Raw genomic sequence first — 60,948 nt, forward strand, 5'->3', positions numbered from 1 at the left:
GACTACCATGACCATGAAGCCTTGCGCGGGCACCTGTGTGCGCATGCGTGTATGTGCCGATTTTTTTTCTACAAATCGTTTTTGGCGATTCTGTTCGGGGGGGCGTTAATCACGACTGGAATATAGGTGATAAGTGGCTAATACACTCAATTTCATTTCTAAAAGGGTGTATCTAATGAATTTAATATTAAACACACAGCGCATATTTTCCTCGCATGAGTATAGTGATAAGTCAATTATCAGAGGAGGGCAGGGGAGCTTGAAGTAAGTGTTGAACGAACTTCCAGTAGAAGTGGCAGAGGCAGGTTCGATATTATCATTTGAAGAACAATTGGATAGGTATATGGACAGGAAAGGAAGAAGGGTTATGGGCTGAGTGCAGGTCGGTGGGAATAAGTGAGAGTAAGCGTTCGGCGTGGACTAGAAGGGCAGAGATGGCCTGTTTCCGTGCTGTAATTGTTATACGGTTATATAAGTCATTTATAAGTCCATAGCATCATAACATTTTAAGTAATGTTTGGATATTAAACACAAAGCACATATTTTCCCCGTATGAACATATAAAATCATTGCAACACACCAATATCGCTGAATCAGTGGGAGCCCTGGGCTTGTTTCCCTGCAACAAGACAGTCCCATCGAGGGGTGATGGGAGACAGCGATACTCGAAGGGGGTTCGTTATGTCCAGTCTATTCCGCAATTTTCGTTGCATTCATTGCAGAGATATGTTGGAAATAGAAGCAACGTTTTCAGTGCTTTCATGGCTGACTCAGGATATTTAGCCTTGACTTTGATCCAGAATGCGGCAGAGATGTTATGTCAAACATACTTTTCAGCCCGTTGTCATTTGTGAGCTCGAGGAGTTGATCCCCTTCCCGCGCTGACATGGATGACGCGGTAATGACCTCGCGTGCGTTCAAGCTCAACAGTGGCCGTGACAGGGAATGAGGAAAGGTGCAGCTGACTCATATCGCCAAATCATATCGTTTTCCCGCAGCCCGGTAGCACATGCTTTGCGGCCCAGTGGTTGGGGACCGCTGATATAGATGACAAAAAACAATGGACCCAGCACTGATCCCTGAAGTACTTCATTACTCACAAGCCTCCAGTCATGGGGGTAACCATTTACTACCACTCTCTGGCTTCTCCCAAAAAGCTGCTGTCTAATCTAATTGACTACCTCATCTTGAATGCTGAACAACTGAACCTTCCTGACCAACTTGCCTTTCTTTCATCCACTTTCCTGGTAACTTCCTTGAATAACTCTATATCATTCGTTAAAGGTAACCAGCATCCACAAAGCCATGTTGACTATTCTGACCATCCTTAATCAGTCTATGTTTGTCCAAATGCTTAAGTATCTAGTCCTTTACAATACTTTCCAATAACTTTCCCACTACTGATGGGAGGCTCACCAACCTAAAATTTCTTGGTTTATTAAACCGCTGAACAACATCGGCTATCCTCCAACCCTCTGGTCCCTCTCCTGCCACTAAAGGTGATTTAAATAAGACTTAACCTAACTATATATACCAACGCAGTTGTCGATGTAGCATAGGAAAAGTGGGGGATGCTCCTACGCTCTGTCCGCCAGGAGAAGCAGGATCTCCCAGTGGCCACCCATTTTAATTCCACCTCCCATTCCCATTCTGATATGTCAGTTCATGGCCTCCTCCACTGTAGTGACGAGGCCACACTCAGGATGCAGGAACAACACCTTATATTCCGTCTGGGTAGCCTCCAACCTGATGACATGAGCATCGATTTCTCGAACTTCCGGTAATGGTCCGCATCACCCCCACTCCTTCATCATTCCCCATCCAGTTTTCCCTCTCTCACCTTATCACTTGCCTGCCCATTGCTTCGCTCTGGTGCTCCTCCCCCCTTTTCTTTCTTCCATGGCCTTCCGTTCTCTCCTGCCAGATTCCCCCTTCTCTAGCCCTGTATCTCTTTCACCAATCAACTTCCCAACTCTTTACCTCATCCCTCCCCCTCCCAGTTTCACCTATTGCCTGGTGTTTCTCTCTCCACTCCCCCACCTTTTAAATCTATTCCTCATCTTGTTTTTCTCCAGTCTTGCCAAAGGGACTCGACCCGAAACGTCGATTGTACTCTTTTCCATAGATGCTTCCTGGCCTACTGAGTTCCTCCACCATTTTGTGTGTGTTCTGAATATGTAGCTTATTTATGCCCCTGATAATTTTATATACCTCTATCGAGCTCTGTCTTATTTTCCTCCACTCCAAAGAAAACAAACCCAGCCCATAAAATCCCTCCTCTTAGTTGAAATGCTCCATCAGGCATCATCCAGGTGTATCTCCACCCTAGCCAGTCCAGTGCAATCACATCCTTCCTTTAAGATTTATACAACTTCCTTTAACATTAGCCAGCATTTACAAAACTTCAACATAACATCCCGCCTCCCGTTCTCAGTACATTGATTTATGAAGGCCAATGTGTCAGAATATGCTGACCAGAACTTAACGTAGTACTGCACTATCGTAAGCTTCTGGGACCTTGAATTACAAGAGATAGTGCAAGTTTAGTCAAAAACAAAAAGGAAATATAAGTAAGGTTCAGGAAGCTGTAATCTGACAAGACTCTTCAGATGGATAAAGGAAACAGGAAAAAAGACAAGAAGTTAGCAGGGTTAATGGAGACCAATAAATGTTGTGGGATAAGAAGAATCCAAATATATTTTATGTGTTTTATGAGCAAGAGGGTAGCTAGTGAAAGGGTCAATCCACTCAACGACAAAAGAAGGAATTTGTGTGTGGAGCCAGAGGAAGTGGGTGAGGTCTCTTTTGAACATTTTGCATCAGTATTTCATCAAGGAAAAAGGCATGGATAATTATGATTAAGGAAGATTAAGATTTGTTTATTTCTTAGAAGAAGATGATCTTGGGTGCCTTCAAAAACATAAAGATAGGTAGGTCGATAGAACTGGCCGTGTTTAATCTCAGGATATTGAAGGAAACAGGGAAAAGGCTGCTGGGATCTTTTCAGAGATCTTTATGCGCTAAAGGACTGGAAAACATGCAATGTTTCCCCTTTATTTAAGGAGGACAACAAGGACGCGTCAGGGAATGATAGGCTGATAACTCTTGCATCTTTGGTATGTATGTTATTGAAGAAGATTGTAAGATCCAGGGTTTACCCACATCTGGAGAAAAAAAACAGGAACTTATGAGGGAATAGTTAGCATGGCTTTGTGCAGGTGAGATGCTCTTTCATAAATTCGAATGAGATTTTTGAGGGGGTGGGGTAGTTGATGTTTTCTGCATAGACATTAGTAAAGCATTTGATAGCGTCCTTGTGATAGACTGCTTTAGAAGATTAGGTGACATGAGATCCATTGTCACAATGTGCACTGGCGGTATCAGAACCCAAGTGCGGAGGAGAGACAGACTCTGATGTAGAGATGCCAACGAGAGTTTATTCATTTGAGTTCCAAAAGAACATCAAAGGTCTGGTCCAGCAACACCACAGAAGCAACATTCTCAAAATTAGGATCCCACGGTTAGCGCTAATCAGACATCTGCTTAAATAATACATGTAACTCAGAATTCTCAAGCCTATTAAAATAAAAGCACCAGGAGACCGCATTACAGAGAGCGAGTTGCTTGAAAAAGATACACGGGACTCTAAACTATTAATGACTCTTTGTAAACAACAATTAACCAGTTCAGTTGCTCTCAAAACCTCAGTGCCAAATGCTCTCTGGCACCCCTCATAGGCCTTCAGAGCTCATTACATCTATGGTGCATTGATAAATTGGATATAAATTTTGCAACATAGTCAGAAACCTGAGTCAGATTCTGAAATTAGCTTGGTCATAGAAGAAAAGGTAGTGGTAGTGGGGTTGTTTTTTCCAGTACAAGGATCAGTGATTTGGTCTCTGTGATTTATAATACAGAAAAATAATATGCATGAAAATGAGTGATCTGATTAGTAAGTTTGGATGTGACATGAAATTGGTGGAGTTTAGAATTCTGAGAAAAAGTTGTCACAGGATAAAAGTAAGTTGGAAATTTCAACAGAGAAATGACAAATGGAGTTTAATCTGGACAAATGTGAGGTGTTGTACTTTTGGAAGGCCAAAAGCAAGAGACAGTAAAATGCAGAGACTTAGGAGCATGGAGGTACAGAGGGAACTTATGGTATTAGTCCATTGCTGCACGACAGCAGCCACACAAGTGTTAAGGAAGATGTTTGACACATTTACTTTTATAGGGCTGAGCATTGAATATAAAAATTGGAAAGTTATGTTGTAGCTGTATGAAAGCTTTTGTTGGGACATGGTTGGAGCATGGTCACAATGCTATAGAAAAAGATAAAGAGGCTTTGGAGAGGGTACAGAGAGACTCACCAAGATGTGGCCTGGATTGGAATATATTAGCTATTAGAAGAGATTGGACAAACATGGATTATTTTTCTGAAGCGTCAAAGGTTGTTGGGGTGACCTGGTAGATGTATAAAATTATGAGGTACAGATAAGGCAGATTATTGGAGCTCCCGGGATGGAAATTACAAATACCAGGAGACTGAGGTTTAAAGTTTGAAGGAGAAAGTTTAAAGGAGATGCAAGGCAAGATTTATTTTTATACTGAGAGTTGTGGGTGCCTGGAACACACTGCCAGGGAAGATGGTATAACTGGATATGACAGCGACATTTAGACTAATGCTTGGATGGGCAAATAATAGGGGGGTTCAGACCACATGCATACAGATGGAATTAGTTTAACATGACATCATGGTCAGTGCAGGCTTGGTGAGCCAAATACCCTGTTCCTGTGCTGTACGTTGCTATTTTGACCAATGCTTTATAAAATAACACATTATCTCCCTGTTCTTTCATACATATTCAACATCCATCTAATGAATTATCCTACATATCTTCTCAACCATCTTTTTTATTTATGTTGCTGCCTTCAGAGATCTTTGGACTTGTATGCCAATATTCCTCTGTTTCCCAATACTTCCCGGGGTCCCCCCATTCAATTTGTATATCCGAGGTGCATAGGTCCTCCAAAATATAGCATTTTGCATCTTTTAGACTTAAATTCTATTTGTCAACTAATAACTATTACTATTCCCTTCATTTTCAGCAACACCACAATCTGCAGACTTACTAATCATACCTGAGTCATTCAAGTCCAGACTGTTAATACACAGAATGAACAGCAAGATCTCAGCATCAATTGCCATGGTACTGATTTATAGGCTCCCAATCATTGCTTGTTTGGTTGTGACAGCACGAGGTTTTAAAGGAGTTTAGGACTTTTGGGGACTTTTCAGCATGCTGTAATGATAATGATCTATTAGGCACTTGGCAAAGGCCAATAAAAAGAATGTGGTGTAAGCAGAGTGGCCATTGTTGGAGCGGCCATTGTGAGAGTGGGTCAGTCTTAGAGTGGTCAGGCTTTGGCTCAACAGGGTTAGGCTGGAGCAGGCACCTGAGTAAGTTTCTAGTAAATTTTGTCTTCTCATTCTCTAGCTATTCGTACATAGGTAGTGTGGTGAGAATGGGTCCAGAGTTAGTTGTATGCTTTTTGGGTGAGATCTGGGAACTCTGGTCTCCCTGATAACTACTTCTGCATGAAATGCATCAAACTGCAGTTCCTTAGAAACCGTGTTAAGGAACTGGAGCTGTAGTGGGATGACCTCAGCTCATTCGGGAGAATGAGGAGTTTATAGATAGGAGCTACAGGGAGATAGTCACCCCTAGGTTGCAGGAAGCAGGTATTTGGGTGATCATCAGGAGAGGGAAAAGGAATAGGAAGCTAGTGCAGAGTAGCCCTGTGGCCATTCACCTCAATACTAGGTATACCGCTTTGGATACTGTTGGAGAGGATGAGCTACTGGTGCTAGCTGCAGCAGCTGGGTGTCTGACACTGAGTTCATCTCTGTGGCTCAGAAGGGAAGTGAGGAGAAGAGGAGTGCAGTAGTAACACGGGATTCCATAGTTAGAGGAGCAGGCAGCAGATTCAGTGTACGTGAAAGAGACCAACAGATGGTATGTTGTCTCCTAGGTGTCAGAGCAGGAATGTCTCGGATTGGGTCCACTGCATTCTAAAGGGGGAGCATGAGTAGACACAAGTTGTAGTATGTATTGTCACCAATGACATAGTAGGAAAAGGGAGGAAGTCCTGAAGAGAGATTTCAGGGAGCTAGGTAGAAAGTTGAAAAGCAGGAGCTCCAGGGTAGCAATCTCTGGATAGAGATTGGCAGGTTACAACTGAACTCAAGGGGGACCAATATCCTTGTGGTCAGGTTTGCTTGAGCTGTTGGGAGGGTTTAAACTCATCTGGCAGGGAGAGGGAAACTGGAGTGACAGGGCTGAGAATGGGACTGTAGTTGCAGTGTGTAATGTGACAATGGGGAAGGACAGACAGCTGATAGGGAAAAATTGCAGTCAGTGGGATGTTAAAGTGTAACAGGGGGCCAAAATTAAAAAGGGTGATGAAAACAGGACTGACCAAAGGTGTTATATTTGAATGCATACTGTATATGGAATAAGGTAAATGATCTTGTAGCACTGTTACAGATTGGCAGGTATAATGGTGTGGGCATTACTGAATTGTGGCAGAAAAAGGTCATAGCTGAGAGCTTAATATTTTAGCATACACTTTGTATCAAAAAGACAGGCAGGTTGGCAGAGGGGTTGGAGTGGCTGTGTTGGTAAAAATTGAAATCAAATCCTTAGAAAGAGGTGACATAGGATCGGAAGATGTAGAATCCTTGTGGGTAGAGTTAAGAAACTGCAAGGGTAAAAAGATTGTGATGTGAGTTATTTACAGACCTCTGAACAGTAGCCAGGACGAGGGGTACAAGTTACATTGGGAGATAGGAAAGGCATGTGAAAAGGGCAATGTGACAAAAAGCTGTTTGATTGGAGAAATCAGGTGGCTGCCATATTCCAAAAGAGGGAATTTGTAGAATACCTACAAGATTGCTTTTCAGAGCAGCTTATGTTTGAACCCACTAGGGGAAAGGCAATTTTGGATTGGGTGTTAGGAAATGAACCAGATTTGATTTGGAAGCTTAAGGTGAAGGAACCCTTAAGAGTCAGTGAAATGATATGATAGCATTCACCCAGCAGTCTGAGAGGAAGAGACTAAAGTCAGATGTATCAGTATTACAGTGAAGTAAAGTGAAGAGTGTCACTCCACTCTTCAAGAAGGGAGGGAGCAGAATAAAGGAAGTAATTGGCCAGTTAGCCTGGCCTCAGTGGTTGGGAGGGTGCTGAAGTCAAGTATTAAGGATGTAGTTTTGGGCTACTTGGAAGCACATGTTAAAATAGAGTCAGCATGGTTTCCTTAGGGGAACATCTTGCCTGACAAATGTATTTTAATTCTTTGAGGAAATAACAAGCAGGATAGAGAAAGGAAAATACTTTATACTTTATTGTCACCAAATAATTGATACTAGAACGTACAATCATCACAGCGATATTTGATTCTGCGCTTCGCGCTCCCCGGAGTACAATTCGATAGGAAATATTAAATATTTAAATTATAAATCATAAATAGAAAATAGATAAGGGAAAGTAAGGTAGTGCAAACAAACTGAGAGGCAGGTCCGGATATTTGGAGGGTACGGCCCAGATCCGGGTCAGGATCCGTTCAGCAGTCTTATCACATGTGGATAGTGTGTACTTGGATCTTCAGAAGGCCTTTGACAAGGTGCCACACATGAGGCTGCTTAACAAGAATGCAGCCCATGATATTACAGGAAAGATACTAGCAAGCATAGAACATAAATTGATTGGCAGGAGGCAAAGAGTGGGAATAAAGAGCCTTTACTGATTGGCTGATGGTGACTAGTGGTGTTTCGCAGGGGTTGGTGTTGGGATTGCTTCTTTTTACATTGGATGTCAGCGAGCTCAAAGGCAGAATTAATAGCTTTCTGGCAAAGTTTGTGGCCAATGAACAGATAGGCGGATTTGAGGAAACAGGGGGCTGCAGAAGGACTTAGACAGATTAGAAGAAGTGGCAGATGGAATCCATTATCAGGAATTGTATGGTCATGCACTTCGGTAGAAGAATAAAAGTGTAGGCTATTTTCAAGACATGGAGAAAATACAAAAAAATGAAGTGAAAAGGGACTTAGGGGACCTCGTGAACGATTCACCAAAGGTTAACTTGCAGGTTGAATCAGAGGTGAGGAAGGGAAATGCAATGTTAGCTTTCATTTCGAGAGGACTAGAATATAAAAACAAGGATGTAATGCTGAGGCTTTATAAGGCACTGGTGAGGCCACACTTGGAGTATTGTGAGAAGTTTTGAGACGTTTGTGAGAAAGAAGGAGCTGACATTAAAGAGGGTTTAGAGGAGGTTCACAGAAATTATTCCAGGTATGAAAGGTTTATCATATGAGGGGTGTTGATGACTCTAGGCCTGTACTCGCTTGAATTTAGAAGAATGAAGGAGGGGAGGATCTTATTGAAACCTCTCAAATGTTGAAGAGCCTTGATAGTGTGGATGTGGAGAAGTCTATTGGGAGAATCTAGGACCAGAGGGAACAACCTCAGAATAGGTGTGTCTATTTAGAATGGAGATGAGGATGCATTTCTTTAGCTGGAGGCTAGTGAATCTGTGGAATTTGTTGCCACAGGCGGCTGTGGAGGCCAGGTCATTGGGTTTATTTAAGGCAGAGGTTGATAGGTTCTTGATGAGTCAGTGCGTGAAAGTTCATGGGAAGAATGCAGGAGATTGGAGTCGAGAGGAAGCGGATCAGTCATGATCAAAAGGCGCAGCAGACTCGATGGGCCAAATAACCTGATTCTGCTCCTATGTCTTAAGGTCTTATGGTCAAAAGGGAACTACAGAAGCATGAGAGAGGAGCTGGCCAAAGTTGATTGGAAGGGGACACTAGCAGGGATGACAGAGGAACAGCAATGGCTTGAGTTTCCAGGAGCAGTTCAGAAGACACAGGATAGATATATCCCAACGATAAAGAAGTATTCTAAAAGAAAGATGACACAACCATGGCTTAAAAGGAAAGTAAACATTTGTGGAAAATTAGAGAATTGGAAAGCTTTTAAAAAACCAGCTGAAGGCAACTAAAAAAGCCATAAGGCGAGAAAAGATGAAATATGATGGTAATCTAGCCAATAATATAAAAGAGGATACCACAAGTTTTTCATATATAGAATAGAAGAGAGATTAAAGTGGATATCAGACCATTGGAAAATAATGCTGGAGAAGTAGTAACGGATGACAATGGCAGATGAACTTTATAAGTAAATTTTGTCAGTCTTTGCTGTGGAAGACACTAGCAGTATACCAGATATTCGAAAGTGTCAGGGGGCAGAAGTGATTGTGGTTACCGTTACTAAGGAGAAGGTGCTTGGGAAACTGAAGGGTCTGAAGATGGATAAGTCACCTGGACCAGATGGACTACACCCCGGGATGCCGAAAGAGGTAGCTGAAGACATTGTGGAGGTCATGGGGAGAACATACAAACTACATACAGACAATGGCGGGAGTTGAATCCTGATTGGCAATCACTGGTTTTATAAAGTATTGCGCTAACCCTACAATATCGAGCTGCCTTACTTTGTTGTGCACGTTACGTGTAATTAATGTTAATTTAGGTTCATGTTAACTTAGATCTATCCTCTGAGCTGCTGCTACAAAAAGCTGATTTTCATGGCAATTATACCCTTCAGAATATATCCTTCTGACAATAAACTTAACAGTAGACAATAGACACGCTGGGTAACCCTGCATCCCTTTCTGAATAAAGATGCCACATTCACTGATTTGCAGAGATCTAGCATCTCTTCCATGGCCAGAGAGGAACTGGAATATTTCTGTCAGAGTCTGGGAAACCTCCTCCGTTCCTCCCCTGACAGCCTGTGATTCATCTGGGTAGGCCCTGGGAATTGCTTCATGTTTAAGCCCATTAGTACTTCTTCATTCTAGTTAGTAATTAGTTTTCCATTTCCACCACGTACTCCATCTACTATGGCCTTCTGGATTTCAAACACAGATGAGAAGTATTCACTTACACACCTCACCTACATCAATTGTTAGAGGTAGGATCCCTAATATTTGACTGCTTATCCTTTTTCCATGCATATAAAATTATTCTTGCTTCTCCATTTAACTTTACTCCTAGCTCCACCATGTTACCGTCCGGACTTGCTAATCAACTATTCTTCAAATTTGTATTTATGGGCATCTTGCTCCCTCATCACAGCTCATCCCAAAGTCTGAAAAGCTAAGACAAAAACAGAAAGTAAAGGCAGCGCTCAACAGGTCAGGCAGCATCTGTGGAAATAGAAATTAGTTAACATCACAGGTTAAGACCCTATACAGTATTGGAAATGCTAATTTGGTAAAGTATGAGGTAAAATCATGAGACATGGAACTGTACAGAACAGATGGCGACCCTTCACTCTACCATATCCATACAAAGTGTCTTGCCTGTCTACACTTAATTCAACATATAACATAGAAGCACAGGAACAGGCCACTTGGCCCACAATGTTGTGTCAAACCAGCTAAAACATAAAGCAAAAATATTCAAACACTAAACCCTTCTACCTACACCATGTCCATGTCCCTCCATCTTCCTCACATCCATCTGCCTTTCCAAACATCTCTTAAAAGCCTCTAATGTATTTGCCTGTACCACCACACCAGGCAGCGCATGCCAGGCACCCACCACTCTCTGAGTAAAAAACTTACCCCTTTGAACCTACCTCCTCTCAGCTTCAATGCATGTCTCCAGTATTAGACATTTCAGCCCTGGGAAGCAGATACTCCCTGTCTACTCAGTCTATGCCTCTTGTAGTCTTAAAAAATCTCTATCAAATCTCCTCTTGGCCTCTGATGCTCCAGAGCAAATAGCCCAAGTTTATCCAGTCTCCCATGACAGCACTTGCCCTCTAAACCAGCCAGCATATGCCTGCGTTAGTTTCACAACCTTCCATGCAACACACAGAAAACGCTGGAGGAACTCAGCAGGCCAGGTAGCATCTATAGAAAAGAGTAAACTGTCGACGTTTTGGGCCGAGACCGTTCATCAGGACTAGCAAGGAAGAGGAGAGGTCAGAGTTAGAAGGTGGGGGGATCGGGAGGAAGAAGCACAAGGTGGCAGGTGATAGGTGAAACAGGAAGAGGGGAAGGGGGTGAAGTAAAGAGCTGGGAAGTTGATTGGCGAAAAAGATAAAAGACTGGGGAAGGTAGAATCTAATAGGAGAGGGTAGAAGACCATGAAAAGGAATGGGGGAAGAGCACCAAAGGATGTGATGGGCAGATAGGGAGATAAGGTGAGAAAGAGAAATAGAAATGGGGGAGAAAAGCACAAGCTTTCTCCCACATTTCATCAGTGTTTTCTTTCAACCCTATTTTCATCATGCTTATCCATTATCCCCCTAAAAATAACAATAATATTCAACTCAACCAATGTAGTATAAAATATCATCCTTGGTAGGCAAAGCAATTCTATGATCTGGATAACCTCCAACCTGATGGCATAAGCATCAATTTCTCGAACTTCGGGTAATGGCTCCCCCTTCACCACTGCCAACCCCTTTTTCCTCTCTCACCTTATCTCCTTGCCTGCCCATTGTCTCCCTCTGGTGCTCCTCCCCCCTTTTCATTCTTCCGTGGCCTTCTGTCGTCTCCTATCAGAGTCCCCTTCTGCAGTCTTGTATCTCCTGCACCAATCAATTTCCCGGCTCTTTACCGCATCCCTCCCCCTCCCGATTTCACCTATCACCTTGTGCTTCTCTCTCCCCTCCCCCCACCCTTTAAATCAACTGCTCAGCTTGTTTTCTCCAGTTCTGCCGAAGGGTCTCGGCCCAAAACATTGACTCTACTCTCTTCAGCAGTTTGTGTGTGGTGCTCGGATTTCCGACTTCTGCAGATTTTCTCTTGTTTGTGATTTGAACGCCTTGTCCTTGTTTGGCATGAAGACTAACTCGCTGCAAAGAATTCATTATGGATTTCCTGTCAGAGGCTGGCCATGACCTCATTCACAAGTATTAGCATCTGACTCAAGAACCCTTGAAGTTATATGCAACTGCAGGAGCAGAACAGTGGCACTGAAATTGATTGTAAACAGGATCAATTAACAACTTAAATTATCTTGCATCTGAGAAGGTGACCATTCCATCTCATGTTGTTCTGACTGGATTTCAAACTGCTGGGAAGAAGAAGCATTCATTCACACAAATAAAATGCGGGAGTTGGGAGGAGTATTCCCAAATGGAATAGAATGCAAAGTCGTCCAATTTGGTGCACAAAAAAATAAAAGAGTATTATGTTTTTAATGGTGACTGGATGTGAAATATTGATGCTTAAGTGTTCTTGTTCACAACACTAAAGGAAATGGACAAAATTCTGGCTTGGGCTGATAAGTGGTAAGTAACAATCTCACTACAAGAATGCCAAGCAATAACCATCGCCGACTAGAAGCCCCTTGACTTTCATCTGTATTAGCATCCCAAATACATTCCCCCCACACGCAATACCCTGGATCACCATGAGGGAGAGGAGCAGAATTAGGCCATTTGGCCCATCAAGTCTGCTCCACCATTTCATCATGGCTGAACATTTTCTTGTCAACTCCATTCTCCTGCCTTCTCCCCGTGAGCTTTCATGCCTGACTAATCAAGACCCATCAACCTCCACCTTAAAAACATCCAATGACCAGCCTCCAAAGTAACCTATGGCAATGGATTCTACTGTGTCACCACTCTCTGGCCAAAAAAATTCCTTCTCATCTCCTTTCTAAATAGACATTCCCCTATTCTGAGGCTGCACCTTCTAATTCTAGACTCCCCTACCATAGAAAACATCCGCTCCACACCCATTATATCTAGGCCTTCCAATATTCAATAGGTTTCAATGAAAGTGGTGGTGGGGGGGAGGGAAAGGTATGCTTGGTGGTGGGATCCCGTTGGAGGTGGCGAAAGTTTCAGAGAATTATGTGCTGGACACGGAGGCTACCTAGACTACACCTCGTCCCACCCTGCTACTTGTAAAAACACCATCCCCTTTTCTCAATTCCTCTGTATCCACCATTCTGCTCTCAGGATGAGGGTTTTCATTATAGAACAAAGGAGATGTTCTCTTTTTTCAAAGAAAGGGGCTTCCCTTCCTCCACCATCAACACTGCCCTCAACCGCATCTCTTCCATTTCATGCATGTCTTCTCTTACCCATCCTCCCACCACCCTACCAGGGATAGGGTTCCTCTTGTCCTCACCTACCACCCCACCAGCCTCCACCACCTCCAACAGGATCCGGTATCTTTCCCTTCCCCCCACTTTCTGCTTTCCGCAGGGATCACTCCCTACCCGTCTCTCTTGTCCATTTGTCCCTCCCCACTGATCTCCTTCCTGGCACTTATCCTTGTGAGCAGATCAATTGCTGCACCTGTCTCTACACCTCCTCCCTCACTATCATCCAGGTACCCAAACAGTCCTTCCAGGTGATGCAACACTTCACTGTGTTCAGTGCTCCTGGTGTGGCCTCCTGTACATCAATGAGACCTGACATAAATTGGGAGACCACTTCGCCAAGCATCTACGTTCCATCCGCCAGGATCCCCCAGTGGCCACCCATTTTAGTCCACTTCCCATTCCCATTCCGATATGTCCATCCATGGTCTCCTCCACTGTCACAGTTAGGTTGGAGGAACAACACCTTATAATTCGTTTGGGTAGCCTCCAACCTGATGGCATGAACATCGATTTCTCAAACTTCCGGCAATGCCCCCCAACCACCGCCATCCCCTTTCTCCATTTCTCATCCCCTTTTCCCTCTCTCACCTTATTCACCTTGCCCACCCATTGCCTCCCTTTGGTGCTCCTTCCCCCTTTTTCTTTCTTTCATGGCTTTCTGTCTCTTTCACCAATCAACTTCCCAGCTCTTTACTTTATCCGTCTCCCCTCCAGGTTTCACCTATCACCTGGTGGTTCTCTCTCCCCTCCCTCAACTTTTAAATCTACTCCTCAGCATTTTTTCTCCAGTCCTGCAGAAGGATTTCAGCCCAAAACGCTGACTGTACTTCCTTCCATAGATGCTGCCTGGCCTGCTGAGTTCCTCTAGCATTTTGTGTGTGTTGCTCGGATTTCCAGCATCTGCAGATTTTCTTTTGTCTGTCATGCTGACTACAGCCTATTTTACCTTGTGCCTCCGAGTAACCCAAAACCACATCCTTAACAATCGACTCCAACATCTTCCTAACCACTGAGGTCTGAACTGACCTATAATTGCCTTTCTTCTGCCTTCCTCCCAACTTGAAGAGTGGAGTGGCATTTGCAATTTTTCAGTGCTCTGGAACTATTCTAGAAAGATCATTACTAATGCTCCCATAATCTGCTCAGCTACCTTTTTCAGGATCATGGGATGTAGTCCATCTGTTCCTTCAGACCTTTCAGTTTCCCAACCACCTTCTACCTAATAATAGTATTTACACTCACTTCTGCCCCCTGACAATCTCGATCTTCCAGCTTACTGCTAGTATTTTCCACAGTGAAGATAGATGCAAAATACTTATTCAATTTGCCTATCATTTCCTTGCCCTCCATTACTACCTTTCCAGTACTACCTTTACAATGGTCCAATATCTACTCTCACCTCTCTTTTATCTTTATATATTTGGAAAAGCCTTTGGTATCCTCTTGAATATTGTTTGCTAGCTTATCTTCATATTTGAACTTAATTCTCCCGATGTCTTTTTAGTTGCCTTCTTTTGGTTTTTAAATGGTTCCCAATCCTCTAATTTCCCACTAATTTATGCTTATTATATGACCTCTCTTTTGCTTTTATGTTGGCTTTGACATCGCTTGTCAGCCACATTGCATCATCCTGGATTTAGAATACTTCCTCCTCTTTGGGATGTATCTACCTGTTCTTCAAATTGCTCCTAGAAACTCCAGTTGTCATTTTTCTGCTGTCATCCCTGCTAGTGTCCCCTTCCAATAAACTTCGGCCAGCTCCTCTCTCATGCCTCTGTAATTCCCTTTACTTCATTATAATACTGATAAATCTGACTTTAGCTCCTCCCTCTCAAATTGCAGGACAAATTCTATCACATTATGATTACTGTCTCCTAAGGGTCCTTTTACCTTAAGCTCCCAAGTCAAAACAGGTTTATTACACAACACTGATCCCCTAGTGGGCTCAACCACAAGCTGCTATAAAAAGCCACTTCATAGGCAGTCTATAAATTCTCTCTCAAGGGATCTAACACTAACCTGATTTTCCCAAACTACCTGCATATTGAAATTCCCCATGACAATCGTAACATTGCCTTTTTGAAATACCTTTTTCACCTCCTATTGTAATCTCCCACATCCTAATACTGTTCAGAGGCTTGTATGTAACTGCCGTCAGGGTCTTTTTACACTTGCAGTTCCTTTACCCACAATGATTCCACATATTCTTATCCCATGTCACGTCTTTCTAATGATTTCATTTTTTTACCAACAGAGCCACCCTACACCCCTCTGCCTACCTGCCTGATTTTTCAATACAATATGTATCCATGGATGTTCAGCTCCCAACTATAATCTTTCATCCATGACTCAGTGATGCCCACAATGTCATAGCTGCCAATCTGTAGGTGTGCTACAAGATCATCCGCCTTGTTCCATATACTGCATGCATTCAAATATAATATCTTCTGTCCTGTATCCATCGCCCTTTTTGATTTTGTCCTCCTTTTACATTACAACTCATCTGACTTACTACAATTTTGCCCTATCATCTGTCTGTCCTTTCCAACAGTCTCACTACCCACTGCTTCTGCTCGTAACCCAACAGCCCTATCCTTAGCCCCATCAGTCTGGTTCCCATCCCCCCACCAAATTAGATTAGTCCCTCCCCAACAGCTCTAGAAAACCTGCCTGCAGGGCTATTGGTCCCCTTCACATACAGGTGTAATGTTTCCCTTTTATACAGAGATCATACTTTCCCCAGAAGAGATCCCAATGATCCAGAAATCTGAAGCCCTTCTCCACAACCAGTTTCTCAGCCACAGAGTCATCTGCCAAAACATCCTATTCTTACCCTCACCGGGGCATGGCACAGACAGTAATCTAGAGATTACTATCCTGGCAATCCTGCTTTTCAGCTGTCTACATAGCTCCTTAAATTCTCTCTCAGGACTTCCTCACTTTTCCTGTCTATGGTATTGGTGCCACTATGTACCAAGACTTCTGTCTGCTCATTCTCCCCCTTTAGATTGTCGTGAACCCGATCTGAAATATCCCTGACCCTGGCACCTGAGAGGCAACATACCATCCGGGTGTCTCTATCATGTCCACAGAATCTCATGTTTCCTCCTCTAACGATGGAATCCCCATTCACTACTACAAAACAACAACAGCAAAATGAGCCCCATTCCTTCTCCTTCCTCTCTCTCTCTCTCTCTCTCTCTTTCTCACTCACTCACTCACTCACTCACACACACACACTCACACACAGTCCTTTATTGTTATTATTATTATAAAAAAGCAGCACGGTTCCCATCCCAGGACTGATCCCTGTCGTACATCACTGCACACAGACTTTCAATTCTCTGCCATCACCCTCTGCTTCCTGTTACCAAGCGAAACAAAGGTCCAATCTGCCAAATTCCCCTGGATATCATGTGATATTAAAGATGAACCAATCTCTCATATGGGGCCTTGTCAAAGACCTTGCTTACATCTACGTAGACTTAACATCAATTAAACAATTGGATTTCCCACATTGACGGTCTTACCTAGATATTTGTTTAAAAAAACTCAATTAATTTAAAAAGAACTCTCTTTATCAAAACCACATTGTTTCTTCAGGTGCAGGTTAATCCTGTCCCATGGATTTTTCTTCAATATCTTCCCTACCACTGATAATGAACATAATGGTCTGTAATTACATTGCTTCTCTCTGCTACCCTTCTTGAGTAAAGATATCACAATTATCTTGCATCTCTTCTGCAGCAAGAGAAGATATGAAAGTCTTTGACAGAGTAACAACAATCTCTTCCTTTCCCTTTCCCTGCTACAAGCAGCCTGGGGTATATCAGGCCCTGGAAATTTACATGTTATAAACCTGCAAAGACATGCCTATATCTCCTCCTTTTAATGGGAAATTTCTTCCGAGTACCACTATTCTCTTTACTAAATTTTCCAAGTACAGCGTCCTTCTCAATAGACAAGAGGTTTTCATTTAAAACCTCAACATTTTCAAAAAATCATCATCATCAAGTGCTGTTCCCAGTTTGAGTTTTGACTGCCATGGCCCACACACTCCTGTTTCGGGTCAAGTGGATCAATTCATTGGTATTCATTTCCTGTTCTCTGGTTGCTGTCTCCATCATCATTTGTCTTTGTCTTCCTCTTTCCCATCGTTACCATTCATTCCAACTCCTCTTTCCTAATCACACGTCCAATGAAGTCACGTTGCCTTTTCATGATCTCATACATTATTTCTCTTTTTGTGTTTGCTCTGTTCATGACTTCCTTGTTAGATATTCGTTTTGTCCATGCTATTCTTTTCATCCTCCTCAAAAACCACATCTCTGCTGCTACAATTCGTTTCCTCATGTTACTAGATACTGTCCAACATTCTGAGCCATATAACAGAACTGGATAAACGTAACATTTCAGTACTCTGAGGTGGGTTGTCATGCCTAGTTTAGTATTGGACAGGATACTCTTCATTCTCGTTAGGTGTCTTTTGCCATCCCTATTCTTCTTTTGATATCCAAGTCGCACCTGCCATCTGATGTCACCCAGCTTCCTAAGTAGCAAAAGTTCTGTACTTGTTTTACGTCTTCCCCATTTATTGTCAGCCTGCAGATAAAATTCTCCTTCTTTTTGGATATCACCATACATTCTATCTTTTTGCAGTTGATTGATAGACCCATTTTTGCACTTTCTTCAACAATTATATCAATTAAGTTTTGTAGTTCTTCCTCCGTACTTGCAACTAACATCTGCCTATCTGAAATTATTGATGTTTTCACCGCCAACTTTGATTCCCAAGATGTCTCTTATTTTTTGTAATATTGTTTCACTGTACACATTAAATAAATCAGGGGAGAAAACACACCCTTGTCTAATGCTGCTCTTGATTTTTGTAAACTGACTCACTTTTCCATCTATTCTTACAGCGGCAGTTTGTTCCCAGTACATATTTCTGATTAGGCGGAGGTCTTTCGAATATAGATCTAGAGTTTTCTGTAATATTTAAAATAACTTCTTGTGCTTCACTTTATCAAATGCTTTTGTGTAGTCGATAAAACAAACAAATTTTGCACTTTTTGCACTTGAATAGCTTGATCTGATAGTATCCTTAACATCAATATTGCGTTTCTTGTACATTTGTTTTCTCAAAACCACATTGTTCTTTGCCTATTTCAGCCTGTATCTTACTTCTAGCTCTTGTCATCAAAATTCTTAGAAGTATCTTGGTGATCTGACTCATTAAACTTATAGTCCTATGTAATTCACATTCCATTGCTCTGGCTTTATTAGGAAGAGTGATAAATACTGATTTTTTAATCTCTTCTGGTATTATTCCAGTCCCATAAATTTCATTGATTAAATCAGTAAGTTTTTCAATTCCATAATCTTCAAGGGCAATAATTTGTTCCATTACTAATTCTTTAGGACCTGCTGCCTTTCCTTTCTTCATCTTACTTATTGCATTACGAACTTCAGATTTTAAAATACATGGACCTTCAATGTTTTTCTTAATTTCTGGTTTTTCACCTCAATCGTCTTCAAACAATTCCTGAATATACTCAGTCCATCTGTTCATAATCTCAACTTTTTCCATGATAATGGTACCGTCCTTTGCTTTCAAACATCCACCTGAAGAACAGAGGAGCTTTTTACCAGTGATATTCTTGATTTGTTGATGTAGCCTTTTTGAATCAGTAATAGGGATTCTTTCTATTTGCTCAGATTCCTGGTTTAACCATTCTTCTTTGGCTTTTTGACATAGCTTTTAACTTTTTTATCTAAGGACTTATATTCTATAGGATTTGCTTTCTTCCGTCTCCTTTCTTCCATTAGATTTTTGATTTCATCTGTCATCCATTTATTCTTAGTGTTTTTTTCTTTTATAGGAATCACTGACTTTGCTGATTCTATTAAGGCATCCCTTAGAGAGTTAAGTTTCAATTCTACATGATTGCTATCATCTTCAACAGATTCTATTTCTACACTTTGAAATCTATTCCTTACTTCAATTGTAAATTTTTGTCTTAAGTTTTCTTCTTTAATTAATTGCAAGTAGTCAAGGGATTGTACAGGTTTTTGCTTCTTTAGTTTTTTAAGTTTTACTTTTACTTGACATACTACTGGTTTATGGTCACTATCACAGTCTGCACCTGGATATGTTTTGCATTGAGTCACTGAGTTTCTAAATCTTTGGTTTATAGTAATAAAGTCAATTTGATTTCTAGTGTTATCACCTGGACTTTTTCAGGTCCACAAGCGTCTTGGATGGTATTCATAATGACCTGATTATTCATCTTGCACCATTCTACCCATTTCTCACCTCTTTCATTTCTTTCCCCTAGTCCACATTTTCCTATGGTATTTCCATCAGCACCTTGTCCTACTTTAGCATTTAGATCTCCCATGACAATAACAATATCTTGAGATTTGCATCCATTCTTTGCTTGTTCAAGCTCTTTATACAATTTATCTATATCTTCATTTGTTCCATCTGTTGTTGGTGCATATACCTGTATAATTGCTAAATCAAATGGTTATCCTCTGAATCTAACATGGAGCACTCTTTCTGATATTGCCCAATGTCCTAAAACACTTTTTGCCATGTTTTCATCCATTAGAATTCCTACTCCATTAGTATGGGATGTTCCACAAGAATAAACTAGTGTTTTATTTCTAATCTGACATGTTCCATCACCTATCCAATGAACTTTGCTAATTCCCATGATGTTAATCTTTAGTCTTTCCATTTCATTTATCATATTGTCCAATCTTCCTGCTTGATATAGGGTTCTTACATTCCAAGTGGCAATAATTTTCTTTTGTGCTACCTGAATTTTATGACCAGCAGCTTGATGACGGTCACGGATCCCCTGCCGTCCAGAATCAACCCTGCCGAGCAAAGCATCTTCAGAGTTGTCTTGAAGATCCTCCTGACGTTGTTATTGTGTGATACATTTTGTGAGTTTGACCATGGTTTTCTTAGCAAATAGCAACAGTGGTTGCTATTGCCTACCATTGGGTGAACTAAAGAACTCGCCATTTCTCTTCCCAAATGTTCATCCGCCTATACTATAGCCGCTGACATTTGAGGTTGTAGCTCATCCGCCTTCTCCATCATAAGCTCAGTTACTGAACCTGCTGGATCCGCCATTGGCCTTCGCTCGTATCCTGAACAGGAACCCTTGCAGGTGTACCGTTTCAGGTCAGAGCGGCCCTGGGAGCAATGAATGACTAAGGGGTAATTCCACTTTCCCCAAAGCTCTGTAAATCCCCAATCAGAGCTTCATCACCGGTTGCAGTTTACAGTCATACCCAGGATTGTTCAAAATATCACCGTCCTCATAACTTCATTCCCTCTGTCCAGGGGGAAAATAGGATTGCCCAAACTTCTCTCTTTTTCCCTCAGAAAGCCTTCTGCTCTAAAATGTCATCTTTCTGACCAGATGTCACCCAGATACTACTTCCTTCCTCATTGTCAAGTAATTGTCATCTCACACAGCCATCACTCTGCAATGGAAAGAATTCAGGACTGAGTCATCAATTACAGATTTACTTACGCAGAATATTCTCAGTGTGGGAAGGCTTGCTGGACTTTAGAAGCACAAACCATTCTTTTGTAACTTAGTGTACAACAATAATATTTTATTTATAAACTCCCTCCCTTAACTAAACAGACTAACAACTTCTTTCTTCCTCACGTTTGTATAATTTGCTTGAAATATTTAAGGCAATAGGTGAAACCTCCTCCTTCGCTGCTCCCAATTGCCCTCAAATCAATTTCTAAACTCTACTCTGTTGAAGAAGCATGATAATTGAGACCACGACATGTGGAGCATTTCAAAGCTCAAAGTTCAAATAAATTCATTATCAATGTAGGTGTATGTCACCATATACTACATTAAGATATTGTTTCTCACTGCTCTACTCCCTCTCTTTCTACACCCACGACTGTGTGTCTGGACTGAACTGAAATGCCATCAATAAATTTGCTGTTGACACAGCTCTTGTTGGCAGAATTCCAGAAAGTGATGAAAGGTCATACAGGAGTAAAATATACCAGCTAGTTGAGTGGTGTTGGAGAAGGAAAACGCTCATTTTAAACCCCCGCTGCCTTGCGGCCATATCCACCCATGGGAAAGGCTTCGGGAGTAAACCCCAGGGAAGAAGTCCAGAGCTGGGGTGCCTAAGGCAGTTCGATGTTGTTTAGAACTTCACTCTGGCAACCTCTGCGATGACAATGGTGCCAAGTTGTATCAGCACTTGCCCTTCCCTTGGACTACATCAGTGACGTGGAGAGGGGCAGCCTGCTGCATGGGCGACAGCTGGTTCTGCAAATCTTCCCACCCAGGCTTGTGCCCTGGAGAAGGCACAGTCCACCAGAGGTTCTTCAAATCTTCTCACCCAGCAGATTCTTGCAGGGGATTGAGATGATGTTTGTCTGGGTTTTCATCACAAATCTGTTGGAAGATTTGAATGTTGTTGACAGGAAATGATGTTGCAGTATCAGGAATGGGGTTACCTGGTTATTTAAGGGTAGGTTGGGGGAGGGGACAGGAAGCAGAGGGACAGGGCACTGAAGTATCAGGTTAGGGTGTCAGATATGGAGTGGGGAGGTGTTTATGGCTCTGGCGTGATTAGAATGTGGGATTAGGTCTGGAATTTGAGAATGAGGTGAAGGTGCTGAGGAACGTGATACTGTTTGGAGTTAATAGGTTGAGTGCTGTGCAGTTAAAAGGCTGAAGGGAGAGATGGGAGGAACAGGCGGGTGCGCCAAACTCATCATGTTTGTGAGATGGCAAACATTTGGCCGCGTTCACTGGAAAATTTTAAAGCGGTGAGATAAGGCCATTGGGCAGAAAGTTAGCTCAAAGTATTCAGCTAACACCAGTGTTGTGATCAGCAGACTAAGCTTTTCTCTGATGTTATTGTTGATGAGAAGCATTACTCTTTCACCAGCAGAGAGCTTTCATTTCTATGCTGCTGCAATTTTATGACTGGACCTCACCACAACATGTGTCATGTTTGAGGGCATTGTGATCGGATTCTCTGGATGTCAGCCTCATTGGAAAATGTTGCCAAATTATCTTCAAAATGTTGAGCTCATTCTTTATTCAAAGTAAAAGTTGTTTCGCAAAGTCACCATTAACTGTACTAACAACAGAACTTATAATAATGCACACTTTTTGCCTTCTCTGATTTTTATTAATAAAAGTTTATTCTGTGTTCTATATCTACAAAGAATACATTTTCACACTCGTTTTGCAAAATCTGTTCATATAAGTATGCAAAGATTAAACCAACTTCAATTAATTCATTTAAAACCAAGCTAGAATCCAGAAAAGGGTACAGTATGTTAAAAAATGAATCATGTCAACATTATAAAAGCTAACTCTTCATCAGCAACCACACAGATCATTGCTAAAGCCTCAAATTCCATCCCGTTTATTACTGAGAAACAAAAAATGGTCTCTGACATATACTTTTTTTAAGCAATCAAATATTCCAGCAGTAATTGTATTCCTCTTAAAGTTAAACAGAAAAGGATTCAGAAATAATTTGCTGCTCAACAGGAAGCTGGTCAGCAAGATTAGAGCACATGGAAACACAGCCAAGTTAATGACTGAGTTGAATAATGATTAATTTAGTAGTTGGACACAAGGCAAAGTGTATGAGTAAACAGATTTTTCTCCGGCTGTTACTCCTGTGGTGTTGTGAAGTTTGGTACTTGGGAATCAACTATTCATTGTCTATATCAATAACTGGTCTGAGGGTCGGACTTAAAAAATATACTAGCGATACAGAACTGAGCGAGATTCTAGGTAAGGAGCGGGTAGTAAATAAACTTAACAAAGATAAGGACATGATGATTGGGTAAGAACATGACATGAATCCACATAAAGTTACATACTTTGATGCAGAAAAGTAGAGAATCACTGAATCCCAATATGCAGGCAAGGCAGGTAATTAGGAAGTATTGAGCACTCTTTGAAATTCTTCACCCTGATCTGTTTCTGAACTCATTCAAGAAATCAACAGATTTCTGGATATCAAGTGACTATGGTGATGAAGTATCAGAGTGGCATTGGGGTAGAAGACCAACTTCGATTTTTATGACTAGTGGAGCCGTTTCGAATAGCCTACACTTGCACTTAATTCTAATGGTCTTGTAATTGTATTGGTTGTCAGCCAAAACTAATTAACAACTTGAATTTAAGAGGTGCCTTTAATGAATTAAGACAGCTTTAAGTCAGATCAAAATCAAACAAATGCTAGAAATAAACCAGAAAACGTTGGAAATACACAACAGTTCATGCAGTATCTGTGAAAGGGTTAACTTTTCAGATCAATGATCTTTCAACAGGTTTGATACATGACAGATTGCAACCAATATAGGAGAAAAGAAAATAGGTAGGAGAAAGCAGATTAAAATGGAAGGACTAATCGCAAGCAAGAGAAAATCTGCAGATGCTGGAAATTGGAGCAGCACACATGAAATGCTGGCTGAACTCAGCCGTCTAGGCAGTAGCTTGGAAAAGACTAAACAGTCGACTCTTCATCAGGACCCCAAAATAGAAGGTCTTTGGCCATTGTGAGTTAAGCAAGTTGGTAAAATCACCACTTGGAATGTTAGGCAAGGGATCAAACAGAAGGTCACCCTGGACTAGGACAAGGAGGCAGATGACGGATGTGGATGAATAGATTATGACAATGGGGTTACTGTCAATGGCATCAAAGGAAAGTTGGAACGCCCAAGTGGAAGAAGATGGAAGCTTTGTATCTGGCAGGATAGAACACATAATTGATGACAAAGTTAAAATCCACTTACTTGAAGGTCCTCTTAAATGACCTTCTGTTTCATCTCTCACCCAATGTTCCTTTGTGTAAATATTTCATTCAAACGTTGGGTGTGTTTGGTGTCTGTCAGTCTTTGTATTGGTTCTTAGCATGAATGGAAATACTGGCAACAATTTTGTTATGTGGCTTCTTGCTCCAACCAGAAAATAACTCTCCATGCTTGGAGTTGGGAAAACCCAGACAAAAAGGGTGAAAGTCTGAGGCATGAAGGAATGACTGATGCACAAATAAATAAGGTGGGTCACGAGGTGTAAAGACAAAACACTGAAATGATGGACCAAAATGATTCAATTCTTATTCCAGATTGCTGAATGTGCTTCATCAAAATATGAGCTGCTACTCCCCAAGTTTACGTTGCATTATGCAGGAACAGATTATAAGCAATTGCTTCAGAGAGGGACTGTGCTGAGGAATTGAAGGGGAATGTTACTGGAAGCTCAGGCCTGTATTATTAAACTGAATCTATCTTTGGTCTTGAAAGGACAAATAATTATGAATAAGTGTTTTCGATATCTCCATAATGGCCTGGAAGACGTGTGCCTGAAGAGTGTGGCCGGGCGGGCGACCTGAATCCTCGCCGGTGTCACCAACTGAAGCATCATGGGAGTTCAGAACATCGAGATATCAGTGTGTGCTGCTGTTGAAATAAACGACACTGCAGCCTGCAACATTGAAACAGCGAGCTGCTGGTCTCCTCTCTTGCAGTGGAAGGAGTGATACCTCTCTCTCCCTTGTTAGTGAGAAAGAGAGCCTGTGGACGGTGAAGTGTTGGGATGAACAGTGTTTTTTTGTTGATGGACTCCAGATCATGGTGTCTACAGGGCTTTGCTATTGCTTGCATGGAGGGTGGTGGGGGAGCTGATATTTCTGTGACACCTGGGGGGAGGGTCGATTCTTTTGCTGTTGCTTGTGCATGGGAGGGGGAAGGGGGGCTTTGGTGTCCCACATTTTCCTATCCTTCAGTCTCTGGGGCTTTTATTGTGTTTTGTGGCTGTCCAAATATTCATTTATTATCAAAGTATGTATGTAGTATACAGCTCTGAGATTTGTCTTCTCCAGATAGCCACAAAACAAAGAAAACCATGGTATTCAATCAAAGAAAAATATCAAACAGCCCCTTCCCCACAAAAAAAAACATTGTGCATCAAACCCAATGGACCCCCCACCCCCCCTACAAAATGAAGACTAACAAATCACTTCAAATGGCAACACTAGAATTTCAGGTTGTATACCGTATACAGTGCCTATAAGAAGTATTCATACCCCCCCCCTTGGAAGTTTATATTAAATTTGGCTTTTTTTTGGACACTGATCTACAGAAAAAGACTCTTTAGTGTCAAAGTGAACACATCTCGACAAAGTGATTGAAATTAATTGCAAATATAAAACACAAAATAATTGATTGAATGTATTTACACCCCCCCCCTTAAAATGACACACTAAATCATAACTGTGAGCCAATTGGCTTTAGAAGTCACATAATTAGTTAAATGGAGATCACCTGTGTGCAATCAAGGTGTTTCAATTGATTGTAGTAAAAATACACCTGTATTGGGAAAGTCCAACTGCTATGTGTCGATGTGGGTATTCTTGGGGTGCTACATGAAAATCTTTGACCATTTATATTTGTTTAATTTGATCTGTTACTTGATTATTGTTGTGTGGCCCATGGATCAGCTTCATCTTCAAATTTAAAAAGTTTGGATGTGATACAAGCACAGGCTTTAAGACTGTGTTGTGATACAGTAAGGTTGCCCACTGTTCCAGCTTTACTGACTGAATTGGGACAATTACTCTTACAGCTGCAGAGGCTGAAGTTGTTATTAACACACTGGATAAATTTGAAGGGATAGAGAAATGATCACCCTGTTGAAAGTGGGTTGGAAGAATATTGGAACATCATAAGAAGAGTGTTTTTAGTTTTGGGTGATTGGGTTCTTATCATGCTTGAGATATGGGTTTGTTGGATGTGTGCCACTGTAGCTTTTTTGGTAACCCCACCTTGTTTTTTCCCAATGACTTTAGTTGATTTTAGGTTGCGTGATTTAATGAAGTCCAAGGACCCTGAAATGCCTGAGAGTCTGTGGATTTATCAATATGTTAAGGAAAATTATTGTGATATGCTAACCATTTTTATTGATGGATCAAAAGATAATTTAGCAGGGAAATTTGGTGTGGCTGTTCGTGTGCCTGAATTACAGGTAACAATAAAGAAACATCTTGCTAACCATTTATCAGTATATGCTGCAGAGTTAGTTGCCATCATTTTGGGCTTACAGTGAGTGGATGAAATCTGTCCTTGCAAAGGAAACTCTTCAAACTTTATTTCATATTCAAAGTATTGGTCTCCATGTCTACTTCTTACGGGTCTCTGCATATAGAGATGTTGAGGGGAATGAGAGGGTTGGTTGTTCAGCCAAAAACACTGTTAAAGGTTCACCTGTGGATATAACCTTCCACTTAACAAATCAGAAGCTAAGGGGTGGGTTGTTGGGGCTAAGCATTAGGGGATTATGGCAAGACTTGTGGGACAATGGGCATAAGAAGAGACTCCTTTACAAAGTACATAAAACTGTTGGTACAAGGGGGTAAGACAAGAAGGGAAGGAATTATATTGACTTGACTTAGAGTTGGGCATACTATAGTTAATTACTACTTTTACCTTCTTGGAAAACATCACTCTGGGGTATGTAGGTTTTGTCATCATTATGAAACAGTTGAACACATTCTTTTATAATGTGAAGCATATAAGCTTGAAAGAAAGCAAATACAGGCTGCCCTACAGTCTTTGGGGGTTGAAAGTTTTCATTTTAAAACTTAAGTTATGGAAGTGACTTTAATTTAATTCACAATATTGTTTTTCATTATTTATTATCTAGAGGGCTTTTTGGAGTAATTTAGTTTTCACTAAATAAAGAAGTTTTATTTCCCAACTCTCTTCACCACACTCTAGGCCAGTTGATGGTGATAATGCACCTTCAAGTTGGGGAAAAGAAGAAGAAGAATCATCAGCTGCTGGAGAGTTAGTATCCTGGCAAAAATGACACCATGAGACAAAAGAACACTGAGCAAATCTGCGAAAAAAATTACAGAGAAGCACACAGACACAAGGCTGTAACTGCTGCCAAAGGTGTATCTACTAAATCCTGACTTGAAGGGGGTGAGTAATTAGCAATCAATTATTTTCTGTTTAATAATTGTAATAAATTTATACCAGTTTGTAGAAATTTATTATCTCTTTTACACGGAGTCTTTTTCTGTTGATGTGTCAAAAAAGCCAAATTATGAAGCAATGCTGTAGAATAAAAGATGCCGAATGGGGCTGAATCCTTTTTATAGGCGGTGTATATTCCCTGATATCAAATGGAACCATTGAGTAGTGCAATAGTACACAGCTGTTAGAACATGCACATTATTAGTTACACATCTCCACCTGCTCATTAATGTAGATGTCTAGTCAGCCAATCATGTGGCAGCAACTCAATGCATAAAAGCATGCAGACATGGTCAAGAGGTTCAGTTGTTGCTCAGACCAAACATCAAAATGCAGCAGAAGTGTGATCTAAATAACTTTGACTGCGGAATGATTTTGGTGCTAGACAGGGTGGTGTGAGTATCTCAGAAACTGCTGATCTCTTGGGATTTTCACATACAACAGTCTCTAGAGGTTACAGAGAATGGTGTGGGAAAAACAAAAACAAAAACAGTGAGCGGCCTTTCTGTAGGTGAAAACATCTTGTTAATGAGAGAACTTGGAGAAGAATGGTCAGACTGGTTCAAGCTGACAGGAAGGAGAGAGTAACTCAAAAAAAAAAAAAAACACACGTTACAACAGCAGTGTGCAGAAGAACATCTCTGAACACACAACACTTTGAACCTTGTAGCAGATGGGCTACAGCAGCAGCAGTCCATGAACATACACTCAGTGGAAACTTCATTAGATACAGGAAGTACCTAATAAAGTGGCCACTTGAAGGCAAAGCCAGCAATAGATTAAAATTGGGAAGTTCAGAAGAATGGGAAGGATTATTGTGGTATTGTGAGGCTGAAAAGAGTTGCAGATTTGGGGAAGAAATGCGTCATTCAGAAAATTGGTTCTCTTACACACTGCTTCTGATCATGTACAAAATCCCCTGTCAATTGCTGACAAGTGAAGGAAAAAATTATAGTCTTGTCAATGAGGATACTTATTCCAGTAACTCGTTTCTTGTGAATTATGAAATGAGTCTCCAAGTGAACCGAGATCGAAGTTCTCTGTCAGGCTGTTGTTCCCTGGTAGTGGGCACCAGATCACATTCATTTGGCAATGTTGACCTGACTGTCTCATCTGATTGGCCAACATTCTGTAACAGACATTTTCTTTCTCGGACACATGAAGAGTTTACCAGCTGGACAGAGAGAAAACTCAAAATCCCCTTGAAGTACAACATTGCGAAGACTCCTTGGCTCCTTTTGATTTGTTTGTGTCTCAAATTTAAAGAGTACTTGAGGTAGATTGCAAACCTGGAGGCCATGAATCAGCTGCACATACTGTAGAGGCCTACGTAATGTGAGCGCAGAAAGTCCCAAACCGCCCACCCCACCAGTGGAAAAGTTGACACTTCACAGATTTGTGTCATTAGCCATAACCATATGCACAAAATGGGAGTAATCTTTAATTCCCATATGACAAAGAAAGCCTTCAGAAGTAAATACATAGCTGATAAACACTTCCAGTGACTGCAAGCTACCTCTTTCCCATTCCAGTTATTAGCAAACTCCCAAAATGCTGTATGCCAGAATTAGATCCACTGGACCCATTACTTAATAACATGTTCGTATGGCTGAAAACATTTTTTAAAAAAAAAACAGAAATTACTTGCTCCAATCATCTTTTAACACACACCAATAATGACTGAGGGGAGGCAACAAAGCAGCAGGTTCTGAAGCATATGAATTATTTGTTCTTCAGTTTAATATGTCGCTATGAAGGTTAACTCAGACCACAACCTTGTTGTTGTGTTTGGAGGTTTGTGTGTCTCAATGACCTGGAGAGCTCTGTCGGCTGGAGTCGGGGCTTTATGCTTTGGCTCTTGGTAGGGTCACTCATGCCAAACAGGTCAAAGGGTAGAGGACAGACTAAGAGCGGTCCACCAGTTCTCCAAGTTCCGGGGTTCAGCTCAGGGCTAACAACCCTGACTGGTCAAACAAAAATAACGGAAACAGCAATGAAGAATCCTTCTACATCTAAGTCCAATGGTATTCCTGAGTCTCCACCTGGGACTTGCATGACTGACAGTGGTGAAAACCGACAGGAAGCTACTGACATGATGAAGGAAGTCCTGAACCTCACCAGAAATGGAGGACCTTCATTGCTACCATAAACACCAGGGGCATAACAGGCATCAGGTGGGTGGTGGAGGTCAGAGAGGGAAAAGAATTATGGGGAAAATCCATCATTATTTTTTCCAGCAGGATCAGCAAGTACAGTTTTTAAGTTGATGCAAAATACTTTATTGCTCTTTTGTTTGGTTCTGATTTATGATCATTTTCTGATTTTACTACCCACTCGGCACTTCCAGATTATTGTCAGGCCTTGCATTTTGTAATTTGTATTTTTGTATTTTCTGAGCGTTTTGGTAGAAGTAATAAATAACAGCACCTGTTGCAAGGGTTGCTATGGCCACTGCTGATATACTTGCTGCCACTATCACAGAAGTTTTACCTGTGGAGAAAGTTGGAACAAAGTTAATGGTAATGTATAATAGTCCATTTCAACAATAATGTGATTTCATTAAAAATGTTAATTTCATATTGGGTAAGTGTTCTCTTCCATGCACTGCTAACAGAACAACATTTTGAAAGTTTAACTCCCTCCCTCTCTGCTCCCTCCACGATTCCCTTCTCCATTCGTCCCTCCCCACTAATCTCCCTCCTGGCAATTAGTGCTACAAGTGGTCTAAGTGCTACCACCTCCCTCACCTCCATTCAGGACCTCAAACAGTCCTTCCAGGTGAGGCAACACTTCACCTGCGAACCTGCTGAGTTGTCTGTTCCGTCCAATGGTCCCTATCTGGCCCTTACAATGGTGAGACCCATCATAAGTTTAGGGACCATTCTATCAAGTACCTCCACTCCATCCACCACAAACGGGACTTCCTGGTGGCCAAACATTTCAATTCCCATTCCGACATGCTGATCCATGGCCTCCTCTTGTTCCAAGATGAGACCACTCTCAAGGTGGGGGAGCAACAGCTTGTATTCCGTCTGGGTACCTGCCAACCTGATGGTACGAACATCGATTTCTCCTTCTGGTGAACAATTACCCCCCTCCCCTTTATTCCCCACTCTGACCTTTTGCTATTTCTCACCTGCCTATTACTTCCCTCCCGGGTCCCCTCCTCTTTTCCTCTCTATTGTCCACTCTCCTCTACTATCAGATTCCCAGGAGAAATGTCTTTAGCCAGAAGATGTTGAATCTGTGGAATTCATTTCCATAGATGGCTGTGGAGGCCAAGTCACTGGATGTATTTAAAGTGAAGGTTGATAGGTTTTTGACTAGTAAAGGCATGAAAGGTTTGGGCCGAAACATCAACTGTAGTCTTTTCCTAGATGCTGCCTGGCCTGCTGAGTTCCTCCAGTAATTTGTGTGTGTTGCTCGGATTTCCAACAGCTGTAGATTTTCTCTTGTTTGTGAAAGGTAACGGGGAGAAGGCAGGAATGGGGTTGAGAGGGATAATAAATCAGCCATGATGAAATGGTGGAGCACAATTGATGGGTTGAATGGCCTTAATTCTGCTCCTTTGTCTTTTAGTCTTATGTGGTCTCACAGCTCCAAGGATCTGAATTTCACCTTAACCTCAGGGTGCTTATATGTGGACTTTGTATGGTGACATATGGGTGCTTTGGTCACCTACCATATCCCAAAGGTATGGCAGTAGGTTAACTTGCTTCTGTAGATAGCTCTGTAGTGTAATCTGTGTCAGAAAGAATCAAAGGGGAGTGACAGGCATGTGAGAAAGGATAAGGTTCTAGGAGACAGGAAACACTGAGGGGGAATGGGACAAGTGAGATTACTCTGCTGGACTAGACCTAATGGACTGAATGGCCGCCTTCTATACCATAATAAGCAAATAAATGTATCAGGATTAAGTAAAATGTCCCAAGATAATGCACACAAAATACTGGGGGATCTCGGCAGTTCAGGCAAAGAGTAAACAGTTGACGTTTTGGGGCGAGAACCTTCATCAGGACTGAGAAGGAAGTGGGGGGGGGGGAGAGAGAAGATGCCAGAACAAAAAGGTGGGGGAAGTGGAAGGAGGCACCTGGAAGGTGATAGGTGAAGCCAGGTGGGTGGGAAAGGTCGAAGGCTGGAGAGGAAAGCATCTGATTGGAGAGGAGAGTGGACAATGGGAGAAGGGGAAGGAAGGGTGGGGGGGGGGGGAAGCTAAGATACCTGACAGGGCAACACCATCTATATTTGATGCATAAGCCTCAGAAGATGTTAACTTTATGCTTTTAGCCCCATTTTTACAAGGAATAAGAAATGTTAGAGATATTAGTCAGGAATTCTGGAGTTTTGGACTTTGGTGCTGGAAGACATAGATTCCAGTGGCAGATGGTTTAAAATCAGGGAAGAGTAAGACTGATGTATAACTTTGTGACTGGTCCCAGTCCGTACTCAACTACAGCCAATCTAAACCAGTCCAAGGATCTATTTTCCCTCTACACAATCCAACCTGATGATAAATGCAACAATTTCAAATATCTGATTCATCATTTTGAGGATAAAAACACTGAATAAATGCATCGAATTCTCAACTGTCTGAAAGTTTCTTTCTTACTAAGCAAGTTTTACTTAATCAGATAAAGCACCAATCCAGTTTTAACAAATTAGTGTAAAATCCCAGCAATCCACTAACCAATCATTCAGAAATCAAAATGTCTTGGCACTTGACCCACGAGGGAATGTTTATTTTCCCTGCTCCCTTCAGCCTCGCCAGGGTATTCTCTTCCCCCACCCCTCAATTCCCACATTTTCCTTTCCATTCACCAATGCCTCCGTTCCGACATTTCCTTGATTTTGGTCCTCACGCTCACACTTGACTTGCCAGCAAACCCATTTTTTTTCTCGATTAATTTAGACTGGCCAAGGCTCCTTTCCCAGGCTCACTGGCAAATTTATGCTCAGTGGCCACTTTATTAGGTACTACGCATCTGCTCGTTCATCCAAATATCTAATCAGCCAATCATCTGGCAGCAGCTCAATGCATAAAAGCATGCAGACATGGTCATGAGGTTCAGCTGTGTTCAGATCAAACATCAGAATGGGGAAGAAATGTGATCTAAATAACTGATTGCTGGTGCCAGATGGGGTGGTGCGAGTGTCACAGAAAATGCTGATCTCCTGGCATTTCCTCACACACAAATCTCTACAGTTTACAGAGAATGGCGTGAGAAACAAAAAGAAGTGAGCAGCAGTTCTGTGGGCAATAACACCTTATTAATGAAGGAGACTGGCCAAGAGACCATTGGTATACACAATTTTTTTTGGTTTAGTTTCTTTCTGTGCCTAGGGCCATATTGGACAGCAACTTGGCCATTTCTTTAGCATCTTTCTGGTTGTTTTATGAGACTGAGTTGTGAGCTTGTCACTCAACCTAGCACGGATGGAAAGCTTGCGAGGAGCTGGCCGGATTCGAGCCCAGGACCACTCACCTCGAAGTCTGGTGCGGATGCCACTACACCACTAGCTGGCAATAGACAAGTATGGTAGTTTAAAAAACAAAGGGACGAGGATTCAGTTGCAGATTCATGCAGCGTTAAGTAGGGGAACATGTGGCACAGACTGGTGATCCAAATCTCCTCTTGGCTTAGAGAAGGTAGTTCACAAACAGTTTGAGTTTCGGACTGATGCCAGGGTCAGGAATAGGAGCAGTAACACTGAATAGGGTACTGAATATCAGGTGGCAGCCAATGAGAGTGGTTTGGGTTTTCTAAATATTCAGAATCAATCAGATTTAATATCACCAGCATATGTTGTGAAATGTTCCTCAGAATAATGATATTCTTGTTTATAGTCGGAAAGGATTAAGACCATGATGTTTTGTTTCTCTTTCCTCCTCCTCAGCCGCTTTGGCATTTAATTAAGTTTACCCCTGAGGTGGTACAGCTGAATCCAACTTTACTGTTTTTAATAATGATCCTCTCCTGCCCATTTCAGCCTTTCTCTAGCAATATCACAAAGCCATCTTCTAATTTATGCGTTTCTCCTCGGTACATACTCAACAATTCAAGAACAGCTTCTTACCCTCAGCCACCGTATTTCTGAATGGCCATTGAACTCATGAACACCACCTCACTACCTTTTTTATTTCCATTTTTTGTACTAATTATTTAATTTAAATATATACAGTAATTCATTTTTTATCATGTACTGCATTGTACTGCTGCCTCAAAGTTAACAAATTTCACAACATATGCTGGTGATATTAAAGCAGATTTGAGATTTGATTCTGGTTCAGTAATATCCCTTGGGATCACCCTCTATGTACTTTTCACCAAGGTGCAGCACCTTTTACTTTTTGCCTGTATTTCTGTAATTTAGTTAAGGGCGAGTTGAAACTCGTTCAAATAAAGTTTGAAAGTCCATGGAGCAGTACCATTTGCAAACTGACCTGTAACTTTGATGTCCACCTTCTTTTCAGCAGTTCCAAATTTATTTGTAGCAATACATTTGTACACGCCATTATTTTCTGTCATTGCATCATAAATATGAAGGACTGCAGAGGAACTGTTCACAATGTTATGTTCTTGGGGGAATTCCCATGTTAACGTCGGCTTCGGGTTTCCTTCTGCATCGCAGACTAATGTGATGTTATCGCCATCACCCAAATGTATTGGAGACTCTGAGATGGTTCGGTTGTTTGCTAAGATATTTATGCTTCTAGGTTTATCTGTGAAAGAAAAGAAAATGTATTGAATTTAAGTGAATTGAAAAGAGAATCTTTCAACTGATTTTGTAATCAAATAATTATATCTGGTTTTAACTTAAATCCATGTCTGGAGCCACTATTGTGAATATGCAAATTGTTTTTTTTGGTGAAAAGTAGCTGAACCGTTATCATCACCATCATTATGTGCCGTGTCGTATGACATCATTATGGGCTGTGTTGTATGACATCATCATTATGCACTGTGTCATATGACGTGGGCGATCACGGTCTGTGATTGTTCTTGGCAAAGTTTGCTACAGAAGTAGTTTGCCATTGCCTTCTGGGCAGAGTTCTGGCAAGACGGGTGACCCTAGCCATGATCAATACTCTTCAGAGGTTGTCTGCCTGGTGTTAGTGGTCACAGAACCAGGACTTGTGATGTGCACCGGCTGCTCATTCGACCATCCACCACCTGCTCCCATGGCTTCACGTGACCCTGATCTGGTGGGGGGGGGGGGTGCTACACCTTGCCCAAGGGTGACCTGAATGTGTGCCTTACACCTCCTTTGGCTGAGACGCATCTCCACCCCACCACTATTATGGCCACTCATAATAGGAGCTTTGCATTCATCCAAAGAAGGCAGAATATTGATATATTCACTGCTGGACCTTGGGAGCTGTATACTTATAAAGATGCCCCCTCCATGAACAAACTTATTTGCAGCAGATTATTTTTAATAAATAATCCAAATTTATTGTGTACATTAAAGCAAATTTGAGGATAATAGGGCACCACACTCGCGGTTGGTGCAATTCTATTACAGCTCGGGGCATCAGAGTTCAAAGTTCAATTCTGGCACGTCTACAGGGAGTTTGTACATTCTCCCTGTGACCTCCACAGCCGTCTGTAACAACAAATTCCACTGATTCACTACTCCCTAGCTAAAGAAATTCCTCCTCATCTCCGTTCTAAAAGGATGCCCCTATATTTTGAGGCTATGTCCTCAGTCTTAGACTCCCCCACCAAAGGAAACATCCACTCTATTGGGGCCTTTCAGCATTTGATAAGTTTCAATGAGGTCACCCCTAATTCTTCTGAATTCCAGTGAAGAGAGACCCAGGGTCCTCAAACGCTCCTCATACAACAAGCCTTTCAATCCTGGAATCATTTACGTGAATCTCCTTTGACAGCACATCCTTTCTTAGATAAGGGGTGAAAACTGCTCACAATACTCCAAGTGAGGCCTTAGCCAGTGCTTTATAAAGACTTAATGTTACATCCTTGCTTTTATATGCGTAGGAACACAGCAGTAGTGTTGAATATAATCATTCTAGTTTCAAAGACCATGGAGCAGTACCGTTGGAAAATTCAATAGGTTGAGTAGGTCTGTCAGGAACTATTTAGATCACTTGCTTGTCCTTTCTGTTCTATAACTGGTTCCAAAGTCACTCTGGTTGTGATAAGATATCACCCACTGAGTAAAACTTTAAACTGAGGCACTATTTACTTTCTAAAGAGAAAGGAAAGGTATCACAATATTATTCGTACATACAGAGGAGTTTCTCATTTACATAAATTCCTCAATGTCCAGTAGTGACAAAGCCAAATAGATTTTGTTTTGTGTACAGGAGGAAATAATTCATGCTAAAATTACACAAAGCAATGGTGAGACCACACTTGGAGGAGTGTGTACAATTCTACATTCCTTACCCAAGAAATGGTGGCTGCCAGTAGCGTAGGGGTTCGGATAATGCTTTACAGTACAGGGAACCCGGGTTCAATTCCCACCGCTGTCTGTAAGGAGTTTGTACGTTCTCCCCATGACCACATGGGTTTCCTCCGGGTGCTCCAGTTTCCTCCCACAGTCCAAAGACATATTGGCTGGTAGGTTAATTGGTCATTGTAAATTGTCCCGTGATTATGCTGGGATTAAATTGGTGGCATGGCTCGAAGGGCTGGAGGGGCTTATTCCACACCGTATCTCAATAAAATAAAAGATATACTCGCCCTATGGGGAGCAGAGCAAAGATTCACCATGCTGTAGCATGACCATCATTGCGAGAGTGAACAGGTTGGATCAATAACGCCTGCACTCAAGATTCAAGTTTATTTATCACGTGTACATTGAAAGTACAGTGACGTGTCATTTACATTATCAACCAATACACCCAAGGGTGCGCTGGGTGCACCCTGCTAATAGCACCAACATTGCATGCCTACGTTAGAATGAAAGGAGATCTGACTGAAATATATGCTTTGATAGACTGTGAGGGTGTTTCCTGTAGCTGGGAGGGGCCAGAGTAGTAGGTCCAAAATAAGAAGTCACACTCACAAAAGAGAGTCGTTAAGGACCAAGATGAGGAGAATTTTTTCCCTCACTCAGAAGTTGGAGAACCTGTAGAATTCTCTACTACAGAAGTGTATGTAATGAGGCCATCACCATTTAAAAAGAAAATAGCTAGACTTCTACACTCAAAAGCCATCAAGGGGTATGGGGGGTGGGGTCTGGGAGGACCAGCCATGATCTTCTGAGGAATTATAGAGAATATTCAAGCCAGGGGGAAGGGGAACAGCATACTCCTATTCGTGTTCTACTGTGATTGGATTGAGTTGAATCTCTGATCTGGCAATTTATTTGCAAAAGTTTTATCTCTATACGAGAAGACATCATCAATGCACTGATTGTGGTGTGTCCTCCGAGTGCTTGGCCATTATATAGTTTTCAATCAGCTGATTGGACATCATTTCAGAAATTCAATTGTGCTACATGTTTGTAGTATTTGTATGCAGCCAAACTGGGAGAACAGGGATCCATGAACGTCAACTGGCTGTAAAGTGTCATGACCATCTCTACCCATGAAGATCAAGAGGGGCACAAAATTTGACTGGGCATCAGTGAAAGGCATGGTGCAAGCAAACACGCGGCTTGCAAAGGAATTCCTAGAAAGCGTGGTTTTCCGCTAACAGTTCTGTAAACAAACACATTGACCTCGATCCTATTTACGAACCGACGTGGGCAAAATTCCAGATCACGATGTACAAAGTTGGCCACACAGCAAATCAGCGATGAGATTTCCTCCCTACATCTTCCCAGTTATTTCCAATACTCTACAGTGTTTCATTAAATGCAGATTATTTATCTCCTTTTGCATATTGGCAGCATGCAAATTCCTTTCTTTGCTTCACTGCATTGAAATAGTTCTCCCTGCTCTGGCTCCTCCTGTTCTTCCTCGTGCTGGAGGTCCTGGGGCTTGTACTCAACTCTCCTGTTGCCTGGGATACATTTAATAATAAGTATGAAACCACATTTGGCAAGCACCAGAGGAGGCCCGAGCCAAATGTAGACAGTGGAATCGCACTTTGAGGAGGGCGCTGGGCTCTTGCTGGTGCCATTTTTTTCGTTAAGGTGCAGGCCACTGTAATGACTGGAGGCATACAGTAATTACAAAATAATGACAGCCGTTTTCCCACCATTGTGGAAGTGCACGATCTACAAGATAATAAGCTACATTGGGAGCCAAAAATGGGGCCTTGTTCCCTGAACTGCAGGGAAAGCCTGAAGTACGTTCACTTGCCCTCATGTCACCTACCGAAGGAAAAGTGAGCATTGTTCCCTTGAGTGAAGAGCATCAGAGACTTTCCTAATGCCCTGTAGGAACTGGAAATGAGGAGCAAAACCTCATATTCATACTTGGTAGCTTCCAATCTGATGGCATGAACATTGAATTCTCTAACTTCTGTTAAGTTCTCCTCCATCCTTCTCCCTTTTTCTATTCCCCATTCTGCTCTTCACCTCTTCTCCTCAGCTGCACATCACCTCCCTCTGGTGCCCCTCCTCCTTCTGTTTCTTCCTTGGTCCACTGTTCTGTCCTATCAGAGTCCTCCTTCTTCAGCACCTAACCTCTTCCACGTATCCCCTCCCAGCTTCTTACATCAGCCTCTCCCTCCCCCACACATCCACCTTCCTCCTCACCTGCCAGCTTGTATTCTTTCCCCTCCCTCCACCTTATTATAGTGGCTTCAGTCCCCTTCCTTTCCAGTCCTGATGAAGGGTCTCAGTCTGAAACATCGACTATTCCCACCCAACCTGACGGGCTGAGTTCCTCTAGCATTTTGTGTGTATTGTGAGCTTTAATTGTTTATCTCTACATGGTAGCAATTACTAATTATGGCAGTGGAGAATATTTTAGTTGCACCTATGACCTCTGTAATAAATTCCTTTACTAATCAAGGTATCCTCAAAGAGGACAACAATTTTGTCGTAGGATTTGGAGGGTCTCATGCCTCAATTACCTGGAGAGCTACGTTGGATGAAGTCAGAGCCGTGGGCTTTGACTCTTGGTAGGGTCACCCATGCCAAACAGGTCAAAGGGTAGAGGCCAGACTAAGAGTTGTCCACTGGTCCTCCAGGTTTGGGGGTTAGGTTCAGGGCTAACAACCCAGATTGGTCAAAAAGCAACTGTACAGAAACAGCAATGAAGAATCCTTCTACATCTGTGCGAGATGGTATGGACAGACAGATTGAGGACCTTCACTGGTATCCTAAACACCAGCAGCATGACAGGCACTAAGTAACTAATCAAGGTATAACATAGAAAATTAACCAATAAATAATTTTGAAGAAGGATCTAGTGCTTTCCCAGTGAATATGACGAATAAACTCTTCTCGGGCTTCCAGCCGGGTACAGGTCTTGATTATAACTGATGTTTCAATTACCAACTTTGCTATCTTCATCAGGGATGATGCCTGGACGTGTCTAGTCCAGTAGTATTTATATCCTTGAAGATGGCAGAGTTGGTCATTGAAACCCCAGTTATAATTGATGCCTGTACCCAGCTGGAAGTCCGAGAAGAGGTTATTCACAATAACTGATAGTTCAAACGGAACTCACAGTAAGTTTTCAAAGTCACAGAGGAGTTTGCAATTGGTAATGTGTCATTAGAGTCCAAGAGCACCTCTGCCAAGCAGGTGTACACCTGTCCATCATCTGAAGGCTGTGCAGTAAAATTAAAGACACTCCTTAATTGTCCATTAGGATATAAAGAACCAATGTCTTCTGCAGAATCGTTCTGAACAATTTCACTTCCTCTCAGCCATTTGAGTAAAAGATTCTTTTCAGGATTGACCCTTGGACTGATGCATTCCAGGCTATAGGTTTTATTAATTTCCAACCCTTCAGGAGGGGAACTAATATTCAAGTCTCGATCTGTTAAAAGAAAAGCACATTTGACAATTATTGTTGGAACAGTCTTCATTTGAATGCAATTATCTTTATTGCTGCTTTGAAACAATGTTCTGTAAATGGTTTGTGTGACAACAGAATTTCCATACTCAAAAGTCTATCGACAAATGTGCCCTACTAAGTTTCTATTTCAGTTTTCTCTAAGTTGTACTGACTCAGTACAGGAAATGACTCACAGGGTAGTACTATGTATGGATACAGATTGAAAAGGTCAGGGTGTCAGGCTTCGAGGTGAGGGATGGGTCAGTTCAGCTTGCTGCTCCGTGACATTAACTCAGCTCTGTGCTGAACTGAGAGTCTGTGGGCAGACTCTCTTTGTGGACTGCAGTTCTGAACACTATTTGCTTGTGTTTATTGTTTGCATGATTTGTTTTTTTTTTCTTTCTCTCTCTGCATGTGGGATGTTTGACAGTCTGGCCTTTTTTTAAACTGGGTTCTTTTGGGTTTTTTTGTTTTGTGGCTCCCTGTAAGGAGATGAATGTTGAGGTTGTGTATAAATATACAATAAATGAACTTTGATGACTTATATGTACTTTGATAACAAATTGACTTTGCACCAACCTGACACCCTACAATGCTGAAATTGATACTGACAACAGAGACATAAAAAGTGCAATGGAAACTCTTCATTATCACACAGATTTAATTAACCAATGCTACTCAAGACAGGAGCGGGGTTAGTGAAGTTTGTACGTGCTTTGTACTAGTTGTGGTGAATGAAGCTTGGACTGTGTGCATCTCAGAAAGTTTATAATTGCAGAGCAGGCCCTTTATTCCATTATGAAGACAACGGAGCATAATAATATTGATGAAACAAATTAGTCAAGACTATGTCTTGACAGTATGACAAATACAATAAATGTTCAACTCATTAGTACAATATAATTTTTTTACACCAATTGTATATTACACCACAAAAAAATAAATAATTAAATTCAAACTTAATGTTTTCGGTGTAATCAAGAAATTGGTACTTCTTTTTACATTCTATGTGGTCCTATTCTAAAATCCAACATTTTTGGGTAAATTTAAGAGTTTTATTGGAACAAATTATTGGAACCGAACTGCCACATAACCCTATATTATTTTTATTAGGTGACATTGAAGGGATAAAACCGAAACTTAAATTGAATAAATACCAGAAAGAATTTATAAAAATTGCATTGGCAGTAGCCAAGAAGGCTATTGCAGTTACTTGGAAATCGGATTCATATTTAAGTATGGATCGTTGGAATAATGAAATTTTTAGCTGTATTCCATCTGAAAAAATTACTTATAATTTAAGAAATAAATATGATACATTTTTGAATATTTGGCCCCCTTATTTACAAAAGATAGGATTGTATGTATAGGTGCTCCAATGATAAAGATGTTGGTCCTTTGGGGAAAGAAACAAATAAATATATTAAATTTATTTCAAATCCCTTGGAGCATGTGGAGACCTTCCAATATCCAGGCAGTCTGTCTTTCTTTTTTTTCCTCTTACTTTTTCTTTCTTTTCTTTTATGTAGGGGTATGTACCGGGGGGAAGGGTTAAGGGGAGGGGGGAGGGTAGGTATTATTATTCCTCCATGTAATCAAGTCAGAAAATTCAATAAAAAATTATTTAAAAAAACAGAGGAGCATAAGTAGGACAGGGTGGCTGAGAGCAGTTGAAGGAAAATGGTTTTCAGGAGATAGGGTGACAGTGGTGCAACTCTAGCCATCAAGATTCAAGTACATTCATTATCAAAGAATGTACAAATTATACACCTTGAGATGTGTTGTTCACATTGAAATAAAAGGATCATTGTGATGTTAGGGGTTTGTGATGGAATCATTAGGTACACCTGCTTGTTTATGCAAATATATGATCAGCCAATCATGTGGCAGCAGCTCAATGCATAAAAGCACGCAGACATGGTCAAGAGGCTCAGTTGTTGTTCAGAACAAACATCAGAAGGGGGAAGAAATATGATCTCAGTGACTTTGACCGTAGGATGAGTGTCGGTGTCAGATGGGGTAGTTTTGAGTATTTAAAAATTGCTGATGTCCTGAGTTTTCCATGCACAACAGTCGCTAGAGTTTACAGAGAATGGTGTGTAAAACAAAAAAAAATGCAGAGAGCAGCAGTTCAGTGAGCAAAAATGCCTTGTTAACAACAGAAGTCAGAGGAGAATGGCTATTCTTGTTCAAGCTGACAGGAAGGTGACAGTAACTCAAATAACCACGCATTACAACAGTGGTGCGCAGAGGAACAATTCTGAATACACATGTTGGACACTGAAGTGGATGGGCTACAGCAGCAGAAGACCACAAACGTACTGAAATACACTGTGCCTGCTTTTTTTTTTGGCACAAAAGGTACAGAAGGTGGCCACTGAGTGTATGTTGATATTTATTTTCTTGCAGACATTTATAGGAAAATAAAGTAGTACAACTGTACTTATGAAAAACTAGATAAAATAGTATATATTTTTATAGCCTACAGATAGCAAACAACACAGTGCTGGATTGAACTGAACGGAGCTGAGCTGAACTGAATATGCCTGGACTCTATTGATTTTGTAGTTAATATTGTGTTTTTCCACTCATTTTTCTTTTGCCATTTGTGTGATTTGCTTTTCTTGCATGTGAAGGGTGGGCGGGGGGGTGATGTTTTTCTTTGAAGGGGTTCCATGGTTTTCTTTGTTTTATGGCTGTCTATGGGAAAGACGAATGTCGGGGTTGTATACCACATCCATACTCTGATAATAACGACACTTGACCCGGCACGGATGGAAAGCGTGCCCGGAAGCAGCCCGACTGGATTTGAACTCTGGAACCTTCACTCGGAGTCCGACGCTGATGTCACTGCGCCACCAGCCGGAAGAGTACAGGCATCTAATGGATTTTAGTTGTTGGAAATGGGGAAGATCAAGAAAAGAGAGGGAAGGGTCTGACACATGAAAATGAGAAGAGGGTTAAAAAAAGCGGCAACGGTAATGAAATTTGAAGCTGTCTGAGTGCAGAAAGCTGCCATCAAATCTTGAAAGGTTCATTTAATATTAGAATATGTGTGCAGTATACAACCTGAAATTTGTACTCTTCACGGACATCCACAAAACAAGAAACTCCACTGGACATCATGATGATTCCTTTTTTGCACCTTGTGAAGCATTGGACAGCCCCTTTGCTGTTTCTGTAGCAAATTGACTATTTTTACGAGGTCAAGTTGCTAGCTCAATGCTCAACCCACAAAGTTGGAAAGAATGCAAACAGTCTTCTGGATTCGAACTCAGGACCATTCACCTCGAAGTCCGGTGCCAATGTCACTACACAACCAGCCAGCACTCCCGTAGGGCATAAGAGAAGAGAAGTAAGTTGTTTCATGGACGAACTGGAAGAAGTCGCCTACGTCTGCAGAATCTGCTGGCACCATCTTTCCTCGCTCCTCCTCTTTTGTACCAAAGAATGAGGAGATGCACCTTGGAAGGGGAGCGAAGCAAGTTCTTTTCAAAGTATCGCTCAAAAAAAAAATGCAGGAACAATCTGTCAAAGGAGTGGAATTAGAGAATACGTTTGGTGTCAGAACAAGTTCAGCCTGGTGAAAAAAAGGAGAATGTTGGGATGTTCTGCACATAGTCCTGCACATCCAAAGCAGTTGTTTACTTTTATCTGACTTGACTAGGCTCACATCAAGAGGTCACTATGGCACGTCCTTTGGTGTCAAAACAAAAAAGAAACTTCAATGGACTTCACTGTTTCTCTACTGACAACTGTTTGGGGACAACGCACAAGGGAGCAAGTGACCAGTGGGGCACTTGTTCTCCAAGTTCAAAGTAAATTTATTATCACTGTACATATCTGTCACCATATGCATTCTGAGATTCAATTTCTTGCAGGCATACTCAATAAATCTATAATAGAATCATAACCATAATACAATCAGTGAAGGACCGCACCAACTTGGGTGTTAAACCAGTATTGGAAAAAATATGCTGTGCAAGTATAAAAAGGAAGAAATAATAATAAAAAGCAATAAATACTGAGAATATGAGATGAAGGGACTTTGAAAGTGAGTCCATTGGTTGTGGGAACATTTCAGTGGTTGGGAAAGTGAAGTTGAGTGAAGTTATTCACTTGGATCATGAGCCTGATGGTTGAGGGGTAATCACTGTTCCTGAATCTGATGGTGAGAGTTCAGAGGCTCCCGTACTTTCTTCCTGATGGCAGCAGTGAGAAGAGAGCATGTCGTGGATGGTGGGGGTCCCTGATGATGGATGCTACATTCCAGTGACAGTGCTCCAAGTAGATGTGCTCAACGGTGGTGAGGGCTTTAATTGTGATGGACTGAGCCATATCCACTACTTTTTGTAGGATATTCTGTTCAAGGGCATTGGTGTTTTCACACCAGGCTTTGATGCCGCCAGTCAAAGTACTCTCCAGTAACCATCTATCAATGTTTGTCATGACAAATCTTTGCAAACTCCTAAGAAAGTAGAGTCACTGTTGTGCTTCCTTCATAATTGCACTTGCATGCTGGGCCCAGGACAGATACTCTGAAATAATAACAGAAGAATTTAAAGTTGCTGACACTCTCTACCTCTGATCCTCAGATGATGGACTGGCTCATGGATCTTCGGTTTCCTCCTCCTGAACTCAATAATCTGCTCCTTGGACTTGCCGAGAGCGAGTAAGCGGTTGTTGTTATAGCACCACTCAGCCAGATTTTCAATCTCCCTCCTATATGCTGATTGGTCACCACCTTCGATTTAGCTGGCCCATGACTGTTGTGTCATCAGCAAACTTGAATATGGCAATGGAGCTGCGCTTAGCCTCGCAGTCACAAGTGTAAAGTGAGTAGAGCAGGGGACTAAGCACACAGCCCTATGGTGAACCGGTGTTGATGGAGATTGTGTAGGCGATGTTGTTGACTGGGGCTTGCAAGTGCAGAAATCAATGATCCAATTGCACAAGGAGGTATTGAGGCCAAGATCTTGGAGCCTATTGATTAGTTTTGAGGGAATGATGGTATTGAATGCAGAGCTGCAATTGATAAAGAGCATCCAGATGTACGTATCTTTGCTGTCTAGATGTTCTAGGGTTGAGTGAAGAGCCAGTGAGACGGCATCTGCTGTGGACCTGTTGCTCTGGTAGGCAAATTGGAGCAGATCTAAGTCACTTCTCAGGCAGGAGATGATCTGTTTAATCACCAACCTCTCAACACACTTCATCACTGTGGATGTAGGTGCTACTGGATGAAAGTCACTGAAGCAAGTTACCATGTTCTTCTTAGACACTGGTATATTGGAAGTCTGTTTGAAGCAGGTGGGTACCTCAGGCTGATGAAGTGAGAGGTTAAAGATCTCAGTGAACATTCCAGCCAGTTGATCAGCACAGATTTTTAGTTCTTGGCCAGGTATCCCATCTGGGCTAGGTGTTCTTCATGGCTTCACCATCCTGAAGACTGCTCGCACGTGGGCCTCAGGGACTGATATCACAGGATCATCAGGGGCTGTGGGAATTTGTGATGTGGGAAGTTTTGATGGTCAAAGCGAGCATAGAAGGCATTGAGTTCATCCAGAAATGAAGCCCTGTTGTTGCCTACATTACTTGATTTTACTTTATCAGAGGTGATAGTATTCAAGCCAGTCACAAATGTTGAGCGTCCTTCGTTGATTCAAGTTTAACCTGGAATTGAACACTTCTCCCGTGAGATGACTTTCCAGAGAGTGAACCTGAACCTCTTTTAACCCTCTCGGTCACCAGACTTGAATGCCTCTGATCTGGCCCTAAGCAGCTTGTGGATCTCATGGTTCATCCAAGGCTTCTGGTTGGGGAAGACTGAATGATTTTGTGGGGTCACACTCATCTACACTGTGTTTATGAAGTCCATGACCATCATGATGTATTCATTCAGATCCACAGGCAAGTCATTCAATATGGCCCAAGTTCACCAACTCAAAGCAATCCTGTAGCTACTCCTCTGCTTGCCACAACCATCTCTTTGTTGTCCTCGCCTCTGGATCTTTGACCTTTAGCCTCTGCCTGTATGTAGGTTGGAGTAGGACAGCCAAGTGGTCAGATTTACTGATGCGTAGTCTGGGCATGGGACTCTGTACTCAATAGGCATGTCATTTCTGTGTCCCTGATGAAAGCCTCTTCGTCATTGCATCAAGAAGCTTGTCTGTAAAGTGTTTTGGATACATCACTAATGTGTTTAAAGTTACATTACAGATTAGCTGGTGGAAGTAAAGTCAGAATGGTTGAGATATCCGTTACATAAAAATGACAACTATGTTACATACAGTAATAGTAATTGCACTACTTTGTAATCAGGGAAGGAAATATATGACAGAAGGAAGAATAGAAAGATGATTAGATTGCAATATTAAACTCACACAATATTTTATTAGCAGAGCTCTTAAAGCAGAAATCCAGCCCTGTTTCCTCTGGAGGAGCAAAATAAACACATTGGGCCATTTGATAAGATAAAAAAGAGATGCTGTGTCATTATTTTTAGATGCATAAACAATGGAATCCATTAAGTTGCGGCCATTATAAAAGGGTTATTTGAAATTGTTGCCTAAGTAGATCACATAACCAAGGGCGGTAATACCCAAGGGAGAGATAGATTCTTTCTTCCACACATCCATTGATCAAAGCTGCTGAGGCAGTACGAAGACAACAGGGATTCTGCAGATGCTGGAAATTCAAGCAACACACAACAAAGTTGCTGGTGAACTCAGCAGGCCAAGCAACATCTGTAGGAAGAGGTGCAGTCAACGTTTCAGGCCGAGACCCTTTGTCAGGACTAACTGAAGGAAGAGTGAGTAAGGGATTTGAAAGTTGGAGGGGGAGGGGGAGATCCAAAATGATAGGAGAAGACAGGAGGGGGAGGGATAGAGCCAAGAGCTGGACAGGTGATAGGCAAAAGGGGATACGAGAGGATCATGGGACAGGAGGTCCGGGAAGAAAGACAGGGGGGGGAGGGGGGGGACACCTAGAGGATGGGCAAGAGGTATATTCAGAGGGACAGAGGGAGAAAAAGGAGAGTGAGAGAAAGAATGTGTGCATAAAAATGAGTAACAGATGGGGTACAAGGGGGAGGTGGGGCCTTAGCGGAAGTTAGAGAAGTCAATGTTCATGCCATCAGGTTGGAGGCTACCCAGACGGAATATAAGGTGTTGTTCCTCCAACCTGAGTGTGGCTTCATCTTTACAGTAGAGGAGGCCGTGGATAGACATATCAGAATGGGAATGGGATGTGGAATTAAAATGTGTGGCCACTGGGAGATCCTGCTTTCTCTGGCGGACAGAGCATAGATGTTCAGCAAAGCAGTCTCCCAGTCTGCGTCGGGTCTCGCCAATATATAAAAGGCCACATCGGGAGCACCGGACGCAGTATATCACCCCAGTCGACTCACAGGTGAAGTGTTGCCTCACCTGGAAGGACTGTTTGGGGCCCTGAATGGTGGTAAGGGAGGAAGTGTAAGGGCATGTGTAGCACTTGTTCCGCTTACACAGATAAGTGCCAGGAGGGAGATCAGTGGGGAGGGATGGGGGGGACGAATGGACAAGGGAGTTGTATAGGGAGCGATCCCTGCGGAATGCAGAGAGAGGCGGGGAGGGAAAGATGTGCTTAGTGGTGAGATTAGAGGCAGTAGGAAGGATGGCAACAAGCTTTATAATCCAACAGAGGGATGGCTGACAGATACACTTTCAATGCATCTTGGAATAGAATATTTACAAAATCTTATGTACTTTTATGCAGGCGCCATGGCAGCGTAGCGATTAGCGCAACGCTATTACAGCTCAGGGTATCGGAGTTTAGTGCTCAGTTCCAGCACTGTACGTCCTTCCCAGTGGAATGTGCTGGTTTTCCAGGGTGCTCCAGTTTCAGTACAAAGACGTACCGGGTTGGCTAAACGATTGTTATAAATTGTCCGGTAATTAGGTTAGGCTGAATTGGGGTTGAGGTTGCTCAGGCAGTGTAACTCAAAGAGGTAGTGTGGCCTACTCTGTGTTGTATTACAGTGGCACAGTGGTGTCGTGGTTAGCACAACGCTTGACAATACAGGAGACCTGGGTTCAGTCCCTGCCATTGCCTGTAAGGAGATTTATACGATCTCCCCGTGACCGCGAGGGTTTCCTCCGGGTGCTTAGGTTTCCTGCCGCTGCCCAAAGACTACTTACTGGTTGGTGGGTTTAATTAGTCATTGTAAATTGGGGGATTGCTGGGCAGCAGGACTCGAAAGGCCTGCTGTACCTCAAGACATAAAAATAAATAAAGTAAGCCAAATTGTTGGATTGAACTGAAGCCAACCATATTCCTCAACAGGAAGGATTTGAAAACAGCTCAGTTACAAATGCATCGCTTTTCTAAATCATACATCAATGCTGGTGCAAAAAAATTTCACATTAGAAAACTTTATTTCTCCTTTAGCTGAGTTATTTTCTTCAAAGCACATTATCAAAGTAAGTGTAAGTTATACAACCTTGAGATTCATCTCCTTACGGGCAGCCACAAAACAAGAAACCCAAAAGAGCCCAATTTTTTTTTCTTAAAAAAAGACCAACACCCAAAGCATAGAGGCAGGGAAAAAAAAAATAATCAAACTATGCAAACAATAAAAGCAAGCAATAGCATTCAGAATGAAATTGAGTCCATAGACCCCAGAACAGTAGTCCTTTCTACCATACTACAGCAAATGATGAACACCAGTTATCAGATTCAAAGGAGGCATTATTAGCATATTGATAAACTGTTTATACATCATTACATTTTTCCATTGTGTAAAGAAAGCTTCTTTGACTTACTGTAGACAGTTATCATTTTCGTTAAGATCGATGAACGTCCAGATGAGCATTTCACTTGACATACCACTTTAACAGGCCATGACTGAACACTTGGCACTGAGTAGGTCAGCTTGTTGTTTTGCATTGTTGAATTTTGATCTTTTATTCCTTCCATTATTATTGATGCTGCTGAACACATTGCAGCGCAAGTCACTTCCAAACGGTGTCCAATTTCCACAGCCGGGGGTTCTGCACGTATCAACATTAGATCTTCAGCTCCCACTTCTGACAAGAGAACAAATCACAATGAATGGTAGAGATTCAATGCTTTGAGATGATGAATAACCAAGACCCCAGCCGATTTTGAAAACAGATAAAGTAGAAATAAAACCAAAATGAGAGAAATATGTAGTATAACGAGCAGCATCTGTGGAGAGAGAAACAAAGTTAATCGAGTCAAGTCATGTTTATTGTCATTTAACTATATACATGTATATAGAAACGAGATAGTGTTTCTCTGAACTAGGGTGTAAAGCAAAGTAGTACACATAACACACAAAACACACGACAACGTAAGAAGGCAAGGATAAAATCTACAGAAGAATCACACATCAACAAACTAAGGTGCACTAATATTAAATTTTGTAAGGTACAGGACAGATTAACCAGTGATGCTTCGAATACGATGTGGCAGGGAGTTCAGAAGCCTAATGGCCTGGGGGAAGAAACTGTTTCCCATCCTGACTGTTCTTGTTTTTATGCATTCGAGTCTCCTGCCTGATGGTAGAAAGTCAAAGCAGATGCTGAATGGATGGGTGGGATCCTTAAGAATACTAAGGGCCCTGCATATTCAGTGCTCCTGAAATGTCCCCATTGGATGGTAGGGAGACCTCAGGTGTTCTCACACAGGACTTCTGTCCTGATGCTCGACTGCTCCCATACCAGATGGAGATGCAACTTGTCAGGATGCTCTCAATGGTGATCCTGTAAAATGCAGTTAAGATAGGGACTTATAATGTTTAATATTGGTAACTTTTTGTCACAACTGGCCAAGCTTGGTCAAGTTCAAAGTACAAAGTATGTATATATTATACAACCCTGAGATTCATCTCCTGACAGGCAGCCACAAAACAAAGAAACTCAAAAGAACCCATTTTAAAAAAAGATTGCCAAATATGCAGAGAGAGAAAAAACAGTTTGTTGCTTTTGCTGGTGAAAACAGGGGGGCGGGGGAGTGGAGGGAGAGACGGTTGATGCTTTTGCTACTGTCTGTGCATGGGAAGATGAGGGAGGCTCTGGGGTTCTGATATTTCCATCATTCAACTCTGAGGTATTTTCTGTTTCGTGGACGTCTGTGAAGAGTCAGAATTTCATGCTGTGTCCTGTATACATTCTCTGATATTAAATTGAACCACTTGAACCATTTGAAATCATGCAAGGAATAAAAGTAAGCAAATAGCATCCGGAACGACAGTGAGCCCACAGACACAAAGTGCATTACGCTGGAGTAGGCCACATCCTCAGCCTCAGTTCAGTGCAGAGCCAGATTAACGCCACAGGGCAACGATCAGAACCAGCCAGAAACTTGCCTATGGACCTGGCACCCTGCCTTTTCAATCCGCCTGGCATTAAATCGGCTAAACATTGGGTCATTCGTTATTCCAAATCCTGGGCCCTGTTGCATCAATACCCTCTGGGCCTTTGATGCAAGCCCCTCCATTGCCTTCCTTACAAGAATTTTATTTTATTTGGATACAATGAATAATCAAGCAGCATTTTGCTTAAGGGCTTACTGGTTTTAATCATTATTCACAAGGAACAGGGCAAAAACTTCCCATAAGTAACAGAATGCCAGATACAAGTAAGGGTACTAGCATTGACACTAAAACTGCAATAGAATTACCAAAGTCAATATGAAATAACAACTTCTTTGTAACTTTCAACAGTGTCATAGAATGGAAACAGACCTTGGGTCCACCGCACCTATGCTGACCACCAGCCACTGAATACAAGACGATCAGAGATAGGAGCAGAATCGGGCCATTCGGCCCATCAATTCTTCTCTGCTGTTTGATTATGGCCGATTGATTTTCCCCCTCAACCCTATTTTCCTGCCTTCTCCCTTTGATGCTCTGACTAACCAAGAACCTATCAATCTCAATATTAAATAAACGCAGTGACTTAGTTTCCATTGTCTGTGGCAATGAATTCCACAGATTTACCACAGTCTGGCTGAAGAAATGTCTCATCATCTTTGTTATCAATGGACATCCTTACAATTTGAGGCTGTGCCCTCTGGTCCTAGACTTCCCCACTAATGGAAACATCATCTTCATGTCCACTCTATGTTGGCCTTTCAATATTCAGTAGGTTTCACTGAGATCCTGCTGATTCTTCTAATCTCCAATAAGTACAGACCCAGAGCCATCAATCACTTGTCGTATGTTAACTCTTTCATTCCCGAGATATTTCTCATAAACCTCCTCTGGGCCAGCACATCCTTTCTTAGATATAGGGCCCAAAATTGCTCTCAATACTCCAAATGTGACCTGACAAATGCCTTATAAAGCCTTAGCTAATTCAGCATTAATCCTAAATCCCCAACAATCTCCCCTAGATTCTACCATGGACCTACACACCAGCGGCAATTTACGGCCGTCAATCAATCTACCAACCAGCAGGTCGAAAGGACATTGGAGAAACCAGAGCTCTCAGGGAGAATACAAGTATTCACAAAGAGAATGAGCAAATTCCACAAGGTTAGGATGAAAACAGTCATTCAAAGCGCACACACTCCAAGCCTGGCTCAGGGGCACATCCATTCCACATTTCGGTCTCTATCATCACCACACACTCAACCCAATCTCTGTGCCACTGTCACAGACTTCTATTAGCTAGTGTGTGGAGGACTGTGTACTAAAGAGGCCAAACCTGGCATTCCCATACCAGAAGCCATGGATAAACTGGGAGATCCGCTCCCTACTGAAGTACAGGACTGCAGTGATCAAACCGTGGTGACCTTGACCTATTCAAGAAATGAAGATATGAGCTTTGTAAAGCTATCAAGGATGGTAAAAAGTCTAAAATTGAGTCCTAGACCAGCCATCAGTTGCGGCAGGGCTTACGTGCTATAACATACCACAAAAGGAAGTCAGGCAGCATCACCAACAACAGTGCATCTCTTCCTGTGAACTCCGTGCATCCTATGCACATTTTGAACAAAAGAGGAATGGACATTCACCACCCACCCCCGCCAACTTCAATGCAGCTGTACCCACAGTTATAGATGTTAGAGCAGTCTGCCAGAGTTTGAACCAATGTCAAATATATAGCATCTGACCCAGATAGAGCCCGGGGTTTGTCCTTAGACCCTGTGCAGATCACTGGTGGGTATTTGCAGACATTTTTAAACTCTCCCTACTTCACCTACTTTCATCCTGGTACCTAAGAAAAATAAGGTAAGTGCCGTAATGAAGACCAGCTAGTGTCTCTGACATCCACCATCATGAAGTGTTTCAAGAAACTGATCACATACATCCACACAGCCTCCCAGAGAACCTTAACTCATTGCAATTTGCCTACTACAGGAACAGGTCCACAGCAGATGTCATCTCCCTGGCTCTACACTCAACTCTAAAGCAATCCATTCTTCTGTAGGAATTAGTTTATACAGCTTGGCTAAAATAAGTACTGAACATTATCGCAAGCAGATTTAATATCACCAGCATTTGTTGTTAAATTTCTTGACTTTGTGACATCAGTGAAGGCAATAATAAGAGAAAAATAAACCATGAATTACAGTATATTTATGTTAAATAGGTAAATGAAATGTAGTGTAAAAATGGAAATAAAAAAGCAGTGAGATAGTGTTCATGGGTTTAATGTTCATTCAGAAGTCGGATGGCAGGAGGAAGAAGCTGTTCCTGAATCACTGAGTGTTTGCTGTCAAGCTTCTAAATCTCCTTGAGAACAAGGCTTGACCTGGGTGATGGAGGCCCTTAATAATGGATGCCGCCTTTTTGAGGCATTGCTCTTTGACGATGTCCTGGATACTACAAAGGCTAGTGCCCATGATGAAGTTGATGAAGTTTACAACTCTGCAGCTTATTTCGATTCTGTGCAGTAGCCTCCCCACCCCCTCCCCACTATACCAGACCTCCTCAAGTCTGAAACATCAATTCTTATTCTCAGTTATCTTTCCATTTGTGGATCTGTCAAGAAGTGTTCCTATATTACTGAGAACATTGGTCCTTGGTCTGAAGCCATGAAAACAAAGGTAAAATTGGTTTATTATTGTCACATATACAGAGATGTAGTGAAAAATATCATGATGTTATTCTTCTGTCTCTAAACTGACTTGCCAAAGTTCGGCCATTATACGTGAGGAATAAGAGGCACATTCATACTGATAGTACCAGAGGTAATGTTTTCAACGGCTTTTAAAGTGAAAATTATGTTGGAGTTTCCATCAGCTCCAATGGTGGAGGAGCAAGCTTTCATCAATAAAGATAAAAGATATTTTTATTTAACTGTATGTGTACACTCCCAAATTTCTTGGCCAGATTTCCCTCTGGAATCTCCAACTAATGTATCCTGTGAAGATATAATCCTATGCCCCTCCCAACAGCCAGATGAGGAGGCCCGGTAGCGTAGTGGTTAGCACGACACTTTACTGTACCTGTGACCTGGGTTCAATCCTGCCCCTGCCGTAAGGAGTTTGTACGTTCTCCCCGTGACCGCCTGGGTTTCCTCCGGGTGCTCCGGTTTCCTCCCGCAATCCAACGACATACCAGTTGGTAAATTAATTGGTCATTGTAGACTGTCCTGTGATTAGGCTAGGAATAATTGGGGGAATGCTGGGTGGCGTAGCTCAAAGCATCAAAAAGGCCTACTTAGCACAGCATCTCAATAAATAAATCAATAAATAAAGATAAGTATTAGCCATTGTACCCAGTTATTCTTTAGTGCTATTGAACATACATAATTCAAAAGGTGAAGTGCATCTCGGCAAGTACAGCTTTTATGACAAACTAATTTTCCAAGTTAATGGTGAGGGAAATGTGAACTTATAAATATAATGAGAGCTATCTCCCTCATATTGTGCTTCAAATGAATCTCTGAGGTACCCTGGTAGTTTGTGATTAATTGGTCAAAATTTTACTTGTGAATGTTCCAAAGTTATCGCTGCATGTACTGGAATAGCAGCAGTCAATATGCTTTGAGGTAACTCATTCTAAATTACCATTTCTACTGTGCACAGCCATAAAATGTTATTTAAATGCAGATTTTTTCATCCTTGCAAATTTTTTTCTGGTTGAGCAAAGACAGTGAAGCAGCATTTAAGAATTGCACAATAATGACATGCCTGCACAAGATTACACCTTTTCCTGAAATTAAAGGAGGATCTACTAATCCTGCAAGCTAGGTGTTGGCGGTGCAGATGATGCGGACATCTTTGTGCTTCCTCACTCAGATGAAGTTGCACTCTAACTGGTGCCTATGCTTGGATCATGAGTGTTGCCATGATGCCTTGCCCTTGTTCCTCTGACAAACAAGTATCCATTTTAATGCCACTATGCACTAATTACTTGTAAAAGGAAGGATCCTGCTAGAATTAGACTTCTCTGCTCCTTGACCATCACTCCTTGCAAGAGGGGCTTGTGTCCCTTCTTAACCCTGGCATTGATGCTGCTCAGAAATATCAGTTGTTCTGGTGACGAGTACAAAACCTAAAATGTTAACTTTTTCTCCACAGATGCTGTCTAACCTGCTGAGTGTTTCCAGCTTTCCCTCATTTATCTGCATCCTTTGTTCCCATTGGAATGTGAACCAGGAGTTTTTTCCACGGTCAGACTCGTAGTCCACAAGGTTCAGGATTGAGGTGCCTGTACCGTTGACCCAAGTGTTCTGGTTCTAAGTTGAATTGAGCCAAAGAGTCATAAGCCAGAACATTTTCCACAGTAACTCACTGAGACAGTAAACTCACTCATGCTTGAAGGTGAGACACACTCCCTGATGACAACGTTCCTCTTCTGCCCAACAAGGCATAAATACAAGGCCACATACAGAACAAGGTAACACCACCTTGCTCCCTCCTCTCTGTGACAATTCACTCAGTCGCTGGTGAGATTAGCCTTTAGCCATCCCTGATATTCCAGGTTCAGAACTTCATATTATGGATTAAAGTGTCTCATATTTGTACTTCATGTTTGTCACAACCATAGACTTTGCTGCGGAGTCTCGATGTCCTTACAGGCAGGCAGCTAAAAGGGGCTGGCAATCACGCTTGTGAAAGTGCACATTCCAGCTCATTAGGATGGGTTTTAACTCACTGCCTTTTGTTTTAATCTCGTTGGGTGTTAACTAAAACATAGTGAAGGTAATACTGCCCACTTCCCTTAGTCCACGTTCCAGGAAGGAAGATTAGAACTTAGATTGATGCTGCAAAGGAGCGGTATTAATTTAGAACTAAGTTCCTGCTTCTGAGCTGCAGGAATGGCATTAGATTTTAAAAGAACATAGAGGAGTACAGCACAGGAAAAGGCCATTCAGCCCACAATGTTGTGCTGAACCAGCCATAAAGCAAATCAAAAATACCTAAACACTAATCCCTCCTATCTACACCATGTCCATATCCCTCCATTCTTTTTATAGCCATGTGCCTATCCAAATGGCTCCTAACAGCCTCTGATGTATTTATTTTTTTTTTAATTTAGCTTGAGTTTTTAAGTTTTAGTTTCTGATTTAGTTTTCATTTCTACTGTTGTCTCTCACCCTCTGCATTTGAGCCATTACCAAGCACCGTGTCAGCAAGAGGCAGCCGGGAACCTCAGGGATATCTCTCTGGCTCAGAGATGGGGGAAACTCTCTCTCAGCAATTGAGAGTTTATTGATGTCAAGGTTCTGAATGGTCAGCCTCTGGGCACCGGCAAGATCCACCTTTCCACAGAATTGCTCCAACTTGTGCTGGAAGGCAACCATAGGGAACAGTTCTCCTTGTACCTGGTTAATTCAGCAGAACTTCTGCTGGTGCTAGGCCATCTAGACCATCTCAGCACAACCCATGGACCAATTGGTCCCTCAAGGTACTCCTAGTTTGGGGCCAGCATGCTTGTATACCTGTCCGGGTCCAGCTCAAGCCCTTGTTAGCATATTCTCTCCTGTGCCAACTAGTGTGGTGTTCCAGCTGAATATGCTGACCTTCCTGAGGTCTTCAGTAAGACGACCACCTCTCTGCCTGCACACCAGGCATATGACCACATCATTGACGGGTTACCGAGTTCTAGTTCCCCCACCCAGGTCCAGCTCTTTGCCCTGTCTCATCCTGAGGTGGTGACCATGGAAGAATACATCAAGGAGGCATTGACCTTAGGATTTATCCATCTGTAAATGTCTCCAGAAAGGTCAGCTTCTTTTTTCGTAAGCAAGAATGATGGCAAGCTCTATCTCTGCATTGACTATCAGCCCTTCAGCAATATCATTTTGAAGAACCACTACTCTCTTCACTGCTTTCCTCTGTGTTCAACCAACCATATTCTCCAAGATAGATCTGCACAATGCTTACAACCTGGTTCACATCAGATAAGGGTCAAGTGGAAGGCAGCATTCAATACTTCCACTGGCTGCTATGAGTACCTTTTGGTCTGGGCAATGCACCTGCAGTTTTCAGGCCCTGGTACTGTGACACGTAGAATCAATTAGACATCTCTGAGGGCAACACCAATCCAAAGCCCATCTTTCCTTACTCATGCATTGTTGTTTTGGTGATTTGGGGAACAGAAACAGAGATGAGTGCTGCCCAACAGTCAGATCCTGGCCCAGGCGAGGGATCTCCCAACCAGCAGTTTTTTCCTACCACAGTGCACCCCTGAATGTTGTACTAGGGCATTCTTCCCATTTGGTTGACTATGTGGGGGATTCAACAGACCCTAGAATTTATAAAGAGATCTTTTTGGTGCTGGTCTATGGTCTAAGGTGTCCATGATTTTGTCTCCGCCAGTCCCACTTGTGCACAAGAGCACATCATGTCATTGTCCTATCTGGCTGCTCTGTCTGCTGCCCGTGCCTCACCACCTCTGGCCCCACCTCTTGGTGGGTTTTATCACTGGTCTGCCTCCATCAGATGGGAACACTACTATTCTGGTACTTGTTGACTGGTTCTCCAAGGAAGATGACTTCATTGCTCCCATGAGCCGGAGAAGCTGCTAAACTGCCACCTTTCTAGTTCAGCATGTGTTCAGGCTGCATGGCTTCCCTCAGGAAATCATGTCTAATCAAGGACCACAGTTCGTGTCCCATTTTTGGAAGGTTTTCTCCTCTCTGGGGAGCTACAGTCAACCTCTTGTCAGGTTTTCACACCTAATCTAATGGCTAGAGGGAGAGAATGAACCAGGAACTGGAGACAGCCCTGAACCATGACCCGTGACCTTGAGCTCTCAAATGGTTTGAGCAGAGATAGCTCACAATAACTTATCATCATCCTCCACTGGCAGATCCCCCTTTTAATGCCAAAACGGATTCTAGCCACCAATCTTCCCTGACCAAGATAGTGATGTGGGAATGTCCGCTGCTGAACAAGTGGTTCACCGATGCAAGCGCATGTGGAGATGGGCCAAGGCTTCTCTGTTGCACAGTTGGGAACAATATGCCCAAAAAGTGAGGCTGCTTACACCAGAAGAAAAAGTCTGACTGGCATCTAGAGATCTTCCTTTGTGGGACCATCTGAAGTGGTGAATGCATTAACAGAGCCTCCTGTAGACTGCGCCTGACATCATCGATAAAGATTCACCCGGTATTCCAGGTTTCCCAGCTCAAGGCAGTGACTTCCTCCCCCCCCCTTGGTGAATGGGTCCCTAGTCTATTCTGTGGAGCTCTTCCCAAGAACTTCGCTCCGTATGGGCATAGTCTGGTACCTTGTCAATGGGGAGTATGGCCCAGAGGAACGTCTCTGGGCTCCAGCTTGTGATATGAGACATCCTGAACGAGTCTCTCATCCTGAAGTTCCAGGGGGCACAGGTCTCTGTCGCCTCGGGAGTTGCATCTAGGGAGGGGTGCAATGTCACGGCCATGGACTCTGCCGCGAGGTCTGAGCGCCCTCTCGGACGGGCAGCTGAACGGGATCAGCAATCACGTTCGGGAGAATGCACAGCCCGGCCCATTAGGGTTCTTCGGTGGTTACATTTAACTCCCTTCCTATTTCAGTCTGGTCAAGTCTTGTCCGAAGCGTAGCTATGAAAACACACCCTGCATACATTTTTCCACAATCCTGGATTTTAGATTGACGCTGCAAAGGGGCGGTATTAATTACGTTATTTACGTTTTTTGACAAAACTATAGGGTTTTATTTACCTCACATATACAGAAGGTATTCAATATTTACAAGGCAGTAAGTATACTCAGATTAAAATATGGTTACTACCGTCTATGAAACAGTTAATACCCGGGGAGGGGGCACCGCTCCCGAAAGTGCCCCACTGTACCCATTGTCACCGCGTGCTCCCTCTCCAGGGACAGCCGGGCACAACCCTTGGAAGAGGGGCAGGCAGTCGGCCCGGGCAGCACCTCCTACCTTCCGCCGCCTCGACCCGCGAGTGGCCATCTTGGCCAGGCCCAGGAGCAGAGGTACCGTCGACGTTTCGGGTCGAGACCCTTCGGCAGGTCTGGGGGAAAACCCCCACGGGGAGGACGGACAGACTCCTCACAGAGGACATTGGAACTGAATTCCGAACTCCTCCGCCCCCCTGTAACAGTATCACGCTAACCGCTACACCACCGTGGCGCCGTTTATTACTTCCGAGCCTCAGTGACGGTGTTAGATTTTAGTTTGAGTTTTAGTTAGTGAATCTGTTTTTTTTTTTCCCCCACTTTCGTTCTGTGCAGTTCTTTTAAAACTAAGTTCATTCTGTTGCTGCATCTGCCTACACTTGGGCCGTCACCAAACATGTCACATTCAAGGCCGAGCCAGCGTTGAATTGTCCATCCCTCGCTGCCCTGAAGGAGGTGGTGGTGGACTCCCGTCCTGAAACACTGCAGTCGATGAGGTGTCGGTGTACCTACAGTGCCGTGAGGGAGAGAATTCCAGGGGAAGGTGAAGGAATGGCGATCTATACTCAATATATTCACAAAAACCCAGTGAACCGCATTTCTGTGGGTGACAACGCCTTGTTAGTGAGCGAGGTCAGAGGAGACAGGCCAGACTGGTTCAAGCCGACAGGAAGGCAACAGTAACTCTAATAACCTCGCGTTGCAACAGTGGCGTGTGTCCCAACCTTGAAGCAGATGGGCTACAGCAGCAGGAGACCATGAACATACACTCCGTGGCCACTTTATTAAGCGGGAGGCACCTAATAAAATGGCCACCGGGTACATTTCCAAGTCAGGTGCTGTGCGGCTCAGAGAGCAATTGTGTGTGGTTTCCGCTAAACCAGCGGTAATATCTGTCCATTGACCACAGACGCGTGTGGGCTCAGCACCGCAGCCCGTACCCAGCTCCCGGCTCCGGCCAGTGGACACAAGGCTCACTGTCTCGTGTTCCCGGGAAGCAAATGTCTCCATAGCGTGTCACATATCTGCTGATGGAGGAAAAGCTAAGAAGTTTTCTAATGACTCTGCCATAGTTGGATGCATCAGCAAGGGAGATGAGGCTGAGTACAGGGCTACGGTAGGAAACTTTGTCACATGGTGTGAGCAGAATTATCTGCAGCTTAATGTGAAAAAGACTAAGGAGCTAGTGGTAGACCTGAGGAGGGCTAAGGCACCAGTGACCCGTTGCCATCCAGGGGGTCAGTGTGGACATGGAGGTTTACAAATACCTGGGGATATGAATTGACAATAAACTGGACTGGTCAAACAACACTGAGGCTGTCTACAAGAAGGGTCAGAGCTGTCTCTATTTCCTGAGGAGACAGGTCCTTTAACATCTGCCGGACAATGCTGAGGATGTTCTACGAGTCTGTGGTGGCCAGTGCTATCATGTTTGCTGTTGTGTGCTGGGGCAGCAGGCTGAGGGTAGCAGACACCAACAGAATCAACAAACTCATTCGTAAGGCCAGTGATGTTGTGGGGATGGAATTGGAGTCTCTGACGGTGGTGTCTGAAAAGAGGATGCTGTCCAAGTTACATGCCATCTTGGACAACGTCTCCCATCCACTACATAATGTACTGGTTGAGCATAGGAAAACGTTCAGCCAGAGACTCATTCTACCGAGAGGCAATACAGAGCGTCATAGGAAGTCATTCCTGCCTGTGGTCATCAAACTTTACAACTCCTCCCTTGGAGGGTTAGACACCCTGAGACAATAGGCTGGTCCTGGACTTATTTCCTGGCATAATTTACATATTACTATTTAACTATTCATAGTTTTATTACTATTTAATTATTTATGGTGCAACTGTAACGAAAACCAATTTCCCCCAGGGTGAATAAAGTATGACTATGACTACTACTATGACTAAGACGTTCCAAGACGTTAAATTCTTCCCCACAAGACATTCTGACATTTCGGACAATAGTTTATATAAGACTATAGTTTAAATTCTGCACGGAGTGTTTGGGTCACCAGGGGGCGAACGATGGGGTGGCCAGGTAGCTGTTCAATATTCCTCATAGTTACAAAACTTTAGTTCAGTGTCAATAAAGATTTTCACTAACAGAAACATTGAATACAACAAACGGTTGAAGATTCGGCTCCGCTTGTGATCATTTCCCCGAGTTCATCACCAGTTCCTACGTACACCACACACAAGCCAAGAATCGCGTTCTCTCGGCGCTTCAGCTCGCTGCTCATTTCGCATCCAATGTGGATCCGATTCCTTTAAACCTTGCCGGTGAACCCTGCTCGCCACCCTTTAGGACAACGTCTTGCAGATCACAACCTGATTCCCCAATCTCCCCGTTCAATTTGACTTATGTTGTCAATTCTTAATTGATTACGTTTTGATGATTTTCCTGCTGGTGTGGTTTTGTGGAATATTCAAAACTCAGATTTACTGTGCGGGACTTTTACGCCTTGCCGAACCGTGCAGCCGATCTACTGACAATAAAAGATAAATCTTAGATAATCGCTTGGCTGACGTATTAGAGCTGAGCCCCAGCGAGTCAGTCTCTATATCCCCTCTTGTGAGTTCCAAACCCACGGTGAGCTCAGGGCTTGGATTTGGCAAACTGGGCCAGGTATGCCACGGAGATACGTCCGCCCACCGGGCTGTCGTTCTGTGGTACCGCATACTGACCAACCGTTGGGTCCGGTTAACACTTCCCTACAAATGTTACTAGACAGGAAACTCGGCACCGCGGTAAAAACCCAACCGTAACAACGCCGCAAATACCTGCTACAGTAAAAAACGAGGTAAAAAGGCAAAGATATCCAGTCCACGGGGTGAGTCCGAATTCCATAAGTCAAAGATTTCAGGTACAAAATTCCGGAGAACAAACGCTTCTTCGGCTTTCTGATCCAGAAGTGTCCCGGTCTCCTCTCCCTTTGATTTGAGATCCAAGTATCAGAGCTTTCAGACAGACTGGAAGGGAAGATGAGCACCGCCTGTCTTTAAAAAGCTGTTTGAGATGTACCCATTACTGCGCTGACAACTTCTTGTTTGGTTCTGCGGATAATCTGATGTGTCACTTCCCATTTGCACCATAATCAAGAACAGCTGGATGTAATTAACACATGTAAAGCGACCATTTCACATGCAAATAAAACTAATAAAAACACTTTCAGCACAAGCGTAAAACGGCATGTTAGGTAGTTAGGTTTCACATCGTCTCAATAGCATAACTGCATTTTTTAAAAATCGGGCATGCAGGAAATCTTAAATAAAAATAGAAAATGTTGGAACTGGTCAACTATGGAAAGAGAAACATAATTAATGTTTTAAGCCTGGAATTATTGACTAGACAGGTCTTTCATAAGCAAGGGACTGAACAATTATAAGACCACAGGACATAGTAGAATTAGGCAATTTGATCATCAGTTCTCCT

The 60,948-nt window shown here is 42.5% G+C and overlaps 1 protein-coding gene across 1 annotated transcript; it reads right to left on the reverse strand.

Moving 5' to 3' along the window:
• Positions 1-22,385: 22,385 nt before the first annotated feature.
• Positions 22,386-60,562, reverse strand: LOC140191021 (intercellular adhesion molecule 2-like). The gene is made up of 5 exons (XM_072248057.1): positions 60,297-60,562; positions 47,991-48,254; positions 38,860-39,174; positions 33,709-33,987; positions 22,386-29,756 (listed from the first exon to the last, which is right to left on the reverse strand). The coding sequence occupies exons 1-5, from the start codon at positions 60,361-60,363 to the stop codon at positions 29,593-29,595; spliced, it is 1,089 nt and encodes a 362-aa protein (XP_072104158.1). The 5' UTR covers positions 60,364-60,562; the 3' UTR covers positions 22,386-29,592.
• Positions 60,563-60,948: the final 386 nt, after the last annotated feature.

Source organism: Mobula birostris, chromosome 32, assembly GCF_030028105.1.
Source record: "Mobula birostris isolate sMobBir1 chromosome 32, sMobBir1.hap1, whole genome shotgun sequence".
Lineage (NCBI taxonomy): Eukaryota > Metazoa > Chordata > Chondrichthyes > Myliobatiformes > Myliobatidae > Mobula > Mobula birostris.

Coding starts and splice junctions, on each gene's coding strand:
- LOC140191021 (XM_072248057.1), bottom strand. CDS start 60,363: ATGGAATTCGGACTCACCCCGTGGACTGGATATCTTTGCCTTTTTACC. Junction 48,255..60,296: donor CTCGTTTTTTACTGTAGCAG/GTATTTGCGGCG, acceptor TTCTCTTGTCAG/AAGTGGGAGCTGAAGATCTA. Junction 33,988..38,859: donor TGTGACTTTGAAAACTTACT/GTGAGTTCCGTT, acceptor TTTCTTTCACAG/ATAAACCTAGAAGCATAAAT.